The 72,089-nt window shown below is 43.2% G+C and overlaps 1 protein-coding gene across 1 annotated transcript; it reads right to left on the reverse strand.

Moving 5' to 3' along the window:
- Positions 1-2,207: 2,207 nt before the first annotated feature.
- On the reverse strand, positions 2,208-60,292 carry LOC126199413 (odorant receptor Or2-like). The gene is made up of 5 exons (XM_049936331.1): positions 59,490-60,292; positions 43,550-43,649; positions 43,274-43,378; positions 10,965-11,120; positions 2,208-2,261 (listed from the first exon to the last, which is right to left on the reverse strand). Exons 1-5 carry the CDS (start codon positions 60,290-60,292, stop codon positions 2,208-2,210), a joined length of 1,218 nt encoding a protein of 405 aa, XP_049792288.1.
- Positions 60,293-72,089: the final 11,797 nt, after the last annotated feature.

Raw genomic sequence — 72,089 nt, forward strand, 5'->3', positions numbered from 1 at the left:
CCAGGAATCATGTATTATAAGGCGATGGCAATGAACGCATTGAAGACACTTATTGTGATTCTACAATAAAGGTGGCCTGCCACTGAAGGGTTGTTGAGAGCACTCCTTAGGGAAACATACCATTTGAATCATTAGTCATGAAACGTCAAACGGGCGGCGATCGTTAGGAAATGATGGGTCATTCTACGAGTCATAGAGTAGGAAGTCAGAATTTGAGCCAAGTAGGAAAGATAGATAATATGAAGAGACAAATGCAAATACTCAATGTAAATAAAATCAGTGAAAGAACAATCTAGTGGCGACTGATGTCAACTGACTATTTTATACATGTTCAACTTCAGCTGGTGATAGTGTCTGAAGATGGTCCAAGCTTAGGCTGGAACCGGCCATTTTAACAAAATGCGATATACATTGTGTTTTCACTGATTTTGTATACAATAGATTACGAGATCGCTGTCCCCAAACATGCTACTGAAAGTTTTCAATGGAAATATTGTGGGTATGAGTGAAGTGAAACGAAAAGAAGACAAAACTTTCAGGTCCAGTGAATGTAAGGTAATATAAAGATCAGCTGAAAAAGATGTAACAAGATTATGATTCATTACGAGAATAATAATGCGCAAAGAGCATGTTAGTCTGAGATTATTTTGATCGGAATCGACTACAAACAAAGACCACAAGAGAAGTTGAGACATACCTAGCACGTAATAAGCAGACCTTGAAGTGGTAGCGTATATCTGAGCATTGGATGGATATCTTGGTATAACGATTCTATTAAACTTCTAATTGTGTTCCGAGCCAATATCTCGTTCCGTGTTCGCCATACAATCGAATAACGGTTTTCTGCATTTCTCTGTCACTATGATGTATTTAGGCAACATGTTCTCACTGACACGGTCTTTCCTAAGTATATCCACCTCTCTCGTAATTCTTGAATGGAATATTTGCTACTATTAACTGAAATTATTTCAGAGCACAATGAATCTTAATCCATCTCATTCCGACTACCAAGGCTTCAGTCTCTCATTTTCCATCTTAATCATTGGCCAGGATCATTGTATGTTTACCTCTATCTATATGGCCAATTTTCGGTTCTGTTGTCGCATACACTTTCTCTATTTTCTCCTCTTCTGCTTGGGATAGAGCTAAAATCTATACCTAGAATAGTTTACAGAACTGAATCTTAGTATCAAGGTTTGTAACATTACTCTAAGTACCCTTCGAGAGCTATGTTGGAGTAATTTGCTGAATTTCTCTTCGTTAACTGCTGTATTTTGAATAGTTCGAGAATAACACTCAATACATCCCCACACCACGTAAGAAATAGTTGGTGGTTAGCAGTTAGAGTGACATAATTCAAGAATACCATTACATAACTGGGATTGTGTACAACACTTACCTTCTGATTGAACCTCCTCCTTGCATGGCAGAGGGTTTTCTAGAAGATTCTAATGTATTTTTAATACAGGTCAGTACTAGTGGACATAAATATACTTGCTTTATATTTACATACACATAATGATCAAATTTTGCGTGCAAGTAGAGATTATCATGTCAAATTCCCAATTCTGGATTCTGAACAGTGGGACCATAAAAGCTATAGAATTAAGCTTAATCCGACAGACAAATTCTGGTAAAATAATAACATTGACAGTAATCCAATTCTGTACAAATTTCCCTCACCTATTTTGCTAATTTTTTCCCAGCTTTGTGAAGTTCAGTATTGTATTTAAAAACTGAATTTACTTCAGGCATAACTGGTAAACCAAAGAGCATGCATGGCGTTATTAAGAAGAATCACACAATAATATGAGCTACAATTTTCCAATTTCATACCACTAAGATTGCAAAGTACACTGTGAAGCAAAGTGACAGCAGGCTACACGAGAATGTTTAAAATAAGTTCTATAAGTATTATTGCAGTTTTTCACAGTTTTATTTGTGCACTGTTACACACAAAATTCACTGCAATTCCTACACATCGTTTTTCAGATGTGTCAACAATTAGTGTGAGTTACATCATAATAACAATGTCTACAAAACATCTTTTGATGTGCCTAACTACGGCTGCTTTACATTGAAACTTCTTATGCTTATTTATGTCTTGCTTATTGTTACTTAAATAAACACATTACTTTTTAACTGAGCATGTCAGGCATCTAAGCAAATAAATGTGTAGCATGTGTATACTTGCAGCATCACACACTTCAGTCATTCATCTGGTTGAGCAGTGCGTAATAGGAGTAGGATGCCTTCATCAGCTGAAATATAAGGATTCAAATTCAGTGGCATATACACAGTATAAGAAGGTATCACAGTTTACTACACTAACCTTGTTAGTGACTGAAATATTCGGTTACTAAAGTCAATTAATTGAGAATTATTGAATATGGCATATTCCATACTAAAACAACCAAATTTTGGTTATGGCACTTGGTGGTAGTTCCTACTGTTGTAAAATATAGATTAAGGTTTTTATTGACAGTGTGCTAAAACCTACAGTATACAACTTCCTTTCTTCCTGTATCATGCTGTCTTGTTAATATTTGCTTTTGAACATCGTGGTGTAATAATTTGATAACTAAATTTATGTATGTTGTGTCAACAATTACTTTCCCTTTACAATTATAATATTAGTAAACTATAAAAACATTCATTAAGACAGCATAGTTCAGACTTTCCTTTCAGTAACTGCTGGCATAGAGCTATTTTCCGATGCGTTTTGAATCCATTAGATTTACATATTCATCCATGAAAACAACATTGTAGTCACATGACAATATATGGGACAATGTGTTACTATTCTACTGTTAAAAGTCGACGTATATGGCAGTTTCTACTGCAATTTCTCTGCAACATTATGATTTAATGTACAATTCATTATAATTTTGCTATAAGATTGTGAAATATGCTGGTGAACTGTCATGTAGTCTCCACTGTGTCGTTGCATAATCCAGCTTTATCAGTAGAAGATGACAATCTATCACAAGGTAAATTTTTTACCTCAGCATGAAGGTCACTGCAATGTTGGGTGGGCTAACTTCACTATCGGTTTTAGCTGAAATAAGACGAGTTTTAGGCAAAAAATACAAACAACTTGTAAGTGGAAACTACAGTGTTTACTTTTGTATGAAGATCGACCTGTTCTCATCAACAAGTGCTCTTTAATCTGTATTTTAGATCATCAGCAACGAAAATTTGTGTTTTTTAATGACATATAATCGATTTACATGTATTACTATATAAATATAGATTTTTGTTTTCTTTGTTGCACAGTACAGTGATCGAACTAAGCTCATCGATTAATCTGTAAGTTATATCAGCAGTCGGTGTGTATTTTTTTAACATGTGGTAGTGGTAATTAAGGTATGGAAATAATTAATTTTAGGGTTAAGTGCATCTTCCAAAATGTTATACAATTATCAAACAGTAGTTAAGTAACTTGCAAGTTATTTCAGCAGTGCCACTAAGTAAGTTGTACACATATGGCTAAGATATATAGACCATTTAGGTGTAGATAAAGTTAATTTGATGTTCCACTGTACCTTGTAAAGTGTAGTACAAGTCAACAATTAAAATATGTGAATAGTTTGTGCCATGTAATTCTTATTTCTTTATATCTTATTGAACAATTAAGTTACGCCAGTCTGCAACATGTGTATTTGTAAATAATGCAGGCAATTCTCTTTTGGTGTAGGGGTCCAAGTTTCATACGCAATCAGAAATGTATAATAGTACTTGCAAATTATGATAAGTATCCTGCTTATGTTTTGTCTCAAAGTGTTACACAAATCATAAAAGTAACTTACTGTGGTGAGGAGATCGCATATTCGAGATATCTAACACTTGTCTTTGTGCAGAAACTTTTCCATCATTGCATGTAGCCCTGTGGTGTTGTGGTGGCAGGTTGTGAGTTTACATTCTTATTTCTTGTGTTATGGAGTTTTCCTTGCATTTCATGCAAATATGTGGTTTAAGTGATACAATGCGTTAATGATCTCATCAAAATGCATAATTTTCAAAATGGTGTATTGGGCTAATGTACTGGAAAATGTAATGCCTGCAGATATTCTAGCTACCACAGAAACATTTGAGATGAAATATAGTTAAAAAGTTCTATTAGCTAGTCAGTAACATGGATTACATTATTAAAGTTTAGAACATGACGCATTATCTTCTTCCTCCCTAAAATTGTGACTGATGGAATGAAGTATTACCTCTAAAAACGTTGTGTGATCACAGTTTCATATTTCTACCATGACTACATCTCATGAAGTAGACCCAGGAAGGAAATTTCAGAGTCTTCATGAATTTTGGTAAGTGTTACAGGTAATTTAGACATGGACCGAACTTTACTCAGATTTTGGATCTTGTCTATTATTTTTGTGGACCATACGTTTTTTTTTCCTTTCATATTACATACACTATCGAGTTTTACATGCTTATTAAAAGAAATTGTAGTTTATATGATGCAGCGCTTTCATGATCTCGTGAAAACGTTTCCTTTCTCCCATTCCCCTCTCCTACACACTAAATGCTTCTTGGTTAAGTTTCTTTTTGTGACTAGTCTCTCTTAGGCCTAAGACAAACTGACATCTGCCTGCTTAGCATGATATTTTAATAGATTAATGTGTTTCGTACAGGTATGCTCCGATGTAGATGTGGAAATAATACAATTATTTTGAAAACAATTATGATATGAAGGTAACAATGTGACTCTTCAGTCACGTAATTAATTTATTTATTGTCATTAATTTTAGGCATGGAAATTCTATATGTTACTTCTGGATTGGTGTTTAGTTATGTTGTTGTTGTGGTCTTCAGTCCTGAGACTGGTTTGAAGCCGCTCTCCATGCTACTCTATCCTGTTCAAGCTTCTTCATCTCCCAGTACCTACTGCAGCCTACATCCTTCTGAATCTGCTTAGTGTATTCATCTCTTGGTCTCCCTCTACAATTTTTACCCTCCACGCTGCCCTCCAATACTAAATAGGTGATCCCTCGATGTCTCAGGAAATGTCCTACCAACCAATCCTTTCCTCTAATCACGTTGTGCCACAAGCTCCTCTTCTCCCCAATTCTATTCAATACCTACTCATTAGGTATGTGATATACCCATCTCATCTTCAGCATTCTTCTGTAGCACCACATTTCGAAAGCTTCTATTCTCTTCTTGTCTAAACTATTTATCGTCCACGTTTCACTTCCATACATGGCTACACTCCATACAAATACTTTCAGACACGACTTCCTAACATTTAAATCTATACTCGATGTTAACAAATTTCTCTTCTTCAGAAACGCTTTTCTTGCCATTGCCAGTCTACATTTTATATCCTCTCTACTTCGACCATCATCAGTTATTTTGCTCCCCAAATAGCAAAACTCCTTTACTACATTAAGTGTGTCATTTCCTAATCTAATTCCCTCAGCATCACCCGACTTAAATCGACTACATTCCATTATACCCGTTTTGATTTTGTTGATGTGCATCTCATACCCTCTTTTCAAGACACTGTCCATTCCGTTCAACTGCTCTTCCATGTCCTTTGCTGTCTCTGACAGAATTACAATGTCATCGGCGAACCTCAGAAGTTTTTATCTCTTCTCCATGGATTTTAATACCTACTCCGAACATTTCTTTTGTTTCCTTTATTGCTTGCTCAATATACAAATTGAATAACATTGGGGATAGGCTACCACCCTGTCTCACTCCCTTCCCAACCACTGCTTCCCTTTCATATCCATCGACTCTTATAACTGTCATCTGGTTTCTGTACAAATTGTAAATAGCCGTTCGCTCCCTGTATTTTACCCCTGCCACCTTCAGAATTTGAAAGAGAGTATTCCAATCAATATTGTCAAAAGCTTTCTCTAAGTCTACAAATGCTAGAAACGTAGGTTTGTCTTTCCTTAATCTTTCTTCTAAGATAAGTCGTAGGGTCAGTATTCCCTCACGTGTTCCAACATTTCTACGGAATCCAAATTGATCTTCCCCGAGATTGGCTTCTATCAGATTTTCCAATCGTCTGTAAAGAATTCGCGTTAGTATTTTGCAGCTGTGACTTATTAAACTGATAGTTCGATAATTTTCACATCTGTCAACACCTGCTTTCTTTGGGATTGGAATTATTATATTATTCTTGGAGGGAAATCCGCCTGTCTCATACATCTTGCTCACCAGATGGTAGAGTTATAGAATGGTAAAATTATTAAGTTTCTAATTGAGAAGAATAGTGCAATAACACCTCCTAACTTATTAGGAATTGATCGTAGAACTGCATATGCAAATAGGAAGTATCATTCTGGTTGAATGTGGACTGGTGTTACTAATATAAAATTAATTGTCGAATGCATTTGGAGATTCCAAAATATTCAGACAGTTCGGATACTTTTTAACACAGGCAAGCTAGAGTCTGTAGGGCTACACTTTGATTGTCTGTTTCATTCAAATCATCGGTAAAATACTGGAATGTGTTTTCCTGTTTCATGGACACTACCGTTCCAAGAAACTGGTGTCGCTTATGAAATCGCGATGATAATGCCGTATATAAAGGGCTGTGACATTAATCAATTCGCCACTGCATTTGTTGTTGTTGTTGTGGTCTTCAGTCCTGAGACTGGTTTGATGCAGCTCTCCATGCTGCTCTATCCTGTGCAAGCTTCTTCATCTCCCAGTACCTACCTACATCCTTCTGAATCTGCTTAGTGTATTCATCTCTTGGTCTCCCTCTACGATTTTTACCCTCCACGCTGCCCTCCAACGTTAAATTTGTGATCCCTTGATGCCTCAAAACATGTCCTACCAACCGATCCCTTCTTCTAGTCAAGTTGTGCCACTGCATTTATACAACCCAAAACTCAAAGATCAGTTTGTAACTGTAACCGTCTTTGAATTCCTACACACACAGGGCAGATTGCTTCTACTTATTCTGAGTGAATGAATTTTCCCCCGTGAACGAAATGAAGATGAAGACACTTTATTTTTGTTCATCCCGCTACTTTCCCTCTAAAGCTAAACGCTACTGGGCTGCTCCAGGTTGTGTCGAAAGAGGACACCTCGACATACTTTCTCGCTGGTGACGGCGTACCTGTTGGCGACTATCATTGGCCTCTCGATACCAACGTCGCCATTTGTTGTCGTGTTGGGCACCACGGCCTGGAGTCTTATTAACTTTAATTGATTTCAGTGACGAGTGTCGCTTCGAACTGGGCACAAGTGGCCAGCGAGGAGTGTGTGGACACGCCCCAGAGAGCTGTGGGATACCACCTGCCGCCGGTCTTATAATCCGATGAGTAGGCGTGATGATCTGGGGTGACGTTTCATTTCATAACGTTACCCCGTTTGGTTGTCATCCGTGGCACCCTTACAGTACAGCGATTCTTCTGCAACCTTCTACGTCTCCTTTTGTTGCCCTCCATGGCAAGTCATCTGGGCTCACATTTCAGCAAGATATCGCTCGTCCATACAGGGTGAGGGTTTCTACTGCTTGTCTTGGTGCATAACAAACTCTACATTGGCCACTAAGATCGTCGGATCTCTCCCGACCTGATAATGTTAGGAACGTTATGAGCAGGGCCCTCCAGCAAGGTGGGGATTTTGACCACCTAACGCGGCAGTTGGGCTGAATTTGGCACGACAGCCCTTAGAAGCCTATCCAACAACTGCGTCAACAAATGCAACGCATGAAACTGCTTGCATAAGGGTCAGAGGTGAAACAGTTTGTTACTGACATCTTAAATTTGCGAAGCTCTTTCTTTTGAAAAAATCATTAAAATTTTCTGAAACTGTAATCATTCGTTCGCTTGAGACGTCATTACTTTTACTGTTTTTTTTTCTTTCTTGGAGTATTTGTGCATACTTACTGTGCTCTCTCACGCAACTCAGCATGAACTGATGCAGCGTTCTGCTCTTAGGATGCAGAAGACTTGTTATCGCGCGGTTCTCCAGTTTACCAGCGGAGTGCAGGATTTTCTTTTGGGCTCTCCAGCGGCATGTCACGATACTGTGGTGCAGTGATTTCAATGCGTACCAAGATTGTTGAAATGTACGAGTAAACAAAAAAAATTATACCTACGTAATGTTGCCTTTTGAGGCGATAATTAGAACTTTACAAGCAAACGTCCTAGGTAACAGACTTTTTTTTAGCTTATGTTGTCAATTAATACGTAGAGGACGACATTATACAATGAGGAACTCTATTCAAAAAATGTTCATATATGTGTGTGAAATCTTATCGGAATTAACTGCTAAGGTCATCAGTCCCTAAGCTTACACACTACTTAACCTAAATTATCCTAAAGATCAACACACACACCCATGCCCGAGGGAGGGCTCGAACCTCCGCCGGGATCAGCCGCACAGTCCAGGACTGCAGCAACTCAGACCGCTCAGCTAATGCCGCGCGGCGGGAACTCTATTCCAACAATCGGGGATTAAGAGACATTATTCACACAATGCATGCTATCACCCCTGTATTTATATTCTTCATGATTTAGGTTTTATAGACGCTACGCCGTGGTTGAAGGTATATGTCTGTACCTAAAGCCATCATTAGAGGCTATAAACACTAAGTTATCAATTCCAAACTTAGATGAGCTCAGCATGCCAGACTGTTTACGTGGATAAATCGGCAGTGGCAGATCATGAAGGGACAGACAAAATTCCTCTCTCCGATACCATAGATTTATCAGGTGCTGTGGTGTTGAGGAACTGCGGCACCGTCAAGTGCCAACACTGCCGCCGTACAGCACGAGCTACTGTCGTCTTTTGCCGGCAGAACTTTGACAAAGAGGTCCGACGAATGACGTGCTCCACCACCAGGTCACCAGTCGGCGGTCTTGACACCATCGACAGCGCACGACTATTTCGTCCCACCAGATCACGTGCTACAAATAATTCGTCATATACCCTGCCAACCGACGTCTGTTTCGGCCAACGCACAATCCGCAGTACCCATAGTGAGCTAGTTTCGTCGGAGAGATGGGATTGGACAGGTGCCCAGTACATTAGTAGTTCCTACACGAGAAACACGCTCTCGACGTGCCATCAGCCGTACCAGATCATCGACACTGCACTCACTCCAGGACTTTAAGTCTTGTACTCGATGTGACGCTTTCGACACTGCTTCTTTTACCCGCTGTTTTTTGGTTAGACTGTCGGGTGATTGTGTACCAACAACTTTAATCAAGTGCTCGGTGGCAGTGTTGTAATTTTCCAAATTATTATTCTTTTCTGAATTTGTGTGATGCTTCAATCTTGAGACTGCACGAGTGAAGTACTTTTACAGTGTTTCCGTTATTAACGCTGGGCGTTCTGTTTAGTTGGTACTTGACATAAAACAACGAGAAACGCGAATCTTGGTTTACACAGTTACTTGATGTGTATTGGTGCCTGTTCTATCGGACATGTCCGAAAGAACAGACACCACACACATATAACAACGTCTATCAGAAGCCTAGAATCATTTCTGTGCAGATGCACACGTACGCTCGAACTCGTGTAGGAATAGGCCTTGCCACGAGCATTGAGGTTAATGGGCAGGGGCCGGGGTGGCCGAGCGGTTCTAGGCGCTGCAGTGTGGAACCGTGCGACCGCTACGGTCGCAGGTTCGAATCTTATCTCGGGCATGGTTGTGTGTGATGTCCTTAGGTTAGATAGGTTTAAGTAGTTCTAAGTTCTAGGGGACTGATGATCTCAGAAGTGCAGTCTAATAGTGCTCAGAGCCATTTGAACCAAAATGGGGATGGAGCAATACTTTCGAAGTGTGTGGAGTAAGTTGAGAATGCGTCTTTGCTGGGGGGGGGGGGGGGGGGCGTGCTTGGGAAAAGTCCGAGCAACCACGCTAATTCCTTTGTCTTCGGTGGCATAGGTTCTTTTTCTTCCTTTTTTAGCATTTTGTTCGCAATTGTTCGTTGTATTTGGTCGTAGCGGACGTCACATGACACCCGTGGAAGTTCGTTATTGATCCTTCACTCACTTTTGTATTAGAGACAATAGCCAGCTCTCTGACCGAACACGCTGAGCTACCATACGGCGTAAAAAAGATAGGTCTGGCTAGTATGCAGGAGATCCCGGGTTCGAATCCCGGGTAGGCCCGTCGCATGGCTCTAGAGAACACGTCGGTCCCCGCTTTAGGCGTGAGGGACTCGAGCGTCAAGTCGTGCTGTTGCCCGTCTATTCCGCCCAATTCCTCCGCCGCTTCCACTTCTAAGGGTTCCCGATGTATTTTTGCTAACGTTACATATCAAGCGGAGCTCAGCTGGAAACCGCTCTCCCGCTTGACAACAGAATTATGTACTCGTATTTCCACCGCGTCTGCCAGCCACTGTGGCCGCGCGGTTCTAGGCGCTTCAGTCCGGAAACACGCGACCACTACGGTCGCAGGTTCAAATTCTGCCTCGGTCATGGATGTGTGTGATGTCCTTAGGTTAGTTACGTTTAAATAGTTCTAAGCGTAGGGGACTGATGACCTCAGATGTTAAGTTCCATAGTGCTTAGAGCCGTTTGAACCATCCACCGCGTCTATGATGACAGAATCTCAGAGACAGTTAGCGCGAAACAGCACCTCTTTGTGCTCAAACACGGAGATGTACCTGCTCAAATGGCTCTGAGCACTATGGGACTTAACATCTAAGGTCATCAGTCCCCTAGAACTGAGAACTATTTAAACCTAACTAACCTAAGGACATCACACACATCCATGCCCGAGGAAGGATTCGATCTTGCGACAGTAGCGGTCGCGGGTTCCAGACTGAAGCGCCTAGAACCGCTCTGCCACAACGCCCGCAGATGTATCTGCCTCTTTTATTGAAGATGACGAATGAGAAACTCCTTGAAACGTTGCAACAACGTGACGCCACGACCCGGCTGATAATCGCAGAGGGTTCCATCACAGAAATTCGATGAGAATTCCTGAATTCCGTGAAACATTATTTTTATGACAACAAATAAATGGTACTCACGCTCACAAACGTCTCTCGGGAAACGCGATAGAACTTGCCAGCCGTGACTCCGAGGGGCCTCTGGGCTCGCAGTAGAATAATTATGAGAGCCTTCTGCAGCTTCTGCGGCGCGCCCGGCCAGCCGCACGTGTACACAGAATTCACCAGCCGGGAATTCTGCAAACAGAAAGTCTGCTGATGAAAGCGCTCCGCCGCGGAATAGTGCAGACACCCTCACTGGCTCACAAACAAGTACGTCGGCAACAGACCATAACAGCGCTCCCTGTAACTTCATGCTTACTGTTTCATAACAAGCGAATACACAGTGTGCCACACTACTGAGATAAAACGCCAGAAGGAATAGACAAAGCCTGTTTTCTCACCACGACTGATCTGCAGTATATTACTAAACGGCTGAAGCAGGCAGCAGTTGAAGGTTGCCTACTTGATAGCTTCCAGCGGCAACAGAAATCTGATTTTCAGTATTTGATACAACCACTGACTGAATTTAAAAAAATTGAAATCTTTTTATAATCTATACATTGAGATACACAATCGTACATTAAGGGTTTATCACTATAAACCAAATATTAAATTTAGGGACTATATGCATACATCTTGACACTGTGAAACGCGTAACGTGAGACTTGCCCAAAGTATACTCAGTCAGTATTTCTAAGTGAGAACACATAGCTGCTTCTCGCTGAGAGCCCTCACAAAATAACGAATGGAAGTAAGTTTGTTGTCTACAACATTTTTGCTTTTCACGTAATAGAACTTCAGCATCAAGCATTTATCGTTTCTTTACTACTGACTCTAGTCACAATAAATTATGAACAAAAAATCCAGTCTGATTCTACGTTCTAAATTTTGTCGATGTACGACACATACTAAGATATGACGTCATGAGATTAAAGAGCTTGAGAAACCAGCTCTTCGTACAATGGACTGCAAATTAGCCACACACTATTCATCCAGTGTCTGATAAAGAGTGGACTTAGTTACTTTCAACAAATTTCCAACGCTTTCTAAACTTTCGTTTACAGCCCAAAAAAGTAATGAAAAGATTTTACAAAAAAATGGTTCAAATGGCTCTGAGCACTATGGGACTCAACTTCTGAAGTCGTTAGTCCCCTAGAACTTAGAACTAGTTAAACCTAACTAACCTAAGGACATCACAAACATCCATGCCCGAGGCAGGATTCGAGCCTGCGACCGTAGCGGTCTTGCGGTTCCAGACAGATATTTTACAACCTACTAAATGTAGGACGTTCATGCAGTCGATACCATAAATATATTACATGCTTATCATCAAATAAAATAGTTTTATTTTCCGTCTTGAGTGCATTAATTTTTTAAATAACAGATTTCGGTTCAATATTAACAGTTGTGTCATATGAATCAATCGGGTACGAGAGTAACACGTCCAACTATCAGCAAATTTACGCGATATGTCGCACAATGAAAAAATAATTTTTATTATGTGTCATACTATGTAAATTTGCTGTTAGTTGAACTTGTTACTATCGTAACCGATAGGTTCATATCTGTATATTTTCGATATGGTTCCAAAATATGAGTGCAGTTGACGAAATCAGTCGGCAGAGACTAATGTATAACATTGCCATTGTATCTCTGTACCAGTTGTTTAAAACTAGCTATAGACATCTGTAAAAGCCATGGTGAGCGGGTTATCCATCACGCTTACGATCTTTGTCGATACGTAGGATCTTTGGTGATTGGCACCATGGGCAGGCGGATAATGTGTAGATAGAAAGGCGCTCGTGCTCGGCTAGTTGTCTCTAGGGACAGTGCTGTGAGAGCGGTAGCAGGTGGTAGTGCCTCGGGCGTGCAAGCAACGTGAGCGCCGTATCCTTGGTAAGAACGCTCGACTGCATTTCTTGGTTTGGTCTAGTGCACGACATTCCATTGTAGCATGGAGTGCAGCTGATAGCTCGCAGTAAACAACAGGGCTCAGTCTCCCGTCACGAGGCGCGAACTCTTCGAGAGGGATCACTAGCCAGCAGCATAGTGGACGAATTTACCTGTATACACTCCTGGAAATTGAAATAAGAACACCGTGAATTCATTGTCCCAGGAAGGGGAAACTTTATTGACACATTCCTGGGGTCAGATACATCACATGATCACACTGACAGAACCACAGGCACATAGACACAGGCAACAGAGCATGCACAATGTCGGCACTAGTACAGTGTATATCCACCTTTCGCAGCAATGCAGGCTGCTATTCTCCCATGGAGACGATTGTAGAGATGCTGGATGTAGTCCTGTGGAACGGCTTGCCATGCCATTTCCACCTGGCGCCTCAGTTGGACCAGCGTTCGTGCTGGACGTGCAGACCGCGTGAGACGACGCTTCATCCAGTCCCAAACATGCTCAATGGGGGACAGATCCGGAGATCTTGCTGGCCAGGGTAGTTGACTTACACCTTCTAGAGCACGTTGGGTGGCACGGGATACATGCGGACGTGCATTGTCCTGTTGGAACAGCAAGTTCCCTTGCCGGTCTAGGAATGGTAGAACGATGGGTTCGATGACGGTTTGGATGTACCGTGCACTATTCAGTGTCCCCTCGACGATCACCAGTGGTGTACGGCCAGTGTAGGAGATCGCTCCCCACACCATGATGCCGGGTGTTGGCCCTGTGTGCCTCGGTCGTATGCAGTCCTGATTGTGGCGCTCACCTGCACGACGCCAAACACGCATACGACCATCATTGGCACCAAGGCAGAAGCGACTCTCATCGCTGAAGACGACACGTCTCCATTCGTCCCTCCATTCACGCCTGTCGCGACACCACTGGAGGCGGGCTGCACGATGTTGGGGCGTGAGCGGAAGACGGCCTAACGGTGTGCGGGACCGTAGCCCAGCTTCATGGAGACGGTTGCGAATGGTCCTCGCCGATACCCCAGGAGCAACAGTGTCCCTAATTTGCTGGGAAGTGGCGGTGCGGTCCCCTACGGCACTGCGTAGGATCCTACGGTCTTGGCGTGCTTCCGTGCGTCGCTGCTGTCCGGTCCCAGGTCGACGGGAACGTGCACCTTCCGCCGACCACTGGCGACAACATCGATGTACTGTGGAGACCTCACGCCCCACGTGTTGAGCAATTCGGCGTACGTCCACCCGGCCTCCGGCATGCCCACTATACGCCCTCACTCAAAGTCCGTCAACTGCACATACGGTTCACGTCCACGCTGTCGCGGCATGCTACCAGTGTTAAAGACTGCGATGGAGATCCGTATGCCACGGCAAACTGGCTGACACTGACGGCGGCGGTGCACAAATGCTGCGCAGCTAGCGCCATTCGACGGCCAACACCACGGTTCCTGGTGTGTCCGCTGTGCCGTGCGTGTGATCATTGCTTGTACAGCCCTCTCGCAGTGTCCGGAGCAAGTATGGTGGGTCTGACACACCGGTGTCAATGTGTTCTTTTTTCCATTTCCAGGAGTGTAGTTATGAGTCTTGGCAGGATGAGAACGGCACGACACTTTGGCTGTATATTCAGAATTGCATTCCTTCATAATGTGGTTACTTCTATATTAGACTACTTCTGTGTAAGCATCCGCCTTTACTAAGTTTCTTTAAGAAGTTAACAATTTCGTTCTAGGTAGCCTATCAGTGCATCTCATCCTGGTTTCCAATCGGTCGTATTATAGTTTACTAAGAGGTTACTTAGAGCGTTGCACAATCTAACCAGTGTTTAGGATAAACATACTTTCCGTTACACTGCGCGAAAGGAACTGTTGCCTTTTACCAACTATGGCTGTGTAATTCCTACCCGAGTGATGGGTGACTGACGTTGCGATTAAGTTATAGTACAATTAATCGGTACTTCATTGTTCCTCGCCTGTAAATTTCCCGATACGTTAGAAAACTATGTCAAGTAAAATACTTTAAAGTTCGGTAGCACATTTAGCTGTGGCAGTTGTGTCATTATTTGAAGAATGTCTTCAAGTTTTAAATGAGTTCGGCTGTTGACGCTTGGACTGATATTTTTATCGTACATTTTTGTTCAGTTTTTGTGCTTAAATGTATGTATTTCGTTACTGGTGGCTTATTTATTGTTTTGCGGAAGCCTTGAAACTAGAGGCAGTTATGCGGAGGCCGTGGCGTATGTTCTATTAAACGGAGGTGGTTCCTGGCAACTTTGTAGCAGCTGGGGCCTTTACTTTGTACAGCAGAGTTTGCATGGTCATAGGTTCAGGAAATTACAATTGTAAACGTTGTATTTGTTTTCTATAAATATGCTTTGAACTTTGAAAGTTATTGTTGTAAGATTCATACTTCACATTGAATTTTACAAGTTTCATTGGCTGAAGAAGGATTTAAACACTTTAAGGTTTTTAAACGGAGTTTAATGATTCCTTTCATATGGAGTAGTTTCTAATTAAATTAATTTTGATCAAAATTACTTCCTATCGTCTACTCTATACATTTTGTACTGTACAAGAAGGGATTAAAGCTGTTTCCACAACCAGGATTTATTGAATATTTTAATGCGGTTATATAAAGTGTTATGGGTTTTATTAGAGTTCATCAGGTTACCACTGTGACACCTAGCTCTCTACCATCCAAAAAGTGAGCGTCATTTCTGAGTGTGCGAGTGTTCGGGTTCTGATGGAGTGTATAGGTGGGGAGGACTGTATGTAACACGAACTTCCGATTCATGACGCAACGCAACGCACTTCTGTGATTGAATTGAGCTTTCAACCACAGGAGCGTCAGGGAGCACAGTCATCCTCCATAGCGAACGCACGGAAGGCCTTTCTGCGGCTCCTAGCAGGGGGCACTTGAGTAGGATCGCCACTTTCCTCCAACTACTAGCGTCTTCCCGCGCACGCTCTGGGGCTGATAAATTTCGACTCAGCTGCGCGATTATAATTAGCCGCGTCTTGCAGCAGTGTTAGCTGTATCTAGCACCACCACCTGAAGATGTCGAGCAGCTGCATTGATGAAACATTGTGCGATTTACACAATACGATCCTGCGCAAACCCGAGAAATGTATTTACAACATATCTGTCGGGTAAGCCTGAAAAGTCACAGGATTTTATATATTTGTGGCTACTGCTCTGTTTGTATTTTCGAGACTTTTAATAGATGAGGTCCTGGATCAGAGACGAGTATTGAGTAGAATTGCGGCATGAGTCAGCAATTCGAATCATGCCAATGTAGGGCAGCTTGGCTGATCTGGGCCGATGTTTACCCGGTATAGTGCATCACCTTCTCGTGATAACAGCTTTTATCTCCGTGTGTGATTGCTGGCTCTTCAGTGTGCTTGCGAATATAGAACTGTTACAAGTTAGGGTCACAAATCGTACTCAGATTTTTAGAATTCAGTCTGATTTTGTTAATAGAACTCAGGATATGTATAAGGTGAATATGGAGTCCTAACTGAATCCAGATATTGAAGACTTGAGTGAGAAGTGTGGTGTCACCGCCAGACACCACACTTGCTAGGTGGTAGCTTAAATCGGCCGCGGTCCATTAGTACATGTCGGACCCGCGTGTCGCCACTGGCAGTGATCGCAGACCGAGCGCCACCACACGGCAGGTCTCGAGAGACTGCCTAGCACTCGCCCCAGTTGTACGGACGACATTGCTAGCGACTACACGTACGAAGCCTTTCTCTCAATTGCCGAGAGACAGAATAGCCTTCAGCTAAGTCCATGGCTACGACCTAGCAAGGCGCCATTTGTAACATTGCATGTATCGCAAGATAGTCTCACTTGTATCATCAAGAATGCTGTATACAAATAAGGATTAAAAGTTAAGTATATTCCATAGCTACGTTCTTTTCTTTATTGCATTCATTACGAATCCTGTTCCAGACTTAACGCAAGACGGCTTGAGTTGACGCGTGCCCTTTCGGCTACCTCCCTTGTGTCTAGACTGTCTTGTCTAGACACAGCAAGAAGAATATTCAGTTACAAATTCAAGGAAACCTTCTTCGTTGGGGAAGTAACTTTAGACCAGGTATTGGTTTTCTTTTTGAAATAGTCGGTCAAGAGGTACCCTTGAAACACTTCGGGGCAGGTGATGGTGAAAGATGGAAAAAGGTTTGGAGAATTGCCAAGACATCTGTTTCCTGTTTGTCTAAGACTGCGTGACTGGCCACAGATACTGATGAACAAATAATGCATGTGTTGTGGTTGTCTGTGTGGTTGGAAGATTAAGGTAGGGCCTTGCATGTTGATGACCGTACAGTCACTCAACTTGTCTGTCCTTCAGCCAAAGGAAGGTTAACAATGGTAATTAGTGAGATCTTGACATATATGACTTTTTCGCTGAATTCTGCAAAAACGTGTTGCAGAGCTTTCGAGTAGATTGAGGAATTATTTGACTATCAGGCATTGCCACTGAGTATAAGGTACGAATAAGACCCATGTGCACTACAGTAATAATGTTAGGAGAGAAGTTATGGCGGTGCGTCTAGAGTGGACGGAGTGATTAGCCACATCTTGTAAGGAATGCGACCAGAAAACTGCTCTCACCTCATTTGTGTTACTAAAGAAGAGAGTTTAGAGGATCTCGATAAAATAGCATTCCTAATCGAGAATATTAGGTTTTGTGATGAGAAGCGTGTAGTTGGGCAAAATAAATCCGAATCATTGAACATAGAAGTTCAACCTCAGGGGTGGGAAGGGGAATCGTGTCAGTCATCCAGTATGAGATTTCAGGTCCCCCAGACGGAGCTGACGGCAGAGGACGACAGCTCAGACAAAAGATTTCCATCGGCTATTGATAGGTTGGAATAAGGTAGCAAAAGTGTCATGAGTTTCCTTACCATTTGTGTGTGCGGGTCGGAATAATAAAACAGTGTGCATGTTGGTGGAGTCAGGTAGTAATGTTTGTTTGTTAGATTTTAAATTGTATCAGCGGTTCTTCCCTGTTCATAAATTACTGCAGTTAAGAACTGCATCGGGCAGATCAGATGTTGACTGAGTCTGTGCTATGTTGTCTCTTTCCGTTGCTGATTTTCCCAATATAAATTTACATACTGCAATAAGCTTTCCAGGTTGACTCGTCCCTTCTTCTGGTTCAGAAAAGTTTTTCTACACTGCATTCATTCCGGCCCAAGAGTTTGACTGAAGCTGGTTATATCTGTGGCAGGTAGCACTTCCATGGGCTCCTCTGGCCAATACAAATGAGGCTGCGAAATATTCAGGTGAGTTATCCTTGAAATCACGATGGACAGATGGAAAGTATGCCCTACTATCTCGCACGCTGTTCCATTTAATAACAAACCACTCCCTTTCAATTCTAGCCTCTTTGCTGACATAAGCTCCCACTGATCGAAACAACTAGGCACTACTACCATTTGTCAAAAGTAGAGTATAACCAATGCGCCTCTACCTACCGAACGTACAATTCCGGCCTTATCATCTCTTATAGCATTCTCTTACCTCCTCTTTCCCCATTGACAATTTCACTGCAGAGGAATCCTGCCCCTCTGTTAATACCATATTAGGACAAACTGTGATATCCCCCCGGCGGCATTTTTGAAACTTTGACTCCTCCATTTCCATATATATTCCCTTGTCTTTGCAATTAATAATAGTCGCTGCGTTTTATTTTTACAAATTTCTTCAGTATCACCCACTGGACAGGAAATCCACGAACTATGTAGCACTCGTAACGTGCTTGTTTCCCTGCTACTGGCATAGAAACGAAAATGTAAGGTTTCGCACCATCAGTTCTCACTAATACTGTGGCTAAAAAGGTAACTCTTTTGCTCGGGTTCTAAAACCAACCCCAGCTCCAGCGTAAATTCCTTCTGTACTTTCCTTAGACCCTCTAAATACCGCCGACAAGTTTACCCCTAGCTGACACCTTACAGCGTGCCGCAGGGCCTCCTATAGTTCTGTTACTTTCCCTCGTGTTTCCCAACCAGTATCTTCTACGGATTGCCACCATTTTGTCATTACTACTTCCCTATTTACGAGTTCTACTTCCGTTTTTAGTTCCCCGATATCCTGATTAAGTGCCTTTTTAGAAGCTCTGGCACACCGCATTGCTTCACGTCAGCTGTCATAGTAGCCGTGTGTTATTCAATACTTCTAAAAACAGCGAGAATTACATTAGGCGTTCATCATGTCACGTGGCCAATGATTTCATTGTCATACTAGGATTGTCAACAGGGGGACTGTTAGGTAGTGATTTCTTACAGATAACAGCGTGCATTCTCGACCGAGATAAGACTTCCGTGCCTCGATTTCAGCCAGAAAGAATGTTCAGACCCTGAAGCATGGCCCGCCGAGATATGCATACAGGGATTTAGGGGTATAAGTGAAGATATCTTTATTGATGCTGAGGAAAGAGTACTAAACACCAAGAGCAAGCCATTACTGCTGACTTCACCCTGAGCAGCAGCTCAAGCGTTGAAGTGTGGACTCATGGACGCAAAACGGGGAGTCTATACTGTCATGCATAGAGCACTTAGTGGTGTGCAGAGAACACCATGTAGTAAACTATGTGACGTGTCTGCGGGAAGACTGTTAGAAGCAGAGAAAAACCACTGAAGTGGGTGCGCATTAAGGTACCAAAGGTCACAACATCTGCATTTACACCCATAACATCCTATACACGGTGAGTCACTAACTATTGCCACCTAGAATAACTCCGAAAGTATGATACTAGCTGAAAAGTTTGTGAGATAAATGTTGCATGGAACAACAGAGGCCATATTATGATGTTGGCTTTTTGTTATTAGGTGGGGTCGCGTCAGAGATATGAAGGTCAAATTTATTTGTTTTTAATGGGATGCTATAGTTGGGTACTTATTTTCTGATAGCGGCTATCGAGACGAATCCAATGATGTGTAACAGTAAGTTCTTTGAAGGCAAACGGGCAAAAAGATGACATGAACGTCCATTTACAGAAGGTGTTTGAAGTGATGACTATTGGTATCAATACAGTGCTGCAATCTTCTTATCATGGATTGAGTGGTATTCCTTATCACTGCGGCACTTATCGAAGCACATGCTCTGACAATTCTCTCACGTATATCGTGCAAACAGTAAATATTCGCCGATACGGCGTATCCATCTAACGTGCCATTGACATGTAAACACCACTGACGCTTTCGCAATACAACACTAATAGGGACGGTAAGACTTGTAAGACTAGTATCGTTAAATCAAGCGAATGTGAATGATGTATCCCTTCTCATTTGCGAAGAATGCCAACAACATTCAGTGAGATCTAGAGACATACGCTGAAAGATATCCTCAGCGTACTCACCCTTCACGTAGTATATATAAATATGTGTATGATAAATTGAGAACAACTCGATCTTTAACGCATCGGAAACATATCCGGCAAAGGAAAGCTACTAACGAGGAAACTGAAATTGGTACTCTTGCCACTGTGGTCAAATCGCAAGGGAATCTGGCATGAGCCACAGTAGTGTTGTCTCCACCAAGAATTAACTAGTATTGATTGTATGCGTCACATGCAATTCTGCCGATGGGATCAACTTCAGATTCAGAAGGATGACAAATTTATTAATTTGATTTTATTTACTGACGAGGCTACGATCACGAACCATGGGAATGTCAGTCGGCATAACGTGCATTCTTGGGCAAGTGAAAATCTGCATACGCTGCGGCAGAGTTGCACACCAAAGACAGTGGTCGGTGAATGTATGGTGTGGGATTCTGGAGTACAGAATTATAGGCACCTATTTCATCGAAGAAAATCTTAATGGTAGGAACCACACCACATTCCTGCAAGAAACATTAGGACTGTTATTGGAAGAAATATCTTTAGTAACAATGACAGAATGTGGAATCAAGACGATGGGTGTCCGGCACGTTTTTCGGTGACGGCTAGAAATGAGTTCAAAAAATGTTCAAATGTGTGTGAAATCTTATGGTACTGCTAATGTCATCAGTCCCTAAGCATACACACTACTTAAACTAAATTATCCTAAGGGCAAACACATATACCCATGCCCGAGGGAGGACTCGAACCTCCACCGGTACCAGCCGCGCAGTCCATGACTGCAGCGCCCGAGACCGCTCGGCTAATCCGGCGCGGCAGAAATGAGTTGCAGAGACAATTCCCAAATCGCTGCATTGGCCGCGGAGAGATGTGTCGTGGCCGGCTCGTTCGCCAGACTTGACGCCTCTGGAATTTTTCTTGTAGTGATTCGTAAAAGACATTGATTACAAAGACGTTCCAACTGTACCTCAAGACATGCGAGAGAGAGTGGTCAGAGCATGTGCTTCGATAAGTGCCCATGTGATAAGCAGTACCACTCAATCCATGATAAGAAGATTGCAGCACTGCATTGATACCAATGGTCGTCACTTGGAACGCCTTCTGTAAATGGACGTTCATGCCTACTTTGTGGTCTTCGTTGACCTTCAAAGAGCTTAGTGCTACACCTCATTGGATTTGTCTCGATAGCCGCTGTCAGAAAATAAGTACCAAGTTATAGCATACCATTTAAAAAAAAAAGTTGACCGTATCTCTGAAGCAACCTCACCTAGCAACAAAAAATTAACGTTAAAATATGGCCCCCGTTGTTCCACGCAACTTTTGTCCCACAAACTTTTCAGCTCCTATTTTCGGAGTTATTCTTGGTGGCAATAGTTAGTGACTCCCTCTGTATAACGTTAAGGCGAAAAAATCACAATTTAATGGAGGTCACTTAGAAAAGGAGCAAGCGTATTAGCTGCTAAAGTTATTGACTGAATTCCCGTAAGTTCCAACAGCTAAGCCTGAGGTACTGAATAAAAGAAGTACAAAACTCAGTTATCCTATCAGGTTTCTCCACTTGTATCACTCTGCACATTATCTACCCATGAGAAGCGGAACTGAAAAGTAATTGATCAGAAGCTGGTCAAAGGGGTTTCGAGGCCGTGAATGGCCCACATGATTTCCCAGTTTTATTCATTCCAAACTTGATGGGAAGGGCAATCGACCTATTGTCGATTATCACCTGTTAAACCAAAAAGTTGTCATGGGTCAGTTCCCCTACAAGACCTGCATAGGAGTTCTTACCTTCTTTGATTTAAACCACGACTACCATCATGTACCTTTGGGTGAGTACTCTGAAACACTGACAACATTTAACACCGGCTCGAACTTGTTTGCACAAAATAGGTCTCCATTGAGTCTGGCAACTGGTGCCGCAGTGTTATCCAGACTGTTGGATTCCGTATCGGGTGACTCAGAAGTCATTGTCGCTAGCAGCCCTAACAGTGAAGACGGTTAAAATAGTTTTGGCCTGCAGACAGATACTTTTCTTGGGCACATTGTTTCCCCTATTGAAATGAGAGTAGACCCCAAACATATAGTGATTCACCAGTCCTCACGTCAAATTCTTAAAAAGGAAAAAGCACTTTTTCCGAAAGTACGTGTACAGTTTTTGCGCACTTGGCTTAATCTTTAAACCAATTAGGACATAAGCGAGAACCGCCTAAGTGTACGGACATCCAATAGGCCGCATTCGACGGGTTAAAAGAGGCTTTAGCTAGAGTGACAGTCTTGGTCGTACCTGACACAGAGCGGGAGTTTATATTAGAAGTAGCCACTTCCAGTTCAGTGTCGGCGCCATATTATTGTAGGAAATTGAGAGAGAATGGAGGACTGTAGCTTATGCCCGAGGTCCTTCTCAATACCTGGAAAGAAATACTCCATGTATGAGTTGGAGGCTCTTGTCATATTGTTTGGCTGGATGAAGATCCTTTTCGATTTGGAGCATATAGTGTTCGAATTTGGAACACCTAAGCAGGCACTTACATGATTGCTGGTATGTCGTAGAAAAACCAGAGGGTAGCCCAATGCGCCGCTTGAATTTCGGTTTTCAGATTCCAGGTAAAACACATCAGGGTCACGTATAATCGAACTGCCTATTTGCTTCGTCGAATGTTGCAAGAGAAACTCGGACGTTCGGATACCACGAAGGATTGATGTCGATGACCTTGGGGAAGTTGCTTAGCGAGGCAACAGAAGAGTGATTGTAAGTTAGTTCAAATTGAACAACAGATTAAGGAAGGAGCCAAAGTAACAGGATATTCTCTCCGGAATGGACTCTTGCGCTGCAGCACATGCCAGGACAAGATTCGTTTACCTGTAGAGTTAATTTCGCCAGTGTTTAAACATATTCATAATTCAACTGGTGGTGGCCACTTAGGAACATACAATGAAGAGCCAAAGAAACTGTTACACCTGCTTAATATGGTGTAGGGCCCCCGAGAGCACGCGGAAGTGCCGCAACACGACGTGGCATGGCCTCGACTAATGTCTGACGTAGTGCTGAAGGGCACCGACATCACGTATCCTACAGAGCTGTCCATAAGACGATGCGGGGGCGGAGATCTCTTTTGAGCAGCACGTCGCATCCCAGATACGCTTAATAATGTTCATGCCTAGTGAGTTTGGTGCCAACGGAAGTGTTTAAAGTACACTCCTGGAAATGGAAAAAAGAACACATTGACACCGGAGTGTCAGACCGACCATACTTGCTCCGGACACTGCGAGAGGGCTGTACAAGCAATGATCACACGCACGGCACAGCGGACACTCCAGGAACCGCGGTGTTGGCCGTCGAATGGCGCTAGCTGCGCAGCATTTGTGCACCGCCGCCGTCAGTGTCAGCCAGTTTGCCGTGGCATACGGAGCTCCATCGCAGTCTTTAACACTGGTAGCATGCCGCAACAGCGTGGACGTGAACCGTATGTGCAGTTGACGGACTTTGAGCGAGGGCGTATAGTGGGCATGCGGGAGGCCGGGTGGACGTACCGCCGAATTGCTCAACACGTGGGGCGTGAGGTCTCCACAGTACATCGATGTTGTCACCAGTGGTCGGCGGAAGGTGCACGTGCCCGTCGATCTGGGACCGGACCGCAGCGACGCACCGATGCACGCCAAGACCGTAGGATCCTACGCAGTGCCGTAGGGGACCGCACCGCCACTTCCCAGCAAATTAGGGACACTGTTGCTCCTGGGGTATCGGCGAGGACCATTCGCAACCGTCTCCATGAAGCTGGGCTACGGTCCCGCACACCGTTAGGCCGTCTTCCGCTCACGCCCCAACATCGTGCAGCCCGCCTCCAGTGGTGTCGCGACAGGCGTGAATGGAGGGACGAATGGAGACGTGTCGTCTTCAGCGATGAGAGTCGCTTCTGCCTTGGTGCCAATGATGGTCGTATGCGTGTTTGGCGCCGTGCAGGTGAGCGCCACAATCAGGATTGCATACGACCGAGGCACACAGGGCCAACACCCGGCATCATGGCGTGGGGAGCGATCTCCTACACTGGCCGTACACCAATGGTGATCGTCGAGGGGACACTGAATAGTGCACGGTACATCCAAACCGTCATCGAACCCATCGTTCTACCATTTCTAGACCGGCAAGGGAACGTGATGTTCCAACAGGACAATGCACGTCCGCATGTATCCCGTGCCACCCAACGTGCTCTAGAAGGTGTAAGTCAACTACCCTGGCCAGCAAGATCTCCGGATCTGTCCCCCATTGAGCATGTTTGGGACTGGATGAAGCGTCGTCTCACGCGGTCTGCACGTCCAGCACGAACGCTGGTCCAACTGAGGCGCCAGGTGGAAATGGCATGGCAAGCCGTTCCACAGGACTACATCCAGCATCTCTACGATCGTCTCCATGGGAGAATAGCAGCCTGCATTGCTGCGAAAGGTGGATATACACTGTACTAGTGCCGACATTGTGCATGCTCTGTTGCCTGTGTCTATGTGCCTGTGGTTCTGTCAGTGTGATCATGTGATGTATCTGACCCCAGGAATGTGTCAATCAAGTTTCCCCTTCCTGGGACAATGAATTCACGGTGTTCTTATTTCAATTTCCAGGAGTGTAGAATAGTGTCCCTGGAGCCACTCTGTAGCAATTCTGGACGTGTGGGGTTTCGCATTGTCGTTCTGGAATTTCCCAAGTCCATCGGAATGCACAGTGGATATGAATGGATGCAGGTGATCAGGTAGGATGCTTCTAAGCAATAAATTGTTTTTAGGATCCACATCTCCATTTGGAAAAGTTTTAAAATTTAAAATCTGGTTCCGAAATCTATCTGTTTTCGTTGTACAATCAGTCTGAAACTTCCGGTGTCTCCAGATCTTTTCTACATATGCAATCTTATTTCATGATTCTTAAACTGTTAGCAATGATTAAATTATGCTCTGTGCAAAATTCTACCAGGTGGCTTCCTCTTTCATTTTTATCTCCCAGACCATATTCACCTACTATTTTTCCTACCCTTCCTTTCCCTACTGTCTAATTCAAGTCACCACTCACAATAAAATTTTCGTCTCCCTTAACTGTCTGAATAATTTCTTTTGTCATATTACACATTTCTTTAATCTCATTACCTGCACAACAAGGTGGCATATAAAATTGTACTGTAGTGGTGGATACGGGCTTAGTATCCAACTTGGCTGTGAAAATGCGTTCGCTTTGCTGTTCATAGTATCTTACCCACATTTCTATTTTGTTATTCCTTATTGAACCTACTCCTGTATTAGTCCTATTTTATTTTGTATATATATAACTGTGTATTCACCTGATTAAAAGTCCTGCCACATAACTTCATTAATTCCCACTATGTTGTTGTTGTGGTCTTCAGTCCTGAGACTGGTTTGATGCAGCTCTCCATGCTAATCTATCCTGTGCAAGCTTCTTCATCTCCCAGTACCTACTGCAACCTACATCCTTCTGAATCTGCTTAGTGTATTCATCTCTTGGTCTCCCTCTACGATTTTTACCCTCCACGCTGCCCTCCAATGCTAAATTTGTGATCCCTTGATGCCTCAAAACATGTCCTACCAATCGATCCCTTCTTCTAGTCAAGTTGTGCCACAAACTTCTCTTCTCCCCAATCCTATTCAATACCTCCTCATTAGTTACGTGATCTACCCACCTTATCTTCAGCATTCTTCTGTAGCACCACATTTCGAAAGCTTCTATTCTCTTCTTGTCCAAACTAGTTATCGTCCACGTCTCACTTCCATACATGGCTACACTCCATACAAATACTTTCAGAAACGACATCCTGACACCTAAATCTATACTCGATGTTAACAAATTTCTCTTATTGAGAAATGCGTTCCTTGCCATTGCCAGTCTACATTTTATATCCTCTCTACTTCGACCATCATCGGTTATTTTACTCCCTAAATAGCAAAACTCCTTTACTACTTTAAGTGTCTCATTTCCTAATCTGATTCCCTCAGCATCACCCGACTTAATTTGACTACATTCCATTATCCTCGTTTTGCTTTTGTTGATGTTCATCTTATATCCTCCTTTCAAGACACTGTCCATTCCGTTCAACAGCTCTTCCAAGTCCTTTGCTGTCTCTGACAGAATTACAATGTCATCGGCGAACCTCAAAGTTTTTACTGCTTCTCCATGAATTTTAATACCTACTCCGAATTTTTCTTTTGTTTCCTTTACTGCTTGCTCAATATACAGATTGAATAACATCGGGGAGAGGCTACAACCCTGTCTCACTCCTTTCCCAACCACTGCTTCCCTTTCATGTCCCTCGACTCTTATAACTGCCATCTGGTTTCTGTACAAATTGTAAATAGCCTTTCGCTCCCTGTATTTTACCCCTGCCACCTTCAGAATTTGAAAGAGAGTATTCCAGTCAACATTGTCAAAAGCTTTCTCTAAGTCTACAAATGCTAGAAACGTAGGTTTGCCTTTTCTTAATCTTTCTTCCAAGATAAGTCGTAAGGTCAGTATTGCCTCACGTGTTCCAACATTTCTACGGAATCCAAACTGATCTTCCCCGAGGTCGGCTTCTACCAGTTTTTCCATTCGTCTGTAAAGAATTCGCGTTAGTATTTTGCAGCTGTGACTTATTAAACTGATAGTTCGGTAATTTTCACATCTGTCAACACCTGCTTTCTTTGGGATTGGAATTATTATATTCTTCTTGAAGTCTGAGGGTATTTCACCTGTCTCATACATCTTGCTCACCAGATGGTAGAGTTTTGTCATGACTGGCTCTCCCGAGGCCATCAGTAGTTCTAATGGAATGTTGTCTACTCCCGGGGCCTTGTTTCGACTCAGGTCTTTCAGTGCTTTGTCAAACTCTTCACGCAGTATCTTATCTCCCATTTCGTCTTCATCTACATCCTCTTCCATTTCCATAATATTGTCCTCAAGTACATCGCCCTTGTATAAACCCTCTATATACTCCTTCCACCTTTCTGCTTTCCCTTCTTTGCTTAGAACTGGGTTGCCATCTGAGCTCTTGATATTCATACAAGTGGATCTCTTATCTCCAAAGGTCTCTTTAATTTTCCTGTAGGCAGTATCTATCTTACCCCTAGTGAGGTCCCACTATATCAAACTTAAATCCATCCGTTTCCTTTTTTTTTTTTTTTTTAATTTTCTAATCTACCTGCCTGAATAAGCGACCTAACGTTCCACGCTCCTACCTGTAGAACTCCAGTTTTATTTCTCTTGATAACGACATCATCCTGAGTGGTTCCCTCTTGATGATCCGAATGAGAGATTATTTTACATCCATAATATTTTATCCAATAGGATGTCATCATTATTTAACCAGAAGGTAGAGCTGCATGCCCTAAGGAAAAATTCGGCTGTAGTTTCCAGTGCTTTCAGCTGTTTATAATACCAGCACAGCAAAGCATATTTGGTTGATGTTACAAGACCAAATCAATCAGTCTTTGTTTCACTGCAACTAATCAAAAGGCTCTTGCCCGTCTTCAGGAACCAGACGTCTGTCTGGCCTCTCAACAGATTATGCTTGGACCTACGATAAATCGATCTGTATCGCCGAAGCACGCAAGCCACACCACAAAGGTCCATAGTTTATGAGGAATAGTTTAGCAGTTACTTTAACTGAACGTTTCATGCCGCGACTTCCACAACAGGTTGCATACCGTGACTTCCACAACACAATATGCGTCATGTGAATGTCGATTTTCCAACGGATGATATGTTACAGGCGCTACTTCCGGTTACATCTTACAATATAACGGAGAACTTCAATTTGTCACTTGAAATCTGTTGTAGCTAATTTTATGGGTATAGAGTTCTTTCTCCATGTATACTGGTGCTGTTACACCAATCCTATTCTCCAGAACGCCAACATTCAGAACATCGGCCAGAGAATCGTTCAGCAGTACCTGAAAGGGCCCTGAGAAAAGAAACTCCAACAACAAATTTTTAAAAAAATCAGGTTATTTATTAGCCTGGAAGTAAAAAAATCGAAACATAATTGCCTACGAAACTAATGCATGGAATTTAGCAACAAATAGTTTTGAGATAAAACTGTTGACCTCTTGACTTTTGTCACATTTAATTCAGATGTTGAAGTGATCCTGCCGGTATGGCAAGTAGGTTAAGCGAAACACGTGACTTTGAAACAGTAAATACGAAAAGACGCTCTGAAAATGGATGTGTGGATTTTTACTTAACTGCTACATTTTGTCAATGAAGTCATTGCTAGAATTGTAGATCTCGTCACATTTGGTACGGAACAATTGGAGTGATGAGGGAGATATGTTGTGGCAATATGAGACAACAATGCATGTACTTGTTCATCAAGCAGAATTCATAGGTCACACTTGCTGCCCTAATGTTGCTCTCCGGCCAGCACTATTTCAACACCCAAATGACGATAATCGTTTCCTCAGTTCACTATAGCAACCCAGAGTTGGCTTTCCAATGGTGCTCGTTTACAGTGCTTCCGCTTCTACAGAAAACTGGAAAATGCCTTTCCAATTAACATTAGAATGTAAGCTGAAAGATTAACCGAGAAGTTACGGAGGTTGCATTAAAATCAAGTTACCGTAAAATAAAGTGATGCTACACTGTAAAATAAGTGCTGTGGTTCCGTCCAATCAATGCGGAAGCCAAGTTGTCAATTAATATACAAGAAGAGGGTCAAGTACATAAAAGTTAATCCTTTACTATGCTATTGACTATCCATTCACATTCTGTCGACATACATAACTGAAACCTTTTCCAATAAATGTTTAAAATCGCATATATATTTTATATACGTATTTCAGTTGGTATATGTAAAACTGCATTAAAAAGTCTACATTAACCTATGTTCTGACACAGATGTGGTGCATCTGTCACAAGCAGGTACATTACGTAAAATGATATCACAGTCCACTCATAAGACAACACATTTTAAATTTAAATTTTTAAACATGTTTTACAATTTACGTATTTAAAGAAAAGTACGTTACACAGAAATATTACTGATAAAAGGAAATATTGAACATTTTCAGGGAGTTCTATGATGTGTATGATTTGCTTTTGATTATCAGGAGTCATAGAGGTCCTGGCGTTCAGCTCTGTTTCGATCTCGTGTAGATAGCATGGACAGGCACCAGGCGAACTCGACCGGTCATGCACACATGGCGTTTACATGCAGCAGTAGATGACAGGTGGGATAGTACGTTTTATAAAATGTCGTCAAAAATATTAAAAATAAGCTACCCGTGCGAACCACCGTGTTTATTTAACACTATATGCGAATCTTTTCCTTTAGGAAACGGAAGTGTATAGTTTATTAATGGGATCATGTGCCCCGTTTACGTACTGTGAACAGGATTTTTAATTTTTCATTCCTGCTAATAATACTATGTTTTAAATTGCTGATGGCGTACAGCAACCAGCCACAAATTTGTTTTAGGTTACATTATTTAAAAAGTTTCGTAAGCGGTTTCGAATTTTTCACAATTCATCATCAGACGGTTTTTTTAATGCTTTCTTCAAAATAAATCATACGTTGATCTCACGTGAGTTGGATAAACAATCATTCAAAATTATTAACGTGTAACCAAATGTTGGAATGCTGCTTACATGAAATTTCCATCTGGCGCGTTTGTTCTTGCAGTTTTCTAGCAATGAAATACGCTAGCAAGGACGTTTGTATTTTCACAGTCACAAACGTTGCACTGGATTGTAAACCACTTTCGTTCAGACACGAAACGAATTTTCAATGTGCACCACATATTCTGATTCACAATATACGAAAACAAATACACACTGCGTAAGGTACATGAGTGTTCAAATGTGTGTATATTCCGAAGGGACCCAACTGCTGAGGTCATCGGTCCCTAGACTTACACATACTTAAATTAACTTAAACTAACTTATGCTAAGGACAATACACACAACAATCCCCGAGAAAGGACTCTAACCTCTGGAGGGAGAGGCCGCGTAGTCCGTGACACGGCGCCTCAAACCACGCGGCCACTCCGCGATGCTGTACATGAGTATCAAAGATGCTGCAGAACAATGATACAAGGATATGGCAAAAAATACCACGACTTTCTATCACTGCATTAGAACATCTTTGACCCTCATGTACCTAGTAAATTTACATTTCATGTAAGTTGCATCCCAACACAAATATCTCGCGCACGTATTTGATTACACGTTTATAATTGTGAATTAATGCTCATCCTGGAGCAACTCGTAGGAAACCGATGTATAATTTGTTCTGATGAAAGCATGAAAAAACTGTCTGATGATGAATTGAATGAAAATCGAAACCGGTAACAGTACTTGTTAAATGAAATAACCTAAGGTGTTTTTGGCTGGTTGCTGTACACCATCAATAGTCTATTTCATACAACAGCCACGGTGCACAGCCCTGTCTTTCCCTGACGAAACTGCATCATACTATGTTTTCCTTTACTAAGGTAAAGCTTCAATACCGATTTGTTGCTGTTGTCCGTATGTTGCTTGCTTATCGATGCGAGCCTATGCCCATGTAAAGGACACTTGCTGCAATAAGCCGGCACCACATTACGCCGTGGCACCCGCTAGACAGTGCCGCGCCCCTTGCCAATCAGTGCCCAGCCAGTTACAGTAAGCATGGACAGTTGAGTCCGCGGCGTACGTGGTATTTATCAAACACCTGCTTTGGCTGATATAGGTATTGGCCCGTCTGGCAGGGCAATTTATCGAATTGGTTGAGTCATCCAGCTGGCATCTGTCACAGTGAGACTGTTTCAACCGCGGAAATGATACCATCCCATAGTTGTTCCGACAGGACTGCCCGCTATGCGGATGCAAATACAACACTGATAGGCTGAGGGTTGAACTGAATCCTTCCCAGCAAGCGAACCACTCATGGTCCGTCACTGACATTGTTAGACTATCAGATACGAGAATGTCGTTCACTTCTGGGACATCTACACTCCAGTCACCCGCCACTGTAGGCTTAGGCTGCCAGCCTACCCCATACTTGGCCTGGCCATGCAAGATCGCACAACGTCTGGGTTGTGTTAGGCATCGCAGCTGCAGGCGTTTTCACGACAAAACCTCTCTGTCGATGTCTGTGGGTCGATGCCCACCATCCATCGCGCACGACATGTGGGCTTGACCTACTAATATGAACTCATCGTAAGCGATTAAGGGATTCTACTCTAATTGAAAGGCTTTTGACTTAACCTTGCCCACCACCATCCACCACAGCACAATCACACACTCTACACTAAAACCGGAAGCCTGATGTACCAGTCTTCCATATATGTTTTATCTTGCAGTCTTCACATACGCTTTTACACACCATAGTTTCTGAGAACGTTTTTCTTTGTGTTATAATACACTCCTGGAAATTGAAATAAGAACACCGTGAATTCATTGTCCCAGGAAGAGGAAACTTTATTGACACATTCCTAGGGTCAGATACATCACATGATCACACTGACAGAACCACAGGCACATAGACACAGGCAACAGAGCATGCACAATGTCAGCACTAGTACAGTGTATATCCACCTTTCGCAGCAATGCAGGCTGCTATTCTCCCATGGAGACGATCGTAGAGATGCTGGATGTAGTCCTGTGGAACGGCTTGCCATGCCATTTCCACCTGGCGCCTCAGTTGGACCAGCGTTCGTGCTGGACGTGCAGACCGCGTGAGACGACGCTTCATCCAGTCCCAAACATGCTCAATGGGGGACAGATCCGGAGATCTTGCTGGCCAGGGTAGTTGACTTACACCTTCTAGAGCACGTTGGGTGGCGCGGGATACATGCGGACGTGCATTGTCCTGTTGGAACAGCAAGTTCCCTTACCGGTCTAGGAATGGTAGAACGATGGGTTCGACGACGGTTTGGGTGTACCGTGCACTATTCAGTGTCCCCTCGACGATCACCAGTGGTGTACGGCCAGTGTAGGAGATCGCTCCCCACACCATGATGCCGGGTGTTGGCCCTGTGTGCCTCGGTCGTATGCAGTCCTGATTGTGGCGCTCACCTGCACGGCGCCAAACACGCATACGACCATCATTGGCACCAAGGCAGAAGCGACTCTCATCGCTGAAGACGACACGTCTGCATTCGTCCCTCCATTCACGCCTGTCGCGACACCACTGGAGGCGGGCTGCACGATGTTGGGGCGTGAGCGGAAGACGGCCTAACGGTGTGCGGGACCGTAGCCCAGCTTCATGGAGACGGTTGCGAATGGTCCTCGCCGATACCCCAGGAGCAACAGTGTCCCTAATTTGCTGGGAAGTGGCGGTGCGGTCCCCTACGGCACTGCGTAGGATCCTACGGTCTTGGCGTGCATCCGTGCGTCGCTGCGGTCCGGTCCCAGGTCGACGGGCACGTGCACCTTCCGCCGACCACTGGCGACAACATCGATGTACTGTGGAGACCTCACGCCCCACGTGTTGAGCAATTCGGCGGTACGTCCACCCGGCCTCCCGCACGCCCACTGTACGCCCTCGCTCAAAGTCAGTCAACTGCACATACGGTTCACGTCCACGCTGTCGCGGCATGCTACCAGTGTTAAAGACTGCGATGGAGCTCCGTATGCCACGGCAAACTGGCTGACACTGACGGCGGCGGTGCACAAATGCTGCGCAGCTAGCGCCATTCGACGGTCAACACCGCGGTTCCTGGTGTGTCCGCTGTGCCGTGCGTGTGATCATTGCTTGTACAGCCCTCTCGCAGTGTCCGGAGCAAGTTTGGCGGGTTCTGAGACACCGGTGTCAATGTGTTCTTTTTTCCATTTCCAGGAGTGTATTACGTTGTACTTTTAATTTATGACTAAAATTCATTTCAAAAGCCATTCTTACATTATTGTTATGTGCACGATATTCCATTTTACCTGACACACAACGGATATACGTCATTGAAAATAATTTGTATTTATTTACATTCATTTTATATTCATCAACAGTACTGGTGAGTCCACTTCTGATTTTGCTGTGCATGTTATTACAACTGGTGTGTCTTAACTATTAGCAAGTGCTATCTGCTGAAATAGTATTACATCCTATACTGATTTCGGCACCATTAGAAGCGAGTGATCAAATGCTCTGTATAATCTTTCAGAGAAAGGCATAACTATATGAAGAGAGATGCTGTGAATGTGGATTTATAATAACATCTGTGCATATTGCTTTTCGATCATAGGTAAAGTTTACTGGTAGCTCCACAAATAGCCCTACATAATTTATCTTCCATTCCACATTGACATCAATAGTAAAATGTACTTAAATGTGCACTCCACTTAACGTGTATCTTGTCTCTCATACATGTGACGTGTCGCCTTTCCGTAGCGTATTGGAGTCATTGGTGCACCTCTAGCTATCTGGATCTCTATTTTTTCTAGATGTTTCACATAAATTTCAGAATTCTCTTCGCTGACGAGTTCTCCATGCGAGATCATCATTCTAATAACAATTGCTACTAAACATAAGATCGTTATAAGACAATATGAACTGCAACTTTTCGATCAGTTCTATGATTTCAATGAATGGCATAGTCTAAAGTGACAGTGGATTTTATTGTATAACAGCTACGATTGTGTCTTTTAGAATGTTTATATATAGCCTTAGAGTATTCAGGGATGTCAGGATGGCATCTTCTGGTATACTCACAACATTGTCATGAGCAAAACTTGAGGTACTTTTTATGTGCTATGATTTTGTGAGTGCGAAATGATCCTTCCAGTTCTTATCCAACTCTTAATTAACAAATGTGTAGGGCTACAGTTACTGTTTACGATGGGTCAATATATTTGTCCGCTTTGTGTATCTTGTCTTTTTGTGAAAACAGAAAGTTCAGGTTATCTATGTTCTTGTTAAAAGTTTATGAAAATCCTTAATTGGATTCTCTTTTTCTGTTATTGGATGTAAAAAATTCTCTTTAAAGTATATATTTGCTACCTTAGTTTTGAATGGCTGTATTAGCTCTATCTGATTTTGTAACAATATCTTTGTGGTCATTCTGTTTCTTATTAACTTACTGAGCCCTTGATCATCATGAGGTTTGGGAACCCAAGATTTTAGCATTTTTTGTAATATTTGCTTACTTTTTAGAGCTCTTTAAATGTTTTCATGTCTCTTACTAGTTACATCATTTTCTACCTTCAATTCGTCTGTCGTTCTTTAATCACTAAATCCTGATGACTTTTTAAGTTATATTTTAGTCCTTTTTTTCAGAAGATTTTATTCATTACGTAATTGAAGGTATATCAAATTCGCAATACTTTCAGGAAACGATTGGACAATTTCTATAGCACAATTTCGTTTCTATTTCATACCATTGTCGACGTTTCAAAATTTGGTCTCGTATTTTGAAGCGTTCTATGGCGCCTTCAACGAATTTCCATGCCTCACTAATTTGCACAATTTTAAGCTTATCGCTCCAAATTTTGGGAATAAGTACTTTTGTTTTACACGCCTAATTTATACCTACCATTAATCAATTTACATCAGTTTCTTTTTTAAAAAATACGAACAGCCTTGGAAGAATTCATAATTACAGTTTGTTCATATTTTAGGCTAATCGTTATATAATGACATACCACCACAAATTTGACTTTTTTCAGTGTACTTGAATAATTTTCCTTTCAAATTAATGAACATTCTTATGTCTCTGAATGTACCATATAATGAGTTATTTTTTCGTTACGTCATCATTAAGACGTAAAACGTTGCTCATAATCACCCATGTTACAGAGGAGCTACTTTCACTCACACTATTAGATGCTTTTTTCTTGAGAATATAAGTTACTTCTTACAGCTACAAGAATGGTGGTAATAGACAATTGTTTTTGGGTTAAAAGGGCTGTGGATGTTCTATGTATGGGGAGATCTACATCTACATCTGCATCTACATACATACTCCGCAATCCACCATACAGTGCCTGGCGGAAGGCACTTCGTACCACAACTAAAATCTTCTCTCTCTGTTCCACTCCCAAACAGAACGAGGGAAAAATGACTGCCTATATGCCTCTGTACGAGCCCTAATCTCTCTTATCTTATCTTTATGGTCTTTCCGCGAAATGTAAGTTGGCGGCAGTAAAATTTTTCTGCAGTCAGCCTCAAATGCTGATTCTCTAAATTTCCTCAGTCGCGATTCACGAAAAGAACGCCTCCTTTCCTTTAGAGACTCCCACCCGAGTTCCTGAAGCATTTCCGTAACACTCGCGTGATAATCAAACCTACCAGTAACAAATCTAACAGCCCGCCTCTGAATTGCTTCCCTCCCTCAATCCGACCTGGTAGGGATCCCAAACGCTCGAGCCGTACTCAAGAATAGGTCGTATTAGTGTTTTATAAGCGGTATCCTTTACAGATGAACCACATCTTCCCAAACCGAAGACGACTATCCACCTTCCCCACAACTGCCATTACATGTTTGTCCCACTTCATATCGCTCTGCAATGTTACGTCCAAATATTTAATCCACGTGACTGTGTCAAGCGCTACACTACTAATGGAGTAAAACATTACGGGATTCTTTTTCCTATTCATCTGCATTAATTTAAATTTATCTATTTTTAGAGTTAGCTGCCATTCTTTACACCAATCACAAATCCTGTCCAAGTCATCTTGTATCCTCCTACAGTCACTCAACGACGACACCTTCCCGTACACCACAGCATCATCAGCAAACAGCCGCACATTGCTATCCACCCTATCCGAAAGATCATTTATGTAGATAGAAGAAACAGCGGACCCACCACACTTCCCTGGGGCACTCCAGATGATATCCTCACCTCCGATGAACACTCAACATCGAGGACAACGTACTGGGTTCCATCACTTAAGAAGTCTTCGAGCCACTCACATATTTGGGAAACAATCCGATATGCTCGTACCTTAGGTAGGAGTGTGCAGTGGGGCACCGAGTTAAACGCTTTCCGAAAATCAAGGAATATGGCATCCGTCTGATACCCTTCATCCATGGTTCGCAAGATATCATGTGAGAAAAGGGCGAGCTGCGTTTCGCAGCAGCGATGCTTTCTAAAGCCGTGCTGATGCATGGACAGCAACTTCTTTGTCTCAAAGAAATTCATTATGTTCGAACTAAGAATATGTTCGAGAATCCTGCAAGAAACCGATGTTAAGGATATTGGTATGTAATTTTTAGGATCCGTTCTTCTATCCTTCTTATATACAGGCGTCATCTGCGCTTTTTTCCAGTCGCTAGGGACTTTAGGTTGGGCAAGAGATTCGCGATAAATACAAGCTAAGTAAGGAGCCAATGGAGTAGAGTACTCTCTGTAAAACCGAATTGGAATCCCTTCAAGAGCTGGCGATTTATTTGCTTTTAACCCATTCAGCTGCTTCACAACCCCAAAGATGTCTATCAATATGTCCTCCATACAGGAATCTGTACGAGATTCAAACGGCGGTATGTTTGTACGATCCTCCTGCGTGAAAGATTTCTCAAACGCTAAATTTAAAATTTCAGCTTTCGTTTTCCTGTCTTCCGTTGCCAGGCCAGACTGATCAGTGAGTAACTGGATGGAAGCCTTCGACCCGCTTTGCGATTTTACGTAAGACCAGAATTTTCAGCAAGATCTTTTGCTAAGGTGTGACTGTGGTAGTGGTTGAATGCTTCGCGCATCGCTCTTTTTACAGCAGCATGAATCTCTACTAACTTTTGCCTGTCCTCATTCTGCCGATCTTCCTTGTACCACGAGTGCAACTGTCTTTGCTTCCTGATCATTCTCCGAATTGCGCTGTTAAACCACGGTGGGTGCTTTCCGTCCGTAACGGTCTTTTTCGGCGCATACTTGTCCAATGATTGATTTACAATGTGTTTCAAATTTGCTTATAATTCTTCCACGTCCATCGTACCGCAAGTAAATGAAGTCGATTCATTTACTAAGTGGGATGCTAACAACTGCTTATCTGCTCTTTCTTGTAAGAATACTCTCCTAGCCTTCTTCACCGACTTTTTAACTTTCATAACCATAGTTGTAATGACGACATCACGATCACTAATCCCTGTCTTAAGGCCTGCACCGTCGATGAGGTCTGGTCTGTTCGTGGTTACGAGATCTAAAATATTTCCATTATGCTTTGGCTGTCGATTTAGCTGCTCAAGACAGTTTTCGGATAATGTGTTCAAAAGCAATTCACACAACGGCTTGTCTGTACCACCTGTAATGAATCCATAGACAACCCAGTCTATACTAGGTAGGTTGAAGTCGCCTCCGACTAATATAGCATCATCCGGGTACTTCTGCGATACAGAATGTAGACTCCCTTTGAATGATGCTAGAACTGTCACGGTGGAACCGGGTGGCCGGTAATAAAACCCAACAATTAACTTTATTTCTCCTAGCCCTGTTAAACGTGTCCAGATAACGTCACAATCACACTCTACTCCGACCTCAGTAGACACAATAGTTTTGTCAACTGCAATGAAAACACCGCCTGCTACGGTGTCTAATTTGTCTTTCCGATACACTTTCCAACCCTGACTAAATATTTCAGAACTTCCTATCTCAGGGTTCAGCCAGGTCTCAGTGCCGAGAATAATTTGCGCGCCACACGCTTCCCGGAGGGCAGTAAATTCAGGAACTTTATTCCGAACACTGAAAATTTACTGCTAATATCTTGATAGCTGAAGTGTCTTTACGCACGTCGGCTGGTGAGTGTTCATCAGGTCACCTCGCGCTACTGCCTAGCCTAAAAAAAACCCATGTGCACGCCACAAGTACTCTGCTACCCGAGTATCCGCTTCCATTGTGTAGTGCACGCCTGACCTATCTAGGGGTGTCCTACAATTCCCCACCCAGTAGCGCAATTCTACAGATCTGCAGCCAAGACCGTCACAGAGTCGACGAAGCCTCTGGCTGAGACCTTCCACTCGGCTCCAAACCAAAGGACCCCGATCCACTCTGGGAAAGATGCTGCAAATAGCGAGCTCTGCTTGCATCCCGCGTGCGAGGCCAGCCTCGTGTACGAACTGAGGAACGCCTCAAAACCCAAGCGACAGGCATCATTGGTGCCGACGTGAGCAACTACTTGCAGACGACTGCACCCCGTACGCTCGATAGCCGCAGGCGAGGCCGCCTCCACATCTTGGATGAGGCCCACCGATAGACAAACCGAGCGCACATAGGATTTCTTTCCATCCCTGCACGCTATTTCCCTAAGGGGCTCCATCACCCGCCTAACGTTGGAGCTCCCAATAATCAGCAAGCCTTTGCCCCCGTGTGCCTGCTCGGGCCTTGCTGAAGGAGCGGCCACCTGCCCACTGACAGGACGAACGGGCGAGGCCAGCCGGATAGCCTCCACATTGATGGGAATAGAATTAATGCGTGCAGAATAACTGGCTCAGTTAATTATTTTACTAATGTACATGCGAACCCACTTGGTATGGTGACCGGGGTCTTAGAGCAGTGCTATCCAAGCTTTTCATCGAGGCGTCACTCACTGCTTGTTGTGAATCATACTCCAATTTAGCCCACTTCGTACATTGAATTGAATCGTACTCAACCTGCGTATGAATGATTCTGACTTCTGAAGTTTTCAGTTTCTTTTCCTTAGTGTGTGTCACACTTCCATTTCCATAGCATTAACACTTATGGCAACCTTTCTGTTCTACTGAATTGCACTGTCCATATTTGCGTGTCTCTAGATCGCTTCTAGCAATTTATTTCAGGGAAATGGGGATACTGCATCACCCTTCTGAAGCCCGCACTTCATTTACAGTACCCCAACCACTTCTCAGAAATACACCATTGTCGCTGCCAAAATTTTAACGGGCATACCTGTTGGATTGCTTTACTTTTTGGCTACATTAAACCAGCTTCTACATTCTATATGTTCAGCAGCGAAATCTGTCATATACCCTTTCTATGTAAAGGAACATTGTGTAAATACTCATATCGCACTCTTAATCCTTAGTCAATAACCGTATCAAAAATTTGTGTTGTCAGCAATAGACTGTGTCTTACAATATGTTGACCCCTTAGTCTTCTTAGAAATGTTTAACAGCTTTTACAATTCTGCTCAACAAAATCGTTGATAATGTTCTGTAGCATGAAAAACAAAGTACGCTATTTGTGTCTGTACTGTGAATCGTGTGCAGATAATTAATGTTTGCAGGAAACCAGGCTCACTTAATGTATGTTGCTGTGGTATATGCGAACCGACTACTTATGGTAAGCGAGACCTTAGAGTAGTTGAACCATAACATAGAATTCAGCTAGCGAAACCAAGTGCCGGTTCCTCTATCAAATGTATGTTATCAAACACAACAGTACATCAGAGTGTAGCTACCGACTAAGTTACTACAGTGCGCAACAAAAATAAAGAATCACTTTTTCGAAACCCCGTAATTCTCTCTCGTTAGAATGCATAAGTTTGAAATTTGGCTCAAAGGTGCCTACAATCTTCTTCTGTCTGGTGCAAAAGGGGTCACCCTGTGACGTCACCCTCGAGGTCAGCGACGCTTCAAACAGAAAGGTGTTGCCACGTGCGAAAGAAAGGCCACAGCTCAGCTTTGGCATCAAATTTCACCACAGTTCTGCCCAAGTCGCCGTGGACGTTTTACAGAATGGAAAGGTCGTCAAACTCCTATACATATTTTCACACCTTCTTTTAAAGCATGTGCGATGGAGTTCAGAACTGCGACTTCCACCTTGGCCGATAGAACATTTCAGACGCCTTCATTATCGACACGAATAAGTCTCAGAGGATGACATGAAGGACCTAGGCTAAACCTCATTTCCCTTGGGGCTTTGATCTTTTTTGTATTCTTCCGAGTTATGGACCACAATATTTTGAAACATTTTGCAAATGTCGGTCTATGATGATCATTTTAATACCTAATAATTAATAGGACAGATACTATTTGCCGTGCAAAGTATGTCACGGTTTCAGATTAAGCCTACAGTGCTCGCGTGGTTTACGTATGTAACGCACCTGCAAAAATTTTAAAAATTGTTTGAAATAGGGGAAACGACCATGTTTCGAGCCTCTGTGCATTTTGAAATGGATAACTGACGGGCGCCGTTCACGTTTGTTTTTGCCACAGGCGTTCCGCGCATTCGACGATCTAGCACTCAAGTCCGCGCGACGAACCGCTTACGTGCTTTCGAAAAGTAATTTTTTTTAATGTTCCTTTCCACTTTTATTATGAGGAAACGCTTATTCCTCATTAACTATTGTTTTTAAACATATAAACATGTGAAAGAATCATCTACTTTTTTTTAGTTTTGGGAACAATGTGGATGAGACGAGAAGCTCGAGTTCTGGTGCGGCTGGAGGCGACTGAATTCTTTCTTCTGAGTCGAATTCTAGTGCTGAAGCTAATGTTCTGGTAGAGCGGGACCATCAGCCTGAGTTTGAACAAGAGGGAAAAGACCCTGGTGAGGCAGTTGTACACAGTCCAGAACGTGGGTATTATTTACTATCATGGAGAAGCAGGAAGGTTGATCTCTACACTGCTATAGATACTATCTCATAAGACTTCTCCTCTGATGGTAGGAAGAATTTGAAGCCATAACACTGTATACGTGTCTTCTCAGCCTAAATGAACTACCTGAATGAAAACTGCTTTTGCACACAGCATGTTTCTTTTTATCAAGATAGAATCATTCATTTCATAACCAAACATAAAAAGACGTAAAAAATAACCTTGTCAATAATAAATACCCTATAGACAGAGATGTGAAACATTCAGCCTGACAAAATGGTTATTAAGAAGTCGACAGTGAAGCAAAAATTCATAACATAATAGAAGCTCATGAAACACCTGAGGTAATAATATTTACAACGGTAAGTAATAACATATACAACCGTGAGAAGAGTGGAGGGGATCCTGTTAATTAAATGTGACCGCTTTACGACGTGTCTAGAAATTCAAGAAGATGGCCCTTGCTGTACCTTACGATCTGTTGACTCTTAGCTGCATTTGTATAGCGAAGCAAAACTACGTTGCTGTTCGTAGTCGGGATTTTTTTCTTGACTTGTCTGGGGCTTGGTTGTAGCCTCTGGACGACAGAATATTACAGAAAAGTTGCCACGAAGCCTGCTTTTCAAAACAAAATACTTCCTTAATATTCTCCTAGTGATACGTTAGCCATCAACTTTGTGAACGGCACAGAGAGGTTCTGTTGGTTGCTGCTACAACTGAAGGAGAACTGAAATGGAAATATTCGGTAAGTATGTATTAAATTCATTTGCCCTGATCATTCCAAGATCGACAGTATGCTCTGTTCAAAAAACGTGAATCTATTAGTATTTTTCAGAAAATGTATTTTTTTAAAAACTCAAAGTCATTGACGTCATTTAGTTGAAATTGTGATGTACTCCTAAAATTTTGCTGTTTTCCTCAAATATGGGGAAATAATGTTCGCATTTTCAGTGAAAATTATTATGGACAGCAAGCTAAACACGGAATCAAATATTTTCAAACTTCCAATTCTTGGGCCTCTTGATTTCAGAAAATAGAATATCCACGTAATCCATGCGGCCACTTTTTGGAGCACGACCACTATAAGGTTAAAACTATCATAAACCAATTTAATCATAAATGACCCATTCACATACCTAAGTACAAACTGTTTTTCGATGACGCCGAACCAAGTTATGTAAATATGATACATTCAAAGTAATAAGCCGAACAATGTTAGCACTTATCGTTACTTTCGAGAATAAACTTTTGTGCCAAACAGTTTTCTTGTGTGAAAAATGCACCATAATTACCACATTCTGTGATTTCTTACGCTGCTGAGTGAAAAATATCCTGCCATTTTCTGTTGCACGTTATCCACCATTTCTTTTCGCGATATGCTTTCTGTATTGCAAAAAATCTGTGTTGCATTAATTTCGTTATATTCGTGTGTTTTGGATATGACAGTATCGTGTGATCATATTAGTCCCCACTTACAGTAAACAGGCAATTGTCACAATATTTCTTATATAATCGTACAAACGAAGCTCTACAGTAAGACCACATTACAATCGTAGATTGCCTACTGTCCATACTAGACCATTTATTTCAAGTAGTAAGGCATTTCAAGTAGTAAAGGGTACAGTATTCTGATGCAAATAATTTTTATTGCAAATCCTTATTTAGGTCACTGTGTGGCCATCTTCAGTGCTAAAACTCAAACAAAAAACGAGTTACAATAAGTATCATGCGTGCCTCATTATATGTACAACTGTATAAGCTGTAAAGGGGGTCAATGATAAATCAAATACCGATAAACTTAAATAAGTATTTAAACTTAAACAACTCTTAAAATATTTTAACTTATATGTGCACACAGCACCAACCGATAAACAGTGGCCTCTGTTTGACCTTGGTGTGCTCGCAGACACTGAAATGAGTAGACCAGTTAGGACTAATAGCTTTTAAAGATTTAACTTACTTCTATGTTTCTTTATTGTGGACTCACATTTAAAGCTTATACAACTGTGCATAGAATAAGGCATGGATGTAACTGCTTTTTATATGTCTTTCAGCAATGAAGACGGATATACAGTGACCGCAATCTGGATATCCAATAAACATTATTTACGAATGATTGCTGTATCCTTCTGTACTTACAATAAATACAGTCACTGGGCCATCTGATTCGATATGGAAACAGGTCTGATAACACCAGTTATTGTCAGAATTAAATTTTAACAAACCTTTTTATGACCTCTCGAAGAGAAAGGAAAGATGATGCACTTTTACATGGAATAATGTACACCTCAGCGTCAATTTAGTAAAGCTTAATGTAATCGTATGCTAATTCCTAAATTTTGTAATACACTCTCGGCTGTAATCGGTTGATACATGGCATGAAGATCGGAAGTGGAATGAATTCAGAATCGAGAGTAAATAATGAGCTACATCAGTAGAACAGTTACGTCACAGTACACTAGTGATGTAATTTGCAACGTGCAGTTGAAATTTCTACTGATTTATGGTACAAGAAGTGTTTGAAGCTGTTAAAATTGAGAAAACTTGAGCAAACATTATCAGGCACTTATTTAACTTACTGTCGACACCGCTCGTCATAAGCTACAGGTACTTTAGTCAGTAAGAAATGAAATGACCAGCTGTACCTGGTACATAATGTCGTCACCGAACCAGCAGTACATGAATATTTCGTACACGACCACTGCAAGATATGCCTGTAGTCTCACGAGTGCTACGAAGTGTTGATTGTTCTGCAAACAGATACATTTACACAACATAAATTACCGACACTCAGATTAAACTTATATGTTTGATTATGATAGGAGTATTAAGAACGTTGGCAAATGTTATATTTTTATCGATAAACAATTTTTTCCTGTAAGCTACTGTATTTTTTTAGGAAAAAGATCGAAGAGACTTACAGTTGTAATTAGGAATAACGTCACGCATATTATAATTGTGGCCCCCATGAATTGGGAAAGAATAATTGGATTCACTAAAGTTTCCAAGTCGTCTACTAACCTGAAAGAGAATAAAAACAGTAAGTAAAGAATCCACAAAACTGGAAGTAGATACATGAAACAGTACCCTGACGAAGTGTGTGGAAGAGCCACGTGTAATGGTTTCAATAAGGACGTCAGATAATTAAATTTGAGAAATATCTGTATGTATCGTTTTAGTTCATATATCTTGAAATATTAATGTACGGATCCTATGCACAGATGAGACACACACAAATGTAAATTAATAAAATTAAAATTCAGCAATGGGGAAAAATGGTGCATGACGATTCTACATGAACTCCAGGGCATCAGTTTCTTCTCTCTCTCTGCACCGTTTTGTGGCCTAGATGTAGGTTTCTATTCGAGCATAATTACTAACAATGTTGGTGAAATGCATGTGCTGTCTCAATTAGCCTACCTGTTCCCAAAGGCCTTCTTTCCAGCAATACTACGAATGTCACAGTTCTGTTATTATGCTATAGCTCTTAATTAGAGTACTCAATTGTATTTATTTTCCACGATTATAAACATTTTTGATATCCTCTACAGATAAGTTTCAGGCTATGTGGAGCATGGTCATCCAAATCATTTCCAAATCTTTAAGAGTGATGTAAATAAAGAAGGAACTATGCTGACAGAAAAATAAGTATTACCAGACGGAGACAGAAATATTGGCGATTAAAATTTATAACCAGAACCGTATGGATCGTTAAACTCAGAAATTCAGTCTAGTAGTATACAGAGTGAACCGCAACTCCACCGACAAACTTTCGGAAGTTACTCAGGGAGAGGCTCTGAGTTGATATAATGCAGTAACTCTGTACAACTCTGTAAGGAACAGCCGGAAACCGTGGATGCCTTACACAAGAATTAGCGATCCGTCCCCTCTTCGCACGGGTAGCATTACGTGTCTATTCCAGACGACTTGTTTCCCGACTAGTGTATAGACTTGTGAACGAAATTCAGAGAACAACGTTAAATAAATGGACATCATTATTTTCATACAACTTACGCGATGTGAGCAGAAGAGGCCAGAACACTCGCTTGGAGGCATAAATGTTGTCTCCCGTACTGAATTGGAGTCTGGAGTGACTTTTCATGGCAATGACGGGGACACACTGTGACGTAAACAACATGTCCATAACCAAAGTAAATACTGATTGCGAATCATGGGTGTTTTTGTGTGAATGATTCAATATGTATGGGAGCCTGGCTGCATTGACACAAGTAAAGCAAAAAAGAAGATTAAAACTGGAATGAGGTATATTTTTATTTGTTGCTAAAGCACGCTTTTTGTAATACACTGTGATAAGTTGTTGAGTATAGTTCGTGTTGGTCGTGTTGCGGTAGACTTCTTCGCCGTGCTACGTACTGAATCACTCCCAGATCTAGGTTACATTCCACAAATGCAGTGTTCTCTGAGTCACCCGACCTGCTGCTTAAAGTACATACTGCATGTAAACTATACAAAGTCTTGAGGCAGGATTTCTGAAAACAATTTACTTGTAGCGTAAAGTATGAAGCACCATGCAGTTTGAATTTGATTGTTATTTCTCTTTGCAGTTGTTCTCAAACGATTACAGTAAAACTATTCGTTAAAAAATTTGATTATTTCAAATTGTCTCACATCACAGCCTCATTACGAAGTGGTTATATTTTCGTTATTGGTCATACTTATTACGATACTTCAAATTTGAGTAGCTCTGACGTTGTACGAAGAATATGCAGTGAATTAAGAGTAAGAATTGCGGTTGCTAATCTGAGGGAACCAGAAATTGGCAGTTGAAATTGTCGTCACATTTCCAAATGCCTTCCTCAATAATCTACTGAAGCATTTCCAAACATTGTGAATTCATCCGCAAGAAATATCTGCATCCCATTCTATAAAATCGAGCCCATGTCTCTATGATCTTTAAAAAGCCTAAATCTCTTTCTCGCCAGTGGAGATTTGTTTAGAAGTCTTCTGCATAACTTGCAACTATCCAAACAAATAATATCTTTCGCCGCACCGCCCAAAGAATTGTGTTCGCATCTATGTTTGAGTCAAGGAAAGCAAAAACTGAAAGTTGAGTCATCTGCTGCGCTGTTTTCTTTATCTAAACGAAGCAAAACTGCATCCATTGCTGAGTAGCTTTTGGTAAACGTTTTACTTTATACCTAAAGAATTGAAAACCACAGGTTGTGGATTCGCATGTTATTACGGTCTTTAGTTGTTCTTAAACAATTGCAAACAGATGGATTTGACTTAGGCTAGTTGCACATCCATAAGCAGTTATGCACCCAGGGAAAGGCAAGCTACTGCACAACGTGAAGCCGAGCCCCGCTTCGTTTCTGGCGAATCTGCACATCATTGATAGGTGAACGCAAAGTTAAAAAACCCAAAGAAAAAGTCTGTCGGAGCTGTCCGTTTCGGTTTCAGTCACTGCTGCTTTGTGGTTATGGAGGCTGTTGCCTAGCTGCCACTGCCGTCGTTTTCACAATTTAATTTCAATTCGTGTTAGTTCAGACAATTTGTACGAAATATTTATGAATTATATACAAAGAGCCTTATTCGTGAAACAGTGTGGAAACCAGATCAAAATCGGTACAGCACTTTCTGCGATTAGTCTGCAGATGCAGACGGACTCCAAAAGACTAGTTCAGCGTATTTATTTATAGAGATACTCAGAAGATATCTTTGATCAACCTCTGATAGTTTGTCGGTGGATTTCTGGTCCACCATGTCACTGTGCACAGAAGAACCTCTGTGTAGTTTCAAGAAAGATAGCACCATTGCCAGACTGAAGGAAGGAAGTAAATTATGGTTTCCCGCTGGCGACGAGGAAATTTGACACGGAGCACAAGCGCAGATGAGAGTTGAATAAGAATGTAAACAGACCCTTTGCTTCGCACTTTGGAACTTGTTTTGAGCCGTTTAGAGAAACCAAGTATAACGTAAACCTTCATGGCCTGATGGGGCTCTCAACACCGCTCTTCCGTGATCTAATAGCCAGTCCTTTAACTGTCGCCATAACCCTTTCCCTGACACTACACTATTGAGGTCCTTATTCTGGCTACTAATAGTATTCGGAAGGGCCGGCCGAAGTGGCCGTGCGGTTAAAGGCGCTGCAGTCTGGAACCGCAAGACCGCTACGGTCGCAGGTTCGAATCCTGCCTCGGGCATGGATGTTTGTGATGTCCTTAGGTTAGTTAGGTTTAACTAGTTCTAAGTTCTAGGGGACTAATGACCTCAGCAGTTGAGTCCCATTGTGCTCAGAGCCATTTGAACCATTTTTGAGTATTCGGAAGCCGCGGTTGGTAGACCATCACCATACAAAGACAAAGTGCACGTTCAAATCATTGCCTAGAATAAAGGCTTCTCTAGTTACGCTGTCAACTACAGTCATTTATTTCTGCAACGATACCTTGCCTCTTGAGTAGAACCTTTCTTGATAGGGTGATAACGCATAACTCACAGGAGAGCCCCGATGAAACGTGTAAGAGTAGAATATGTCGTGACTGAGTGACACATAGACACAGAGCGTTAGAAGTTTCCAGTTCGGGCGTTTGGTAGCACCGAGTGAGGTTGAGCAATGGTAAGGAACGGGAGGACAGCGGTTCAAATTATGGTCCTCCATCCTCGTACAGTTTCCATGAAGTTTCCTCAGATATTTTACGGCAAATTTCTAGACTGTTCGTTTGAGGACGCCACAGCTAATAGACTTCCTCCACAATCCGAGCGTAAGTAGGGTCGCTGATGAGCTCGTCATCGACGAGACATTATAGTTTAGTATTTAATTTTTTTTTTCCGTTAGACAGCCAGTACCGCAAAGATCTAATCCTTAGTATTTATTCTTTGACACTATACTAAAAGCATTCTGTAATTCTTGAATCGTAACAACATTACATGTTGTTTATTATCTTGCGATTTTTTTCATGAAAATATCGATTACGTTTTGTATACTCTGACTATAAATCCAGCATTTAACTATTCATTGTTATATGATATGTGCTCAATACTTTAATTTTCTGAAATAATGTTGTACAATAAATTATAGACATTATTATTCTTTACAACTAACTGATCACGTCGTAAGAGAATGATTTTCTGATATTGTCCTGAACTAAAAAACAACAACTTTTCCGAATGGAACCGGTCCGCTAGTGTGCACAACAAGTTAATGTTGTGCCTAATTTACAGCGTTGTTGTGAACGGATGCATCAGTTTCCTTCACTCGCAGTTATAAGTCGTCATATTATATTTATGTAATTGACTCAGATGCAAGACTTTTTCGAGGGAAAATGTTGGTCGTAACTGCTCGCACACCAAATACCCCAAGCGTACTGGCCGAGGAATGTCGTACCAAAATCAGCAGTTATATACTCAATGAGAGGGGTGGAGATTCCATCCTGTGTTAACTACCCACAATTTAGACACCTATGCTCGACATATAAAGAAATAAACTTCTTTTTTCTACTTAGATAACTCAATGTAGGACCTGTTATACTAAGCAGATTTTATGTATATTAGTTCTACACAATGTATTAAGATGTCTTATAGTAACGTGTGCTATCATTACTTGAAAGCATATCGTTCCCTCCCACCGTCTCATATTACAAAATCATATTGCTACGCGAAGTGAATATACAGGAAATTTAAATAATTATGTATGTATGATAACGTTATGTAATAGAAGTAAATGAAATGGTTGCGGCAACAGAAAAAGTGATTACTTAACTTTTTGCTTATTTATTGGAAGGGCCGATTTACCATAGTTCCTGGTTAATTTGACTTTTAGCTTCTTGCAAGGTTTACGAAAATAAGAAGTTGTACTTGCTTGATTTATTTTTTCATTAAAGTCAAGTGCAAAAGTTAAATTTCAAGGAAAATTCCAGTTTATGAGTTTGAGCAAATGTGGAGACACAACTCCAGGGAGGTGACTATGTTCCTTAATAAACTGTGTTTCGTTAGGTGGCAAAATTGGAAATTGGAGAGCTCTGTTATCTATCGTCCCAACACAGAAAACGAGCACTCTTACTTTAACGGACGTCACAAAGTTGGTTTCTCGATGAAACATGAATATTAGAATGAAAACATAAAATATTTTTCAAAATTACGAAGGGTTACGTGTAAGTACAGTACATCACACAGGGTATTGTAAGTGCGAGAAAAACACACCTGAATCGTTGTCTGTAGATTCTAGCAGATTTGCCTTAGTACGTTGCGGAGGGAGTGAAGGACGACAGAAGTGGTGAGGTATCCGGAGTATCGCTTCGTGTAGCTTAATGTGTAGTGCACTAGCTTGCGAGACCCGGAGGTGAACCACGCTCAGATCGAATGTGAGTAGTCCTTTAAAGAGCATTGGGCTGGTAAACTGGCCATTCATTGTGTGAATATTAGGCCATTTTCCAACTTTGTTACGCAAATAGTGGCCAGCTCCTGAATCTCCACTTCGGAAATTACGATACATAAACAGTTGAAAGACGATAACATGCTGCTGGGGAATATTATACGGCGCGATTTGCAGGCGTGTCCAGAAAGCATCGCCTGAGGATGCAGGAGTACCTGAACTAAGAGGCTGCAGACCGACCATATACCAGACATGTTCGATCTGCGACATATAACCGCTAATGGACAGGCAAGGGACGAAATGAAATGTCATGTGGCTATGCTCTTCCGTCGGACAGACCGGCAACCTGGTGGAAGTCTGTTTATTTAACGCCCTTTCAGCAACTTGCGTGTCTATGATAAGGATGACATGATTGTAGACAACACAACATCCAGTCCCCGAGGGTGGAAATCTCCGACCCAGCCAGGAATCGAACCCGGACACCTCGCATGGCGCTCTGCCGCGCCTGCCCCTCAGCTACCGAGGTGGACTGGGCAGCAATGGCCTTCAAGGAGGCTTGCAAAATTCTCGTCACTTGCGGTCAGACGCTGTCCTGCTGAAACATGGCAAGTGGAACGGCCGGATGAGGGGCAGTTCGTTGGGCTGTAAAACCACTCTGATGCAGCGATAGCTGTTCAGATTGCCGTCAAGACTTACGAGGCGAGATCAGGTGTTATAGGCAACAGTGACCGAAACCATCCCACTTGGGATACGTCCTTTATGCCGCTTAACAATCTACCACATTGTGTTCACCACGTCGGCATCGAACGCGTATGAGGTCATCACTGCCGGACAAGGTGAAGCGGGACTCGTCTGAAAACACTACATTTTGCCATTCAGCATGCCACTGTCCGCGTTTACATACGAATTGCAGTTTGCGGCTTAGGGCCTTTTGGCCGATGGAAGCGAACGCAATGGCATGCGTGCCGCCATTCCAGCCCGCAGAAGACGGCGTGAAACCGTCGACGCAGGCATGTCCGCGACCCGTTTCAGTGCTTCAAAGACGAACCAACAGGCAGGATGGTGGTCTGTTCGCGCTGTGGTCATATTTTGTCTTCCAATACCCTACCGATGTTGCGTACATCCCTCTTCTCTCCACTGGTTCCATGTACGCCTCACTGTTGAAGCGGAGCTGCCTGTACGAACTGCAGTGTGGAACGATAAGTTCACCTCCAGGAGACCAGTTATTACGCCCTCTTTGAATGCACATGCCAGCATTCCACCCTGTGACGTCGGCGAGTCACAGTGACGTTTCTTATCACAGCTCCACACGTACTTAGTGTACCGTGAGCACTGACCTGTACGGTCACACAAAAGTGGGCACTGTTGGGCCCCAGTGCCAGCCACCTCTCTGCTATTTAAATCAATTATTATACACACATCAAGAAAAGTTTTGCATCACCTCGAATTCCGAGAGTTCAGGAACCTGCATATAAAATTGAAGTAGAGATCACCATAAACATCATTTCCGCCCTTTTTATTGCTCATGAAAACCACACATTGCATGTTGTACCACCATACAGCGAGACCTTCAGAGGTGGTGGTCCAGATTTCTGTACACACCGGTACCTCGAATACCCAGTAGCACATCCTCTTGCATTGATGGATGCCTGTATTCGTCTTGGCATACTATCCACAAGTTCATCAAGGTACTGTTGGTCCAGATTGTCCCACTCCTCAACGGTGATTCGGCGTAGATCCGTCAGAGTGGTTGGCTTGTCACAGCCTTTTCTGTGTGTCCCTAGCATTTTCGATATGGTTCACGTCTGTAGAACATGTTGGCACTCTAGTCGAGCGATGTCGTTATCCTGAAGGAAGTCATTCACAAGATGTCCACGACGGGGGGTAGGCTGCAGGGAAATGGCACTTCTGCGCAAGTGTTAATCGTAAGCCGTACTGGCATTAACGACTCTACACGCCCTTCGAGTACCCATTGAGGAAAAAAATGAGCATTTATACACCTTGGTATGCTTCGCAAGCTCTCCGTTAATCACTATACGGAGGCATTATAGCTGTTCCGCAGCATCAGACAAATACTGGTTTTCTAAATTTAAACAAAATGGCCCCGTGACGCCAAGGTCCTAAATGTTAGAATGGTTCTTTTCTATTTCCACTGATCCGTGTCAACTTGGTGCGGTCATGCGAACACCTATTAGAATTTATTCCATCTCGACCCCAAATCCTAAGACACAACGATTCCAAATGATGAAACAGTTTTCGAAAACAGGTCGCAGTAACTTCTTTAAGGAGTTTCCTTTACCGCTCAATTACGGTTACCTGGAACCCTTCCAGTAAAACTATTCCATGCTACTACGTTCAAGGTATTACCCTATTTGGTATCAGTAATATCAGAGACACCAGATGTCCTTTCGCTTTGTTACGGGGTTCATCCTATGTTTTGTACATTTGAAGAAGTTTCCATACATTTAATCAAGTGAAATCTGAGATAATTTGACCATCCTACTGACGTTATCTGAAACTTTCTTTTGTACATTGTGATAATTTGTTGGAAATATGGAGAGGAAAGCGACCCGATGGTGTCAAAGCAGGATAGGGGGATCTAGCAAAATTCTACAGATAACCGTTGCTCATAAATGCACTGCAGCGCGGTTGCGGAGAAACAAAGAAAGCCAATCAGCGACGAACACGAGTACGTTCGTCCGCAAGCAAATATGTTTGGGTGGGTTCACTGTGCAGTACGGTTTTATCTGACTAAGTTGCTGCTGTATCATACAGTTCCATTGTTTTTCTACGACGAAGTCTACTCTACAGCCCTTTTGAGCTAAATAATTTAGAACACTTCCTTTTGAAATAGTAGTTAAGAAGAAAAGGTTGATTAAAACTTAATTCATGTTTTATTTCTCACCATTGTCCTAGTTTATACAAAAAGCTTGTGTTGTACCTTTTGGAATGAAAATTCATTAATGGGTTATCTTCATTACCAAAAATTAAAACGTATGTCTCTTGTTTTCATTATTAATAACATTGCACCATCCAATACAACTTGTCTACTACCTTACTACAGTTCTGTTTATGGAGTATCTTTGCAAATAATATCACTACGGTACCTTTAGAGTAGTTGATTTAGTAGCAAAGTTTTACCCAGTACACTTCATAGAAAATTCTTCTCTTTGGAAACCACCCACGACTTGGTATTTAAATTTTGCCTCGCTTTCACAAATTCAGCTGAGAACTTTACCTGCTGTAAATTTACTTAATAAGGACCCTGTCAAGCATAACCAGTATTTAGCTGGGGCAAATCAGCTCAAATGTGCACATTGCCGCAAGACTGTCGCAGAATGGTTAGCGTTTTACGTCCATAGCTGCACAAGAATTTGTTTGGAAAGATCCTCAGACTTCATGAAGTGCGTAATGTGGTGTCACCGCCAGACACCACACTTAATGGGTGGTAGCCTTTAAATCGGCTGCGGTCCGTTAGTATACGTCGGACCCGCGTGTCGCCACTATCAGTGATTGCAGACCGAGCGCCGCCACACGGCAGGTCTAGAGAGCCTTCCTAGCACTCGCCCCAGTTGTACAGCCGACTTCGCTAGCGATGGTTCACTGACAAATTACGCCTAGCAAGGCGCCATTAGCAGTTACTATTGATGCTGTAAAACATGTACCGTCAAGAGCGATGTTCACCAATTGTGGATTAAAGTTAAGTATTCCAGCAGCTACGTACGTTCTTTGCTACTATAAAGTCCTTGTCCTGTTCCAGACCTCACGCCAGCCTGCGTGAGCTTAAACGCGTGCCCTTCGGCTTCCTCATAGTGGCTTGGCTGTCTTGCCAAGCCACAACAGTTGGCGACGAGCCCAAATCGCGTTCGTAACTATACTGCCCTGATTTACTTGTGTAATGGCTTCGCCACAATCTCCAGATGTACTATCCGAATTTTATCGCTTACAGAATCAGCAGACGCAGGCCTTACTGGATGCCCTTGGACAGCTCGTCCAGGGTCAACGTGCAATGGAAAACGATGCGGCGGCCGCCGCTACACCGCTCCCGCAGCCACAACACGCAGTTGCAACAACTTTTCGTCCTTTTGATGCGCCACTGGAAAGCTGGACGGAGTGGTCACGCCAATTTGGATTCCATCTCGCCGCCTACAGAATTCAAGGTAACGAGCGGCAGCCTTTCTTATTATCGTGCGTCGGAGTGTCCACTTACCGAGTGATAGTCAAATTGTTTCCCCGACGCGACGTAGCAACTCTGTCCTATGATGAAATTTTATCTGCATTAGACGCATATTTCAAAGAATCAGTCAATGTAGTTGCCAAACGGTATACGTTCTTTCGCACAAAACGTATGGCAGGTCAGACTAATCGGGAGTGGGTTGCAACCTTGCAAGGCCTTACTAGGGATTGTGCTTTTGAGTGTCAATGTGGACTCCCTTATTCAGATACTACGGTGCGTGATGCAATTGCACAGAACGTTTCTGATGTTCGTATAAGGGAACAGATTTTGAAACTAGTCAATCCCTCTCTTCAACAAGTGCTGGACATATTGGATCGGCAGGACACACTTGACTTTGCTCAGGCATCATTTTAAACTTCGCCACCCGTGTGTCAGATTAACCGGCGCGCGGGCGAGCTGCATGGAACAGTAAATAGTCCTCGCGCCCGGCCGCGCCAAAGCCGCCTGGCTCTCAGCCACGTGTCCCGCGCCGGCCAGCAAATGCAGTGAAATCATGCCCGCGGTGTGCTACTAGACATTCGTGTGAGAATTGCCCGTCACGCCAGGCTATCTGCTTTTTCTGTAATAAAAAAGGCCATGTTCAGAGTGTTTGCCAGAAAAAGCTCAGATCGGACACCTACAACCATTCCAGGCCTTTTGCTTCACACCTGAATCGGAATCGAGCTAAGGATACTCAGGCTCGCGACACTTCGCCCATGGAAATTCATGTAGTTCATTCCACTCCACGCATTGCTACTCTCTCTAACAGTGACTGTGTTCGTCCCACAAATAGTGTGCGTCGACATCATCGGAAATCACGTCAAGTCGCAAGTGAATATGTCCCAGTGTCAGTTCACGTTGCACGAGACAGTCGCTCTTGTCGTCAGCAGGACAATAAACTTTTTGTGGACTTGGACATTAACGGCAAAGTGATACCATTCCAGCTCGATATCGGAGCTGCAGTTTCACTGATCAATCAAGACACGTACAAATAGCTGGGAACACCTCCGTAGCGTGCCGCAAATGTTAAGCTAACTACATATTCAGGTCACAGGCTCCCTGTGTTAGGACAGTGCAGCCTTCTTGCAACATACAAAGGACAAACAAATCTTGTGTCATTTTACGTACTTCGTTCTTATGCTGCAGTGAACTTGTTTGGTTTAGATTTATTTCAGTTGTTTAACTTGTCTATAGTCAATCAGGTCCTATCAGTGAACCGGACTGTGCCTTCAGCCAGTGTTTCTCGTCTATGTGAAGAATTTGCAGACATTTTTGCACCGGGCCTTGGTTGCGCTAAGAACTATAAAGCACATTGGGAACTGAAAGTAAACGCGCAACCGAAATTTTTCAGAGCGCGCAATGTTCCCCACGTATTGCGTGATGAGGTCGCAAGAACATTACACAATTTGAAATCACAAGGTGTAATTGAACGTGTGCAGGCTTCTCTCTGGGCATCACCCTTAGTAATTTTGCAAAAGCCTTCCGGAAAATTGAGACTTTGCGTGGAATTCAAGGCAACAGTGAATCCCCAACTAGAGACTGCAACATTTCCTTTGCCCCGCCTGGAAGATCTTTTTGACAAACTGTGCCCGGGTAAATATTTTTCGAAGTTGGATCTAGCAGATACGTACTTGCAAATACCGGTGAACGAAGAATCCCAGCGAGTCTTGGTGGTTAACACGCATCTTGGGTTGTACCGATTCAAACAACTGCCATTCGGGTGTGCAACCGCCCCTGCATTGTTTCAGCAACATCTCCAAACTGTTTGTGTGTCGGTCCCTACTGCAGCAAACTATCTGGACGATATTGTGATCTCCGGAAAGACGGAATAAGAAAATTTAGCCAATCTCAGAACATTATTTCAGGTCTTGCGACAAAATGGTCTTCGCTTGCGGAAGGACAAATGTGTGTTTTTTGCTCGGGACATACCCTATCTGGGACATGTACGCAATGCCCAAGGCATACATCCCAGTCCAGAGCACCTCCGTGCCATACAAGACTTGCCTTCGCCGCTGAATTTGAAGCAGCTGCAGAGTGTGCTGGGAAAAATCAACTATTACCATAAATATGTGCGCCACGCCTCTTCCATTTCATCTCCGCTTCATCGCTTACGACGTGAGGGTGTTCCGTTCGTCTGGACGACGGAATGCGTACGCGCCTTTCGCCTGTTGAAATCCGCGTTGCTTTCCAATACTTGCCTTACGCCATTCGATCCCCGGAAGTCCCTTTTGTTGATGGTGGATGCATCGGATTTCGGGATGGGTGCTGTGCTTGCGCACAAAGATGGTTCGCACGATCGCCCTATTGCCTTTGCGTCCAAATTGCTCTCGTCTGCACAAAGAAATTATTCACAGATCGAGAAAGAAGCTTTGGCTCTCGTATTTGGTGTTACAAAGTTTCATGATTTCTTGTATGGTCGTCACTTTACCATCATCACAGACCGCAAACCTTTGCCATCGCTTTTTCATCCGACCAAGCCTGTACCACCGCGTACAGCGCTGAAATTCATTCGCTGGTCTATTTTCCTCTCGCAGTACCGCTACGATATCTTGTATCGGTCCACTGCTAAGCACGGAAACGCCGATGCGTTGTCCCGTTTGCCTGTTGCTGAGGATAGAGCATTCGATTCCTCCGAACTTGCTTGCATGTTCATTGATTCGGAAACCGATGACGTGGTCGAATCGTTTCCGATTGATTTTCGTCGTGTAGCTACAGCCACAGCTGCCGACCCTGTCCTTGCTACCGTTTTGCGTTTTGTTGCTAAGCAATGGCCCTTGTAAAAGTCACGGATCACGGATCCGTTGGTTCGTCGATTTTTTGCTCACAAGGAGAGACTTTTTGTACGACGTGGTGTTTTGCTGTTGCGTTCTGATAATGATCAGTCCAGGGTCGTGGTCCCACGTTCGTTACAGTTCTCTGTCTTACGGCTTCTCCACCAAGGACATTGGGATATAGTGCGAACGAAACAACTTGCTCGTCAACGCTGTACTTGGTTCTGAATCGATGCTGCGTTACGCATATGTACTCTTCTTGCATGGCGTGTGCCGAACAACAATCAGCACCACCGCGGAAATTCTTTGCATGGCCAAAAGCCACTTCCCCTTGGCCACGCTTACACATCGATTTTGCTGGTCCATTCTGGAATGCTCGATGGTTGGTTGTGGTAGATTCATTCAGTAATTTTGTTTTGTAGTCCGAATGTCTTCCACGACGTCATCTGCCACCATCCAAGCGTTATCTGCTATCTTTTGCATTGAAGGTCTTCCACAGACTATTGTTTCCGACAATGGCCCACAATTCATGTCCGCAGAATTTCAGTCATTCTGCAAGGCCAATGGTATTCAACATCTGACGTCCGCGCCGTTTTCGCCACAGTCAAATGGTGCCGCTGAACGTTTGGCCCGGACTTCCAAGTCACAGATATTGAAGCTGAAAGAGTCGCATTCTCGGGAGGACGCGTTATTGCTCTTTTTGTCCTCGTATCGCTCTCAGCCCCGCGATGGTCGCTCGCCGGCTGAGTAGCTCCATGGTCACCCTCATCGAACCTTGATGTCTTAGCTGCATCCGCCGCATCAGGTTCCTGGGCAGCGGCAGCCACCTGCTTTTGCCCCAGGCGATCTTGTCTACTATCGCAACTATCGAGGTTCACGGCGTTGGCTCGCAGGGTGCATTCTTCGCTGCCTCGGCCGCGCTATGTATCTGGTTTTGGGGGCCTCTGGTGAGGTGCGTCGGCATCTCAATCAGCAGCGCCTCTGTCGTCGCCCGAGATCTGCCGCTCCCCGTCTGCTTTCAGCGACGGTGCCGTCCGGTCAGCGCCCTGGGGACCCATCTACTGGCTCGCCTCAGCCCCAGGTGTTTCCGACGCTGCCTTCCATTTTCCCCCATTGCGACGCGCTGCCGCCGCCGCCGCCGCCTTTTCTCCTGCCGGCGACGCCCGCAGTGGACGCGTCGCTGCACCCGCCGGGCGCCTCCCTGGGTCACGCGCCGCCGATCGCTTCCTGTGACCAGTTGTCCTCCGACGTGGAACTCTTGCCCGCTCCGGAACATATGTCGTCTTCACCCGTCGGGTGCCCCGGCCCGATGGAGGTCGACACTTCGGCCCCTCCTGTCTCTCTACGGGCGCATACACCGCATGTTGGCGTGCATCCTGAACAGGTTTTCAGGCGTTTCCTAGCTCCCCTCGGGCCGAATGGCAGGGTGCGGGTGGCACAGCCTCGCCTGTTGTTAGGCTCCCCACCTCGTCGCATACGCCAACATGGGGTCCTCTCCACGGCGGGCGGAAGCCTTATACCACATCCGTCCGCTAATTTGCGGGGGAGGAATGTGGTGTCACCGCCAGACACCACACTTGGTAGGTGGTAGCCTTTAAATCGGCCGCGGTCCGTTAGTATACGTCGGACCCGCGTATCGCCACTATCAGTGATTGCAGACCGAGCGCCGCCACACGGCAGGTCTAGAGACACTTCCTAGCACTCGCCCCAGTTGTACAGCCGACTTTACTAGCGATGGTTCACTGACAAATTACGCTCTCATTTGCCGAGACGATAGTTAGCATAGCCTTCAGCTACGTCATTTGCCATGACCTAGCAAGGCGCCATTAGCAGTTACTATTGATGCTGTAAAACATGTACCGTCAAGAGCGATGTTCACCAATTGTGGATTAAAGTTAAGTATTCCAGCAGCTACATACGTTCTTTGCTACTATAAAGTCCTTGTCCTGTTCCGGACCTCACGCCAGCCTGCGTGAGCTTAAACGCATGCCTTTCGGCTTCCTCATAGTGGCTTGGCTGTCTTGCCAAGCCACAACACGTAATAATTCCCGCAACACAGGAGACGTCTGCTTACAGGTGTGATGTTATCTAACTACTGGTTTAGTAAGTAATGGTTGGAAAATAATGACACGAGTTAATTAAATAGGAATAAAAAATTCTAGTAGAAGTCGACCTCGGTTTGGATTCCAGAGGAATAAAGGAGCCCGCGGCGCGATACTGATCGAATTATCGTAGAAGACACGTTGAAGAAGGACAAACCTACGTCTATAGCATTCTTAAATTTAGACATAACGTTTCACAGTGCTGACTGGAGGAAACTGTAAAGGTATCAAAAATAAAATACGAAGAACTGAAGTTTATCTACAGTTCGCACAAAAACGAGATTGCAGTTGTAAGCTGAAGTTGGTCGAAAGAGAGAGGATATAAATGCAGTGTGGCTGTGAAAAGAAAAAGATTTTTAAAAAAGAGGAATGTGCTCTTATTTAAGTCTTTTCTGAAGGTAGTTGTCTGGAATGTAGGCTTGAACGGCTGTGAAACGTGGACGATAAACAGTTCAGACAAGAAGAGATTGGAAGCGTGTGAAATGTAATGCTACAGAATAATGCTGAAGATCAAAGTGGTGGATACAATAACTAAGAAATCGGGTTGGGGAAAATGAAATTTATTTCTGAAATTGCTTGAACGAAATTGATTGGTTGATAGTGCTTGTATTGTATGGAACCGTGGACCTAGAAGCGACGGAGAGGCTTCGTCCCCGCCGTAGCCCTCAGTGGTTCACAACCCCACAACAGCCTGCAGCAGCAGTCCACTCACCCCACCGCCGCCCCTCACCGGACCCAGGGTTATTGTGCAGTCCGACCCCCAGTGGACCCCCTGTGAGCGTCTCACACCAGACGAGTGCAAGCCCAATGTTTGCGTGGTAGAGCAATTACGGTGTACGCATACGTAGAGAAAGTTTTTGCATACCAATCACCGACATACTGTAACTGAGGCAGAATAAGGGGAAGCAGCTCTCATACATAAAGGCAGATGGAAAACCTCCTTAAAAACCACCCACAGGCTGGCCGGCACACCGGACCTCGACACTAACCTGCCGGGCGGATTCGTGCCGGGGACCGGCACGCCCTCCCTCCCGGAATGCTGTGAGTTAGACCGCACGGCTAACCAGGCGACCTGATAGTGCTTATCCTTAGGCGTGAAGAAATTGTCAAGCTGACAATGAAAGGAAGTGTGGTGAATAAAAATTTTGGAGTGAGACCAAGCGATGGTTACGGTAAGCAGGTGCAAATGGATGTAGATATGCATAATTTCAGTCTTTGGACTGAAGCCCACAACAGAAACAACAAAAACGACAACAATAACAATTATTTGCAAACATGTTACTTGGTTCGACATCTGCAGTGGCATTATTATTTAGTTTTTCTCCGCCATGCAGTAGAGGTGGGAGTGACATGAATTTATAGCAGCAGGCAGCAATAGAAGGACAGTTATCATGGGAGGCTTTGGCCAAGATATGCCAAATAATTTGGGTTTAGACTCACTTTATGGCGTCTTTGTGGTGCTCCACGCACTCAGACAGTTCCCTCCATGCTGAACCTTCCTCTACATCCTCGTCCTTGGTATCTCCTAGCGGCTCACTCGTACGGTCTTTACGGTACAAGTTTTCTCGAATTTGGCTGAGCCTGACGTTGAGAACCTCCAGCTGGGCAGCTACGTGGATGATGAGACACGCGAAAAACAGGTCGAGGCACATGGCGGCGAAGTACGAGTACTGCATGCTGAAGTACTGCAGTATGTACAGCAGCTCGTAGACCGGGGAGACGGTGTCGCGGCTGGTGTACCACGCCATGGCGGGCAGCTCGCGCTCCGGAGGGCCGACGCCCAAGCTCCGCATGACTAGCGGCATGATGGCCCAGACGGCGGGGGCGGTGCCGCCCACACCGGCCATGCACACCGTGATCGTCTTGGCCGAGCTGTACGACGCGTCCAGGATCGACGTTATGCGCGGGTTCTCCAGTTTACCCTGCTCCCGCCTGCGGTCGTCGATGGTCTGCACGATCTTGAAGACGTCCTCCTGCTTGATGACGAAGACGAAGAACTTGAAGAGGCCCAGTATGGTGGTGACCAGGAGGCACACGTCCTGGATGATCCTGTTGGCGTCTCCCCAGAAGTAGTACAGCCCCTGCAGCTGCCCGATGAGGAAGCTGAACTGCGTGAAGAGCACCCAGATCCGGTAAAGTGTGAAGCCGCGCACTCCGGGAGGGCGCCAGGAGCCGCCGAGCGCCAGAACGCGGGCGTTCATCCACAGAGCCGTCTCTGACCAGGGGATGTGCCCGTCCTTCATCTTCGTTATCTCGAACTGCGGAAAAACGACATACAAAGTAAGAGTGATTTCAGGTGTGCCGCAGAGGAGTGTCGTAGGACCGTTGCTATTCACAATATACATAAATGACCTTCTGGATAACATCGGAAGTTCACTGAGGCTTTTTGCGGATGATGTGGTATATCGAGAGGTTGTAACAATGGAAAATTGTATTGAAATGCAGGAGGATCTGCAGCGAATTGACGTATGGTGCAGGGAATGGCAATTGAATCTCAATGTAGACAAATGTAATGTGCTGCGAATACATAGAAGGGAGGTCCCTTATCATTTAGCTACAATATAGCAGGTCAGCAATTGGAAGCAGTTAATTCCATAAATTATCTGGGAGTAGGTATTAGGAGTGATTTAAAATGGAATGATCATATAAAGTTGATCGTCGGCAAAGCTGATGTCAGACTGAGATTCATTGTAAGAATCCTAAGTAAATGCAATCCGAAAACAAACGAAGTAGGTTACAGTACACTTGTTCGCCCATTGCTTGAATACTGCCGGCCGAAGTGGCCGTGCGGTTAAAGGCGCTGCAGTCTGGAACCGCAAGACCGCTACGGTCGCAGGTTCGAATCCTGCCTCGGGCATGGATGTTTGTGATGTCCTTAGGTTAGTTATGTTTAACTAGTTCTAAGTTCTAGGGGACTAATGACCTCAGCAGTTGAGTCCCATAGTGCTCAGAGCCATTTGAGCCATTTTTTGAGCTTGAATACTGCTCACCTGTGTGGGATCCGTACCAGATAGGGTTGGTAGAAGACATGGAGAAGATCCAACGGAGAACAGCGCGCTTCGTTACAGGATCATTTAGTAATCGCGAAAGCGTTACGGAGATGATAGATAAACTCCAGTGGAAGACTCAGCAGGAGAGAAGCTCAGTAGCTCGGTACGGGCTTTTGTTGAAGTTTCGACAACATACCTTCACCGACGAGTCAAGCAGTATATTCCTCCCTCCTACATATATCTCGCGAAGAGACCGTGAGAATAAAATCGGAGAGATTAGAGCCTACACAGACGCATACCGACAATCCTTTCCATGAACAATACGAGACTGGAACAGAAGGGAGAACCAACAGAGGTACTCAAGGTACCCAACGCCACTCACCGTCAGGTGGCTTGCAGAGTATGGATGTAGATGTAGATGTAGATAGTTGGTTACACCAACCATCATAAAAAAAGCTCTTGTACTGATCCTTTTTTTACACATTTAAATCGTTAACTGCACTAAATTCCACTTTGTCTCAAAAACTGGCAGACGAGATTTATAGGTAAACACTGTTCAACCCAGCCATTATGACTACTGGCCATCACGCGACTCGATGGTGTCTCGTAGAGCGACGGCTTCAGCGGTAATGAAAGTACCTAAGCGGAGCAGAAACGAATGGTGAGTCCTTTTAGTGATGATACGTGCTGCGGTTGGGAAAATCCACTGACGTTAGCGACATTGACAGAGGGCAGAATGTTATGGCCCGGCTTTTGGGAATGGGAAACTCTGAAATGGCAAAGCTGTTTGGCTATTCGCGTGCAGAGTTATGAAAAGCCGGCCGCAGTGGCCTAGTGGTTCTAGGCGCTTCATTCTGGAACCGCGCGACCGCTACGGTCGCAGGTTCGAGTCTTGTGTCGGGCATGGATGTGTGTGATGACCTTAGTTAGGTTTAAGTAGTTCTAAGTTCTAGGGGACTGATGACCTCAGATGTTAAGTCCCATAGTACTCAGAATCCACCTTTTTTTTATTTATTTATTTTTTTTTTTTAGTTATGAAAAGCTTCTGAAAGCGCTGAAAGCACGTGTAGTCTGCAAGGTGCTGAACACCCTTACCTCGTCACAGAAACTGGATATCGGAAGCTTAGCGGCTCAATAAAACAGTATATACGTCTATCTGTGGCCGATCCGTCGTCAGAGTTCAATTTCGGTACAGACACAAATTATTGTTTCGTAGGACACGGTGTAGTGCACATTGTTGAACGTGGGACACCGCAACGGAAGATTCTCACATGTTACCATACTGACCCAACGAATGGCGTCGATTACAGCTGTAGTGGGAGCGGGAAAATGGAGGCTCGACGAGGTGGAACACTGGAAACGTGCACTTCGCCTGTTCGTAGGCATCACATACACTACTGGCCATTAAAATTGCTACACCAACAAGAAATGCAGATGATAAACGGGTATTCATTGCCCAAATATATTATACTAGAACTGACATGTGATTACATTTTCACGCAATTTGGGTGCATAGGTACTGAGAAATCAGTAGCCAGAACAACCACCTCTGGCCGCAATAACGGCCTTGATACGCCTGGACATTGAGTCAAACAGAACTTGGATGGCATGTACAGGTACAGCTGCCCATGCAGCATCAACACGATACCACAGTTCATCAAGAGTAGCGACTGGCATATTGCGACGAGCCAGTTGCTCGGCCACCATTGACCAGACGTTTTCAATTGCTGGGAGATCTGGAGAATGTGCTGGCCAGGACAGCAGTCGAACATTTTCTGTATCCAGAAAGGCCCAGACAGGACCTGCAAAATGCTGTCGTGCATTATCTTGCTGAAATGCAGGGTTTCGCAGGGATCGAATGAAGTGTAGAGCCACGGGTCGTAACACATCTGAAATGTAACGTCCAGTGTTCAAAGTGCCGTCAATGCGAACAAGAGGTGACCGAGACGTGTAACCAATGGAATCCCATACCATCACGCCGGGTGATACGCCAGTATGGCGATGACGAATACACGCTTCCAATGTGCGTTCCCCGCGATGTCGCCAAACACGGATGTGACCATCATGATGCTGTAAACAGAACCTCGATTAATCCTAAAAAATGACGTTTTGCCATTCGTGCACCCCGGTTCGTCGCTGAGTACACCATCGCAGGCGCTCCTGTATGTGATGCAGCGTCAAGGGTAACCGCAGCCATGGTCTCCGAGCTGATAGTCCATGCTGCTGCAAACGTCGTCGAACTGTTCGTGCGGATGGTTGCTGTCTTGTAAACGTCCCCATCTGTTGACTCAGGGATCGAGACGCGGCTGCTCGATCCGTTACAGCCATGCGGATAAGATGCCTGTCATCTCGACTGCTAGTGATACGAGGCCGTTGGGATCCAGCACGACGTTCCGTATTACCCTCCTGAACCCACTGATTCCATATTCTGGTAACAGTCATTGGATCTCGACCAACGCGAGCACCAATGTCACGATACGATAAACAGCAATCGCGATAGGCTACAATCGGACCTCTATCAAAGTCGGAAACGTGATGGTACGCATTTCTCCTCCTTACAAGAGGCATCACAATACGTTTCACCAGGCAACGCAGGTCAACTGCTGTTTGTGTATGAGAAATGGGTTGGAAACTTTCCTCATGCCACCGGTGCCAACCTTGTGTGAATGCTCTGAAAAGCTAATCATTTGCATATCACAGCATCTTCTTCCTGTCGGTTAAATTTAGCGTCTGTAGTACGTCATCTTCGTGGTGTAGCAATATTAATGGCCAGTAGTGTATCTTCTTGTACCAATTCGAGGGTCTTTTCTGGAATCGACGCTGCTCGATACAGGCGCCGTTCTACGGATGCAGGCCGGCGGCGAGGGGTTTTGCGGGAGGGGGAGGTGTGGAGATGGAGGGGGGACGTTCTACGCGTCTAGTTTGACGAGCTTGATAGTGTACTCCTGTTGTGACTTCACCACAAAATTCATCTCATTCGAAACCTGTGGAACGTACCCCGGGTGCCAGTGAGCGTCTACACTGAGCCCAAAAGCCACCAGCCCCCAACGTGACGCATTTTCGTGACCTGTGTGTAGCCTTGTGGAGCCACATATCGGCCGGAAAACTACCAAGGGCTTGTCCAATACATAACACGTACAATCGCTCCTGCATTGGGTTCCAGATTTGTACGAAAACCCGTTTAATCAGTAGGTGTTCATGTATTTGCTCGTAAAATTAGTAACCACAATCAGTCAATTTCTATGGCAAAAAGTATCATCTACTGATCACGTGCGCGTGAGGTACAGGCAAGATTTCCCCATTACGCCCAATACTGGGGTGATACTCCAATACCGAAGAGCACTGGTAATAATGACGATTTAAGAAGGGGAAAATAAACTGAATACTTGAATTTAAGTTTGTGTTAGGGAGCTGTTTTGCCTCTACCGCTATGGCGGTGTAATGGCTAGCTCACCTCAATGCTAAGCAAAAAGACCCTGGTTCAAATCCCGAACGTTGCATAAGTGTTAATTCATTTCCTCAGCTTCTACCATTATCGTACATAAAATTGAGATTCAAATGTCTCCAGGAAAATTTAATTATATGAGATACCCAGAAGAAGTTAAACCGACGGTAATCATAAAGTTATCACAGACGATAAATTATCCTCTTTCAGTAACGGCATTTTCTTTAATTATGACACATTTAATGACATTCTGAATGACCATCATTCGATATTCGATAAAATTTTTAGGTCTGTGAAAATAAATGATCTGAATGAGCACAAACGTCATTGAAACCGGTACACTATATTTTACACCATTAGTCTATATAATTTAAGCTACTCTCTAACATCAGCTCGGTCATCTACAAAACCAGCTGATCATTCGTATCAGACTTCTCTTACTCGTGACATCTGTCAGACAAAGTTATAAAAACACAGAAAATTCCTTTTCATGCAGAAGGAATATAGCCAACAATACGGGAATCCAACACCAACCACAGACCTATTTGAGCGCGGTACAAGTGAATGAAAGTACATCTGATTAAAATAATTTACAAAAAGAAACGAATCTGTTTCAAATAATATTAACCTCACAGCTTAACTCAACCGCAGGGAAGAATTTAAAGTGAAATAAATAACGTTTATGAAATTCATTTATCTATGCTCCATCAATCAACACTTACAACCCCGCCAACACACAACGTAAACTTAATGGTCAGCTTGCTAACAACATCTTATTAAAATGCACAGATGAACAAAATATGCGGGACGTGCTGAAGTACAACTGTAGTTCTTGAATCTGTCGCATCCTGATAGGGGAATGGGACGCTGTTTTGCACTCGACAGTGAACGGTATGCTAGACCAGCGACATTGATGTTGGCTGCTGGCTTGTTTTATATGTTTTCAAATTATTTACATGACTGCGCATACGTTTGTTGTGCGCTAGAGACAAACTCTGCCTAAAGCAAAAACACCGATCGCTCTCGGCACCCCCTTTCCTATCAGCGGCCTATGTGACACAAATAATCGGAGAATCCCAGTTCAGTAGTATTCCGGTCTTGGTTGATGCCATGCAATACACGAGGTAGCTTGTGACTCACCGGGAAAGTAGATGTCAATGATATATAACACTGCTATTGTGATTCATGTTGAGTTTGCTTTTAGACGCTCTTTGGCTTCTACAGCTTTAACTATACCGTGCGATCGTGGATATGTGGTTTATGTACAAGTTTGAGTGTTAAAGTACTTTACCATACAACATGATTATAGTTTTCTATAGCTAGATATTTTTTCTTCAGAAACGTATCTGTCTTATCATGCATTATGCCCAGATATGCCAGATGTCGACTTATAAAATAGTTCCAGGCCAAATGAAGTTTTGCAGTATAGTCTCATGTGTTTGGTGTGTATACAGAAAAGTTACCCGATCTTCTCAGTAGATGTTTCAGGATTTTCGCCGTCTCTCACACAGTGCCATCAACGAAATTCAAAGTTTTTGTTTCTTTTCCCTGTAGTTGTTTTGATTTTCGAATTTTCTACTTGGTTTCCTTTTCTGCTTGCTCTGTGTACACATTCAGCGACACAAGGCAATCAGGGTTGCAGACTGCTACCTCTCTACTGCCACCGCACTCTCTTCTTGTGCTTCGACTTAGAACTGGAGTTTGATTTAGGTACTAACTGAAGATAACGTTGTCGTCCCTCCGTTTAACCCGTTATAACTTGAAAGTTACAAAGAGTGAATTGCAGAAAACGTTGTCGACAGAGTCTTCTAACACTAACAATGCTATAAAATTAGGCTGACATATTCACAAACTCGTTTCTACAATAAATCATATATTCAACATATACCTGCCGTTTCAGTATTCTGTAGATAAGTCCTGTTAGTCTGTAGGAACTACGGTTTATTGAACTAGTTGTCTTGTTGCAGCCCACAATTGTAAGCAGTATTAAGATTATTCATGTTTCTTGAAGTACGACGGTTACAGATTTGCCATGGTCACTTAGTTCTCAAATGATCTTAATAACTGTATGGAAATATCGCCTACTCCAACTGTATTCTTTCGACTGGGGTGTTACACCGCTCTGTCAGTCTCTTTCTGGGTGATTGCGGCCCCATTCTAACTGATTCCTGTTCTCTTTGTCTCATACTGCCGTCAAATCTTCTCCCTTACATAGGCTACCTAAATATACATTCCTCAATCCTGCTTTTATTCCTTGGCTCGTAGATATTATAACACTTGTAAAAAAACTATTTTACGGTGTTTCTTAGCCTCAAAAGGAACAAAAATTAACGGTTAACCTCATTAGGCATGGGGGAAACACTCGGATTAGGGAAAAATGGGGAAAAAAAGCTGCGGAAACCCTTCAAAGGAGTGACCCCAGCATTTACTTCAAGCGATTTTGAGAAATCACGGAAAACCTGAATATGGCTTAGCCACGGATCACATAAGTAGTTTAACTATCGATTTTTCAGTTGTTAGTAAGTAACTGTTAGATGATCTGCGTAAAAAGAGAACAAAGGGGATAGTAAAATACTGGTGAATAAATTAAAATTAAACTAATTTCTGTACATTATCATGTGTATTCTCTCTGTGTTTTTCTTCTTTGCCCTTTGTTGGAGTTTCTTATTGACGTTTCACGCTTGTGTAAAAGGATCTTAATTTAAGAGTGCTTTTCATTCTTGTTGTTTGTGGACATCTGCGACCGCCAGCCATCATTTCGCTGATCCCGGATCGCGTTCACCTGTGGGCGTCATCTTTCCTGCTTCTAGGGTACGTCTAGGTTACGAACATCGCTGTCTACTATTTTTCTTAGTTTTCCTTTGAAATGACCACCTCTCCTGTCGGTTTATAACTCATAGTTTTTAACTCATATTTCCGATATAAGAATCACCAACTTTATAGCATTACGTAGTTAACCGTAGTCTTCAGACATCCTGGCCCGTTCAGTTGGAGGGTAATATTGAAATATACTCAATAAGACTTCATCGATGGAGATGACATTATGCTCTTGTTTTGTACACGTTGAGATTGTCGATTACGTAAACATAAATCCCCGTGCATGGTGAACAAATCTTTCCAATTATGACAGTGATTTGAATGAAGACGAGAGGTGGCAGTAAGTACAAGTTTTTACTGTCTCTTAATACGCTTGACGAGTACACATACCAATTTCAAGCTTTTTTGGTATATTACGATGTTTACCATCAAGCGATTTGATATAATACAAAATGAAATCTGAATTAATTCAGAAAGTTTGCAATAGATCGGAGACCGTATTTGAGTCAATACCGATATGGATATGGGAAATTTAAGTGACATACAGGGTGTTTCAAAAATGACCGGTATATTTGAAACGGCAATAAAAACTAAACGAGCAGCGATAGAAATACACAGTTTGTTGCAATATGCTTGGGCCAACAGTACATTTTCAGGCAGACAAACTTTCGAAATTACAGTAGTTACAATTTTCAACAACAGATGGCGCTGTGGTCTGGGAAACTCTATACTACGATATTTTCCACATATCCACCATGCGTAGCAATAATATGGCGTAGTCTCTGAATGAAATTACCCGAAACCTTTGACAACGTGTCTGGCGGAATGGCTTCACATGCAGATGAGATGTACTGCTTCAGCTGTTCAATTGTTTCTGGATTCTGGCGGTACACCTGGTCTTTCAAGTGTCCCCACAGAAAGAAGTCACAGGGGTTCATGTCTGGCGAATAGGGAGGCCAATCCACGCCGCCTCCTGTATGTTTCGATAGCCCAAAGCAACCACACGATCATCGAAATATTCATTCAGGAAATTAAAGACGTCGGCTGTGCGATGTGGCCGGGCACCATCTTGCATCAACCATGAGGTGTTCGCAGTGTCGTCTAAGGCAGTTTGTACCGCCACAAATTCACGAAGAATGTCCAGATAGCGTGATGCAGTAATCGTTTCGGATCTGAAAAATGGGCCAATGATTCCTTTGGAAGAAATGGCGGCCAAGACCAGTACTTTTTGAGGATGCAGGGACGATGGGACTGCAACATGGGGCTTTTCGGTTCCCCATATGCGCCAGTTCTCTTTATTGACGCAGCCGTCCAGGTAAAAATAAGTTTCGTCAGTAAACCAAATGCTGCCCACATGCTTATCGCCGTCATCAATCCTGTGCACTATATCGTTAGCGAATGTCTCTCATGCAGCAATGGTAGCGGCGCTGAGAGGTTGCCGCGTTTGAATTTTGTATGGATAGAGGTGTAAACTCTGGCGCATGAGACGATACGTGGACGTTGGCGTCATTTGGACCGCAGCTGCAACACGGCGAAAGGAAACCCGAGGCCGCCGTTGGATCATCTGCTGCACTAGCTGCGCGTTGCCCTCTGTGGTTGCTGTACGCGGTCGCCCTACCTTTCCAGTACGTTCATCCGTCACGTTCCCAGTCCGTTGAAATTTTTCAAACAGATCCTTTATTGTATCGGTTTTCGGTCCTTTGGTTACATTAAACCTCCGTTGAAAACTTCGTCTTGTTGCAACAACACTGTGTTCTAGGCGGTGGATTTCCAACACCAGAAAAATCCTCTGTTCTAAGGAATAAACCATGTTGTCTACAGCACACTTGTACGTTGTGAACAGCACACGCTTACAGCAGAAAGACGACGTACAGAATGGCGCACCCACAGACTGCGTTGTCTTCTATATCTTTCACATCACTTGCAGCGCCATCTGTTGTTGAAAATTGTAACTACTGTAATTTCGAAAGTTTGTCCGCCTGAAAATGTACTGTTGTCCCAAGCATATTGCAACAAACGGTGTATTTCTATCGCTGCTCGTTTAGTTTTTATTGCCGTTTCAAATATACCGGTCATACACCCTGTACAAACAACGTTGAAACATTTCAGACTGGAAAAATCATCAAATTAAAAATTGATAATTGCGTTGGCAAATCTAAAATAAAATATTAAATATTAAAACGACATCCTCTGGTGGTTAGACTATACAGGGTGGTTCAAAAAGAATACCACAACTTTAGGAATTTAAAACTCTGCCGCGACAAAAGGCAGAGCTAAGCACTAACTGTCGGCGAATTAAGGGAGCTATAAAGTTTCATTTAGTTGTACATTTGTTCGCTTGAGGCGCTGTTGACTAGGCGTCAGCGTCAGTTGATGCTAAGATGGCGACCGCTCAACAGAAAGCTTTTTGTGTTATTGAGTACGGCAGAAGTGAATCGACGACAGTTGTTCAGCGTGCATTTCGAACGAAGTATGGTGTTAAACCTCCTGATAGGTGGTGTATTAAACGTTGGTATAAACAGTTTACAGAGAATGGGTGTTTGTGCAAAGGGAAAAGTTCTGGACGGCCGAGAACGAGTGATGAAAATGTAGCACGCATCGAGCAAGCATTTGTTCGCAGCCCAGGAAAATCGACTCGCAGAGCTAGAAGAGAGCTGCAGATTCATATTTCAGCAGGATGGAGCGCCACCACATTGGCACTTATCTGTCCGTAACTACCTGAACGTCAACTACCCGAGGCGATGGATCGGCCGCCAGGCAGCCCGTGACAGAGCACTTCATCACTGGCCTCCAAGAAGCCCTGATCTTACCCCCTGCGATTTTTTCTTATGGGGGTATGTTAAGGATATGGTGTTTCGGCCACCTCTCCCAGCCACCATTGATGATTTGAAACGAGAAATAACAGCAGCTATCCAAACTGTTACGCCTGATATGCTACAGAGAGTGTGGAACGAGTTGGAGTATCGGGTTGATATTGCTCGAGTGTCTGGAGGGGGCCATATTGAACATCTCTGAACTTGTTTTTGAGTGAAAAAAACCTTTTTAAATACTCTTTGTAATGATGTATAACTGAAGGTTACATTATGTTTCTTTCATTAAATACACATTTTTAAAGTTGTGGTATTCTTTTTGAATCACCCTGTATAACACAGAAAGTGATCGAGGAGAATCTTTGGATCAGCGCCTGTATGAAAATGGGAAATATAACATATTATCTACGCTGACACATTCCACAGTAGACGAAATAGCAAACCAAGGAAAACTGATATTTCTTTTGGCACATCTAGAATAAAGCAGTATATATTAAAACGGCGTCCTGTGTTCCTCGGAAAGCATAACATTACAACAGATTGAAGAATATGTTTGGATCAGTGCCATATGAACACGGGAAATTCCTGTAACGTATGACCAACGCTGACGAATTCCACAATACAAGTAATCGTAAAATAATAACAATTGATCATTCTTTTGGCACATCTAAATTGAAACATTAAATATTAAAATGGCGCCTTTCGGTGCTAGCACTAAGTAACATTACGAGACAGAAAAAGTTGTGCATGCAGGAGAATCTTTAGTCCGTGGGATGGAACAGTGCGAACAACAAAAATTCTAGTAAGAACCGCGAACTGCTAGGTACCTTACTGCGGTATTGTCCTATATTAAAAATTGAATGAGGCGACCAATTAGATGATGGCGTAAACACATAGACGAATCTGCCCTTCTCCAGCGAGAAGCGAACATCGCGTAATGGGTAGGCTGCAATGTACTTCACTGCGGGTACCGAAAAATGTAAATTAAGGGATTAGAATATGAAATGAGTAAAATTAAAAACAGAGAAACACTGGACAGTGATGGAATTAACACAGAAGCGATTACATGTGCACCTCCCACACTGAAGTCTATTTCTCAATCATATCAATTATATATATGAGTGGACGAGTAATAAAATTTCAGAGGGCTGGAAATTCGATACAACAATAGCTCTACACAAGAAACTAGATAGAAGAATTGCGAAAACTGTACGACACCTTTCTGCTAAGCACAGGGCACAAAATATATTGTAAAAGAATAACCCAGAGACTAGCTGTAATAGTTGAAGATATTTGCAAAAACAGACATAATGTCTGATGGGATAGCAGCAATCAATGATTGTATAGTGTTACTTATAATCCCTCTTGATTACAAAATTTTTTTATTCATTTGACCGGTTTCGGTTCATTCAGAACCATCTTCAGATCTGTAACAATAATGATACCAATTTACTATAATTTACTATTTCACGGAAGCAAATCTTTTTCATCCTATCTAATCAACATCAAATGTACCACAACGTATCTGATGTTTCAGTTACAGGAGTAACCCGTCCAAATCCAGCAACTTTCACATGCTGCGTCACATAAAATTGGTTGGCAGAATGCACGTCATTTATATTAATTATAACTCTATTACCGACAGGTGGCGTCTGGTACATTTGTTACATTCCATTTGCACATACTGTATTCAGTAGATTTTTTTATTGACCATCGAAGTAAAATATGCCCATTTACCGCCTTGGGTGACAAGGGCGCTCATTGATAACTATATCTGTACACGTAGGTTTTCTGAATATGCTAAATTCATGCTTCCCATCTTTCTTTATTAGTGTTAAATCTAAGTAATCTATACGGTTGTCTTCTTCAAATTCCATGGTGAATCTAATTTTCGGGTGTTGAGAGCTTATTTTTTGTGCTAAGTTTTCGATATCATTTTTATCTCCTTTGTATAATAAAATAGAGTCGTCAACATATC

This window comes from Schistocerca nitens, chromosome 8, assembly GCF_023898315.1.
Source record: "Schistocerca nitens isolate TAMUIC-IGC-003100 chromosome 8, iqSchNite1.1, whole genome shotgun sequence".
Lineage (NCBI taxonomy): Eukaryota > Metazoa > Arthropoda > Insecta > Orthoptera > Acrididae > Schistocerca > Schistocerca nitens.

Coding starts and splice junctions, on each gene's coding strand:
- LOC126199413 (XM_049936331.1), bottom strand. CDS start 60,292: ATGAAGGACGGGCACATCCCCTGGTCAGAGACGGCTCTGTGGATGAAC. Junction 43,379..43,549: donor CGTTATTCCTAATTACAACT/GTAAGTCTCTTC, acceptor ATCTGTTTGCAG/AACAATCAACACTTCGTAGC. Junction 11,121..43,273: donor GTGACGACATTATGTACCAG/GTACAGCTGGTC, acceptor TTCTGTTTGCAG/AATTCCCGGCTGGTGAATTC.